Below are 72,089 nucleotides of genomic sequence, written 5' to 3' on the forward strand. Positions count from 1 at the left end.
TTTGATACGATTTTACATTATTCTATGTATATTTTGTATATATATTTCATACAAATGAACGTTATTTTATGTGAATTTGTTTTCATTTCATACAAATTTACATTATTTTATGTGTATTTTGTACATGTATTTAAATGCAAATTTAACTAATTATATGTGTATTATGTATATCTATTTTCATACAAATCGAAATTAATTTTGTGTATTTTAGTATATATTTTTATTCAAATTTTCGTAATTTTATGTGTATTTTGTATATTTATTTTCCTACAAATATACGTTCTTTTATCGGAATTTTGTTTATTTATTTTGATACGAATTTTCATTATTTTAGGTGTATTTGATATATATATTTTTATACTTATTTACATAATTTATATGTATTTTGAATATATATTTTCATAGAAATTTACTCTATATGTATATACAAAAAAACACAAAAATAATTTAAATTTGTATGAAAATAAATATACAAAATACACATAAAATTAGGTAAATTTGTAATAAAATACATATACAAAATACACTTAAAATAATGTAAATTTGAATGAAATTATATAAACAAATACACTTAAAATAACGTTAATTTGTATAAAATATATATAAAAAAACACATTAAATAATGAAAATATGTATAAAAAATATATACAAAACACAAATAGTATAATATAAAATCGTATCAAAATATATACACAGAATATTAATAAAATAATGTACATTTGTATGAAAACTAAGATGCAAAATACCTATAAAATAACGCATTTTTTATAAAATATATATACCAAAATACACATAAAATATTTGAATTTGTATTAAAATAAATATACAAAATGCACATACAATAAAGTAAATTTGTATTGAAATAGATATGCAAAATACATATAAAACAATGTAAATTTGTTTCAAAATATATAAACGAATACACATAAAATAACGCAGATTTCTATAAATATATATATAAATATATATATATATATATATATATATATATATATATATATATATATATATATATATATATATATATATATATATATATATATATATATATATATATATATATATATATATATATATATATATATATATATATATATATATATATATATATATATATATATATATATATATATATATATATATATATATATATATTTTGAAACAAATTTACATTGTTTTATATGTATTTTGCATATCTATTTCAATACAGATTTACCTTATTGTATGTGTATTTTGTATATTTATTTTAATACAAATTAATTTTTTTATGTGTATTTTGGTATATATATTTTTATAAAAAATGTGTTATTTAATGGGTATTTTGCATCTTTATTTTCAAACAAATTTACATTGTTTTATTAATATTCTGGTATTTATTTTGATACGATTTTACATTATTCTATTTGTGTTTTGTATATATTTTTTTATACATATTTACATTATTTAATGTGTATTTTGTATATTTTAAAACAAATTTACGTTATTTTATGCGCATCTGTTAAAATATTTTGATAGAAATTTACATTATTTTATGTATTTTGTATATATATTTCAATACAAATTTAGTTTATTTTATGTATATTTTGTATATCTAGTTTCATTCGTATCAAAATAAATAAACAAAATAGCAATAAAATAATGTAAATTGTATGAGAAAACATATACAAATACACATAAAATTACGCAAATTTCTAAAAAAATATATGTACAAAAATGCACATAAAATAAAGTAAATTTGCATAAATATATATATACAAAACACACATTAAATAATGTAAATGCGTACATAAAATAACCTAAATTTACAAAAATACACAAAAATATTTAAAATTTGTATGAAAAGAAATATACAAAATACACATAAAATTAGGTAAATTTGTATTGAAATACATATACAAAATACACATAAAATAATGTAAATTTGAATGAAAATATAAACAAAAACACTTAAAATAACGTAAATGTGTATAAAATATATATGCAAGATACACATTAAATAATGTAAATGTGTATAAAAAAATATATACAAAAAAGAAATAGAATAATGTAAAATCCTATCAATATAAATACATAGAATATCAATAAAATAATGTAAATTTGTATGAAAAGAAAGATGCAAAATTCCCATAAAATAGTGCATTTTTTATAAAAATATATATACCAAAATACACATAAAATATTTAAATTTGTATTGAAATAAATATACAAAATGCATATACAGTAAGGTAAATATGTATTGAAAGAGATATTCAAAAATACATATAAAACAAAGTAAATTTGTTTCAAAATATATATACGAATACACATAAAATAACGTAGATTTCTAAAGAAATATATATACAAAATACACATGAAATTATGTAAATAACTATAAAAATATATATACAAAATACATATCTAGGTAAATTCGTGTCAAAATAAATAAACAAAACATCATGAAAAGAATGTGTATTTGTATGGAAATAAATAATAGATAATAAATTTGTATGAAATATATATGCAAGATACACATTAAATAATGTAAATATGTATAAAAAAAAATATATACAAAAAACAAATAGAATAATGTGAAATCGTATCAAAATAAATACACCGAATATTAATAAAATAATGTAAATTTGTATGAAAATAAAGATGCATAATTCCCATCAAATAGCGCATTTCTTATAAAAATATATATACCAAAATACACATAAAATATTTAAATTTGTATTGAAATAAATATACAAAATGCACATACAATAAGGTAAACTTGTATTGAAAGAGATATGCAAAAATACATATAAAACAATGTAAATTTGTTTCAAAATATATATCCGAATACACATAAAATAACGTAGATTTCTATAAAAATATATATACAAAATACACATAAAATTAAGTAAATACCTATAAAAATAGATATACAAAATACACATAGAATAATGTAAAATTGTTTAAAAAAAATAAACTGAATATAAATAAAATAATGTAAATTTGTATGAAAATAAAAATGCAAAAAACCTAAAAATAAAGTATATTTTTATAAAAATACATACAAAAATACACATAGCATAATTAAATTTGTATTAAAATTAATATACAAAATGCATACAATAAGGTAAATTTGTATTGAAAAAATATGCAAAATACACATGAAACAGTGTAAATTTATTTCAAAATCTATATACGAATACTCATAAATCAACGTAGATTTCTATAGAAATATATATATATACAAAATACACATCAAATGATGTAAGCACGTATAAAAATATATATAAATACACCTTAAATAATGTAAATTAGCGTCAAAATAAATAAACAAAATATCAATAAAAGAATGTGTATTTGTATGAAAATAGATATACAATATACACATAAAATCACCTAAATTTGTATAAAAATAATTACAAAAATACACAAAAATAATTTTAATTTGTATGAAAATAAATATACAAAATATACATACAATTAGGTAAATTTGTATTGAAATACATTTACAAAATACACATAAAATAATGTAAATTTGAATGAAAATATATAAACAAATACACTTAAAATAACGTAAATTTGTATAATATATATAAAATACACATTAAATAATGTAAATATGTATATAAAATATATACAAAACACAATAGAATAATATAAAATCGTATCAAAATAAATACACAGAATATTAATTAAATAATGTAAATTTGTATGAAAATTAAGATGCAAAATACCCATAAAATAACGCATTTTTTATAAAAAAATTTATACCAAGACACACATAAAATATTTGAATTTGTATTAAAATAAATATACAAAATGCACATACAATAAGGTAAATTTTTATTGAAATAGATATTCAAAATACATAAAAAACCCTTTAAATTTTTTTCAAAATATATATACATAAAATAACGAAAATTTGCATGAAAATATATAAAAAATAAACAAAGATAATTAATTTGTATGAAAATAAATATACAAAATACACATGTATTTTGTATATCTATTTTCACACAAATTTAATTACTTTTGTGTATTTTTGCATATAGTTTTATATAAATTTACGTTATTTTATTTGTATTTTGTATATTTATATTTATACAAATACACATTCTTTTATTGGTATTTTGTATATTTATTTTGATACGAATTTACATTATTTTATGTGTATTTTGTATACATTTTTTTATACGTATTTACTTCATTTTATGTGTATTTTGTATGTATATTTCTATAGAAATCTACGTTATTTTATGTGTATTCGTATATATATTTTGAAACAAATTTACATTGTTTTATATGTATTTTGCATATCTTTTTCAATACAAAGTTACCTTATTGTATGTGTTTTTTATATATTTATTTTAATTCAAATTTTTTTTTTTTTGTTATTCTGGTATATATTTTTTATAAATAAAAAAAAATGCGTTATTTTATGGGTATTTTGACTCTATTTTCATACAAATTTACATTATTTTATTAATATTCTGTGTATTTATTTTGATACGATTTTACATTATTCTATTTGTGTTTTGTATATATATTTTTTATACAAATTTACGTTATTTTAAGTGTATTTGTTTATGTCTTTTCATTCAAATTTACATTATTTTATGTGTATTTTGTATATGTATTTCAATACAAATTTACCTAATTTTATGTGTATTTTGTATATTTATTTTCATACAAATTTAAAATATTTTTGTGTATTTTCGTATATAGTTTGATACAAATTTAGGTTATTTTATGTGTATTTTCTATATCTATTTTCATACAAATACACATTCTTTTATTGATATTTTGTTTATTTATTTTGACGCGAATTTACAGTATTTAATGTGTATTTTGTATATATATTTTTATACGTATTTACATCATTTCATATGTATTTTGTATATATATTCATATAGAAATCAACGTTATTTTATGTGTATTCGTATATATATTTTTACAAATTTACACTGTTTTATGTGCATTTTGTATATTAATTTTAATACAAATTTAATTATTCTATGTGTATTTTTGTATATGTATTTTTAAAAAAAATATGCTTTTTTTATGCGTATTTTGCATCTTTATTTTCATACAAATTTAAATTATTTTATTGATATTCTGTGTACTTATTTTGATACGATTTTACATTTTTCTATGTATAACAAAAATAAATACAGAATACACAAAAATAGATATGCACAATACATATAAACAATGTAAATTTGTTTCAAAATATATATAAGAATACACATCAAATAAGGTAGATTTCTATAAAAATATATATACAAAATACAAATAAAATTAAGTAAATACGTATGAATGTATAAAATAATATAAAATAATGTAAATTAGTATCAAAATAAATAAACAAAATACTAATAAAGAACGTGTATTTGTATAAATATATCTATTTTCATACAAATTTAATTACTTTTTTGTATTTTTGTATATAGTTTTATACAAATTTACGTTATTTTATGTGCATTTTGTATATTTATATTTATACAAATACACATTCTCTTATTGGTATTTTGTTTATTTATATTTATACGAATTTACATTATTTTATGTGTATTTTGTATACATTTTTGCTTCGTATTTACTTAATTTTATTTGTATTTTGTAAATATATATTTATAGAAATCTACGTTATTTTATGTGTATTCGTATATATATTTTGAAACAAATTTACATTGTTTTATATGTATTTTGCATATCTATTTCAATACAAATTTACCTTATTGTATGTGCATTTTGTATATTTATTTTAATACAAATTCAAATATTTTATGTGTATTTTGGTATATATAATTTTATAAAAAAATGCGTTATTTTATATATTTTTATACGTATTTACATAATTTCATGTGTATTTTGTATATATATTCCTGTAGAAATCAACGTTATTTTATGTGTATTCGTATATATATTTTGAAACAAATTTACACTGTTTTATGTGTATTTTTCAATACAAATTTACCTTATTGTATGTGCATTTTGTATATTAATTTTAATACATATTTAATTATTCTATGTGTATTTTTGTATATGTATTTAAAAAAAAATGCTTTATTTTATGGGTATTTTGCATCTTTATTTTCATACAAATTTAAATTATTTTATTGATATTCTGTGTACTTATTTTGATACGATTTTACATTATTCTATGTATAACAAAAATAAATACAGAATACACAAAAATAGATATGCCAAATACATATAAACAATGTAAAATTGTTTCAAAATATATATACGAATATACACATAAAATAATTTAAAATTGCATGAAATGAATATATGAAACAAACATAAAATAAGGTAAATTTGTAATGAAATATATGTAAAAATACACATAAAATAATTTAAATTTGTATGAAAATATGTATTCAAATACACATAAAATAACATGAATTTGTATAAAATTTGTATCAAAATATATACGAGAGCACACAATAAAATAACGTAAATTTTATGAAAATATATATCCAAAATACACATAAAATAATGTAAATACGTAGAAACATATATATACAAAATACACATAACGTAATGGAAATTGCATCAAAATAAATAAACAAAATTGCAATAATAGAATGTATATGTAAAATATATATACAAAATACAAATAAAATAACTAAAATTTGTATAAAATTTATACAAAAATACGCAAAATAGTTTAAATTTGTTTGAAAATAGATAGCAAATACACATAAAAATTAGGCAAATTTGGATTGAAATACATAGAAAACACTCATAAATAATGTAAATCTATATGAAAATATATAACAATGTATTTAAATATTTACAAAATACACATCAAATAGTGTAAATTTGAATTAATATATATAATTAAATTAACGTAAATTTGTATAAAATATATATAAATAAATAATGTAAATATAAAATAAATATACAAAATACAAATAGAATAATATAAAATCGTATCAAAATAAATAAACAGAATATAAAATAATGTAAATTTGTATGAAATTAAGATGCAAAATACCAAAAATAGCATTTTTATAAAATATATATACCAAAACACACATAAATATTTGAAGTAAATATGTATAAAATGTATAAATTACACATAAAATAAGTTAAACTGTATCGAATAAATGAACAAAATATAATAAAGAATGTGTATTTGTATAAATATAAATACATAAAATAACGTAAATTGATATAAGTATATACAAAATACACAATTTTGTATATCTATTTTCATACAAATTTAACTACTTTTGTATTTTTGTATATAGTTTTATATAAATTTACGATATTTTATGTGTATTTTGTATATTTATTTTTATACAAATACACATTTTTTTATTGGTATTTTGTTTATTTATTTTGATACGAATTTACATTATTTTATGTGTATTTTGTGTACATTTTTTTATACGTATTTACTTCATTTTATGTGTATTTTGTATATATATTTTTATAGAAATCTACGTTATTTTATGTGTATTCGTATATATATTTTGAAACAAATTTTACATTGTTTTATATGTATTTTGCATATCAATATAAATTTACCTTATTGTATGTGCATTTTGTATATTTATTTTAATACAAATTTTAATTTTTTATATGTCTTTTGGTATATATATTAAAAAAAAGCGTTATTTTATGGATATTTTGCTCCTTTATTTTCATACAAATTTACATTATTTTATTAATATTCTGTGTATTTATTTTGTTACGATTTTACATTATTCTATTTGGGTTTTGTATATATATTTTTTTATACATATTTACATTACTTAATGTGTATTTTGTATATATATTTTATACAAATTTACGTTATTTTAAGTGTATTTGTTTATGTATTTTCATTCAAATTTACATTATTTTATGTGTATTTTGTAAATGTATTTCAATATAAATATATCTAATTTTATGTGTATTTTGTATACTTATTTTCAAACAAATTTAAATTATTTTTGTGTATTTTTGTATATAGTTTTATACAAATTTACGTTATTTTATGTGTATTTTGTATATCTATTTTCATACAAATACAAATTCTTTTATTTATATTTTATTTATTTTGACACGAATTTACATTATTTAATGTCTATTTTGTATATATATTTTTATACGTATTTACAGCATCTCAAGTGTATTTTGTATATATATTTCTATAGAAATCTGCGTTATTTTATGTGTATTCGTATATATATTTTGAAACAAATTTACATTGTTTTATGTGTATTTTGCATATTTTTTTAATAAAAATTTACCTTATTGTATGTGCATTTTGTATATTAATTTTACTACAAATTTAATTATTGAATGTGTATTTATGTATATGTATTTTTATAAAAAATATGCTTTATTTTGCTGGTATTTTGCATCTTTATTTTCATACAAATTTACATTATTTTATTGATATCTTGTGTATTTATTTTGATACGATTTTACACTATTTTCTATGTGTATTTTGTACATATATTTAATACAAATGTACTTTATTTTGTGTATTTGTTTTCATTTCATACAAATTTTCATTATTTTATGTGTATTTTGTACATGTATTTAAAGACAAATTTAACTAATTATATGTGTATTTTGTATATCAATTTTCATAAAAATTGAAATTATTTTTGTTTTTTTTTATATATTTTTATACAAATTTTCGTTATTTTATGTGTATTTTGTATATTTATTTTCCTACAAATATGCCTTCTTTAACGGAATTTTGTTTGTTTATATTGATACGAATATACATTTTTTTAGGTGTATTTTGTATATATATTTTATAATATTTACATCATTTTATATGTATTTTGTATGTATATTTTCATAGAAATTTACTCTATTTTATGTGTATTCGTATATATATTTTGATACAAATTTACATTATTGATGTGTATTTTGCATATGTATTTCAATACAAATTTACTTTATTGTATATGCATTTTGTATATTTATTGCAATACAAATTTAATTATTTCATGTATTTTTGTATATATATTTTATGCATATATGTTATTATATGGGTATTTTGCATCTTTATTTTGATAAATATTTAAATTATTTTATTGATATTCTGTTTATTTATTTTGATACGATTTAACATTATTCTATGTGTATTTTGTATAACTATTTTATACATATTTACATTATTTAATGTATATTTTGTATATATATTTTATCCAAATTTACGTTATTTTATGTGTATTTGTTTATATATTTTCATACAAATTTACATTATTTTATTTATATATGTATTTTGTATATGTATTTCAATACAAATTTGCCTAACTTTAGTGTATTTTGCATATCTATTTTCAAACAAATTTAAATTATTTTTGTGTATTTTTGTATTTATTTTTATACAAATTTTAGTTATTTTATTTGTATTTTGTATATATTTTCCTACAAATGTATAATCTTTTATTATAATTTTGTTTATTTATTTTGATACGAGTTTACATTATTTTATGTGTATTTTGTATATATATTTTTCTACGTATTAACATTATTTTATGTGTATTTTGTATATATATTTTAATAAAAATTTACATTATTTTATTGTGTGTATTCCTATTTATTTTGATTAAAATTTTATACAAATTCATGTTATTTTATGTGTATTTGTATATATATTTTCATACACATTTATATTATTTTACGTGTATTTTACATATTTTCATTACAAATTTACCTTATTTTATGATTATTTTGTATATTTATTTCATTCAATCTTAAATTATTTTATGTGTATATTTGTATTTGTATTTACGTATTTTATGTGTATTTTCATATATTTTCATCCAAAATTACATTATTTTATTGGTATTTTCTCTATTTAACTCGATACGAATTTAGATTTTTTCATAGGTATTTTGTATACATATGTTTATACTCATTTACATTATCTAATGTGTGTTTTGTATTTATTTTTTAATGCAAATTTATTTCATGTGCATTTTTGTACATATATTTTTATAGAATTTTTTTTATTTTATGTGTATTTTGTATATGTTTTCTCATAAAAATTTACATTATTTTATTGGTATTTTGTTTATTTATTTTGATACGAATTACATGATTATATGTGTATTTTGTACATATTTTTATACGTAATTACATTATTTAATGTATTTTGTTTATATATTTTATATAAAATTTACGTAATTCTATGTGTATTTGTAAAATATTTTGATACAAATTTATTTTTATTTTATGTATTTTGTACATATAATTCAATTCAAATTGCTTATTTTGTGTGTATTTTGTATATCTATTTTCATACAAATTTAATTACTTTATATATTTATATATTGTTTTATATAAATTTACCTTATTTTATGTGCATTTTGTATATTTATATTTAAACAAATACACATAAAATAAAGAAAATTTGCATTAAAATAAATATACAAAACACACATTAAATAATGTAAATGCGTATAAAAATATGTATACAAAATACCTATGAAATAATCTAAATTCGTATCGAATTAAACTAACAAAATACCAATAAAATAATGTAATTTTTTGATGAAAATATATATAGAAAATACACATAAAATAACCTAAATACAAATACATATATACACATAAAATAATTTAAAATTGAAGGAAATAAATATTCAAAATAAACATAAAATAAGGTAAATTTGTAATGAAATATATGTAAAAATGCATATAAAATCATGTAGATTTGTATGAAAATATATATACAAAATACACATAAAATAATGTAAATACGTAGAAAAATATATATACAAAATACACATAAAATAAAGTAAATTCGTATCAGAATAAATAGATAAAATTCCAATAAAAGAATGTATATTTGTAGGAAAATATATATAGAAAATACATATAAAATAACTAAAATTTGTATAAAAATATATACAAAAACACACAAAAATTATTTAAATTTCTTTGAAAATAGATATGCAAAATACACATAAAATTAGGCAAATTTGTATTGAAATACATATACAAAATACACATTAAATAATGTAAATATGTATAAAAAAATATATACAAAACACAAATAGAATAATGTAAAATCGTATCAAAATAAATTCACAGAATATTAATAAAATAATATAAATTTGCATGAAAATAAAGATGCAAAATACCCATAAAATAACGCATTTTTTATAAAAATGTATATACCAAAACACACATAAAATATTTGAATTTGTATTAAAATAAATATACGAAATGCACACAAAATAAGGTAAATTTGTATTGAAATAGATTTGCAAAATACATATAAAACAATGTAAATTTGTTTCAAAATATATACACGAAAACACATAAAATATCGCAGATTTCTATAAAGATACATATACAAAATACACATAAAATGAAGTAAATACGTATAAAAAAATGTGTACAAAATACACATAAAATAATGTAAACTCGTGTCGAAATAAATAAAGAAAATATTATAAAAATGTGTATTTGTATAAATATAAATATACAAAATACATAAAATAACGTAAATTGATATAAAAGTATATACAAAATACACAAAAGTAATTAAATTTGTATGAAAATAGATATACAAAATACATAAAATAACTCATATTTAAAAAAATATATACAAAATACACATAAAATAATTAAATTTATTAAAATAAATATACAAAATTCACATACTATAAGGTAAATTTGTATTAAATAGAAATGCAAAATACACATAAAATAATGTAAATTTGTATCAAAATAGATAGAAATACACAATAAAATAACGTAAATTTTATGAAAAATATATACAAAATATACATAAAATAATGTAAATATGTAGAAAATATATACAAAATACACATAAAATAATGTAAATTGTATCAAAATAAATAAACAAAATCAATAAAAGAATATATATATATATATATATATATATATATATATATATATATATATATATATATATATATATATATATATATATATATATATATATATATATATATATATATATATATATATATATATATACAAAATGCACATACAATAAGGTAAATTTGTAGTGAAAGAATATGGAAAATACACATAAAACAATGTATATTTGTTTCAAAATATATATACGAATACACATAAAATAACGTAGATTTCTATAGAAATATATATACAAAAAATAGATGAAATATATATACACAATACACATTAAATAATGTAAATTCGTGTCAAAATAAATAAACAAAATATCAATAAAAGAAAGTATTTGTATGAAAATAGATATACAAAATACACATTAAATATTGTAAATTTGTATAAAACTCTATACAAAAATACACAAAAAATAATTTAAATTTGTATGAAAATTAATATACAAAATACACATAAAATTAGGTAAATTTGTATTGAAATACATATACAAAATACACATAAAATAATGTAAATTTGAATGAAAATATATAAACAAATACACTTAAAAAAACGTAAATTTGTATGAAATATATATATAAAATACACATTAAATAATGTAAATATGTATAAAAAAATATATACAAAAGACAAATAGAATAATGTAAAATAGTATCAAGATAAATACACAGAATATTAATAAAATAATGTAAATTTGTATGAAAATAAAGATGCAAAATACCCATAAAACAACGCATTTTTTATGAAAATATATATACCAAAATACACATAAAATATTTAAATTTGTATTACAATAGATATACAAAATGAACATACAATAAGGTAAATTTGTATTGAAATAGATATGCAAAATACATATAAAACAATGTAAATTTCTTTCAAAATATATATTCGAATACACATAAAATAACGTAGATTTCTATAAAAATATATATACAAAATACACATAAAATGAAGTAAATACGTATAAGAAAATGTATACAAAATACACATAAAATAATGTAAATTCGTATCAAAATAAATAAACTAAATGCCAATAAAAGAATGTGCACTTGTATAAATATAAATATACAAAATACACATAAAATAACGTAAAATTGTATAAAACTATATACAAAAATAAACAAAAAAAAAATTGTATGAAAATATATATACAAAAGACACATAAAATAAGCTAAATTTGAATTGAAATAAATATAGAAAATACATAAAATAATGTAAATTTGTATCAAAATATATATTCAAATACACATATAATAACGTAAATTTGTATAAAAATATATAAACAAAATACACATTAAATAATGTAAATACGTATAAAAGATATGTACGTAATGTAAAAATTTATAAAATTAAAGATGCAATATACAAAAATGCAAAAAATATATACAAAAATACACATAAAATAATTAAATTTTTATTAAAATAAATATACAAAATACACATATAATAAGGTATATTTTTATTGAAATAGATATGCAAAAAACACATAAAATAAAGTAAATTTGTATCAAAATATATACGAATACACACAATAAAATAACGAAAATTTTTATGAAAATATATATATATAAAATACACATTAAATAATGTAAATACATAGAAAAATATATATACAAAATACACATAAAATAATGTAAATTCGTATCAAAATAAATAAACAAAATTTCCTCTAAAAGAATGTATATTTGTAGGAAAATATATATACAAAATACAAATAAAATAACAAAAATTTGTATAAAAATATATACAAAAATACACAAATTTTTTTTTAATTTGTTTGAAAATAGATATGCAAAATACACATGAAATTAGGCAAATTTTTATTGAAATACATATACAAAATACACATAAAATAATGTAAATTTGTATGAAACTATATAAACAAATACACATAAGATAACGTAAATTTCCATAAAATATATGTACAAAATATACATTAAATAATGTAAATATGTCTAAAAATATATATACAAAATACACAGAATAACGTAAAATCGTATCAAAATAAATAAACAGACTATCAATAAAATAATGTAAATTTCTATGAAAATAAAGATGCAAAATACCCATATAATAACGCATATTTGTTTAAAATATATATATACAAAAATACACATAAAATAATTAAATCTGTATCAAAATAAATATACAAAAGGCACATACAATAAAGAAAATTTGTATTGAAATAGATATGCGAAATACACATAAATAATGTAAATTTGTATCAAAAGATATATACGAATGCACATAAAATTGAGTAAATTTCTATGAAAATATATATTAAAAATACATATAAAATTATGTAAATATATATATATATATATATATATATATATATATATATATATATATATATATATATATATATATATATATATATATATATATATATATATATATATATATATATATATATATATATATATATATATATATATATATATATATATATATATATATATATATATATATATATATATATATATCAGATACACCTAAAATAATGAAAATTCGTATCAAAATCAATAAACAAATTTCCGATAAAAGAACGTACAAATTTACATTATTTTATGTGTATTTTGTATATGTATTTAAATACAAATTTAACTAATTATATGTGTATTTTGTATATCTATTTTCACACAAATTGAAATTTATTTTTTGTTTTTTGTATATATTTTATTCAAATTTTCGTAATTATATGTGTATTTTGAATATTTATTTTCCTCACAAATATACGTTCTTTATCGAATTTTGTTTATTTATTTTGATACGAATTTTCTTTTTTTAGGTGTATTTGATATATATATTTTATACTTATTTACATAATTTTATATGTATTTTGAATATATATTTTCATATAAATTTACTCTATATGTATATACAAAAAATCAAAAAAAATATTTAAATTTGTATGAAAATAAAAATAAAAAATATAAATAAAATTATGTAAATTTGTCTTTAAATACATATACAAAATACATAAAATAATGGAAATTTGAATGAAAATATAAACATAAACACTTAAAATAACGTAAATTTGTATCAAATATATATACAAAATACTAATTAAATAATGTATATATGTATAAAAAAATATATACAAAACACAAAAAGAATAATGTAAAATCGAATCAAAATAAATACACAGAATATTAATAAAATAATGTAAATTTGTATGAAAATAAAGATGCAAAATAGCTATAAAATAACGCATTTTTTATAAAAATATATATACCAAAATACACATAAAATATTAAAATTTGTATTAAAATAAATATAAAAAATGCACATACAATAAGGTAAATTTGTATTGAAATAGATATGCAAAATACATATAAAACAATGTAAATTTGTTTCAAAATATATATACGAATACACATAAAATAACGTAGATTTCTATAAATATATATATACAAAATACAAATAAAATTAAGTAAATACGAATCAAAAATGTATACAAAATACACATAAAATAATGTAAATTCGTATAAATATAAATAAACAAAATTCCAATAAGAGAATGTGTATTTGTATAAATATAAATATACAAAATGCACATAAAATAACGTAAATTTGTATAAAACTATATACAAAAATACACAGAAGTAATTAAATTTGTATGAAAATAGATATATTTATACAAATACACATTCTTTTATTGGTATTTTGTTTATTAATTTTGATACTAATTTACATTATTTTATGTGTATTTTGTATACATTTTTTATACGTATTTACTTAATTTTATGTGAATTTTGTATATATATTTTTATAGAAAACTACCTAAATTCATGTGTATTCGTATATATATTTTGAAACAAATTTTCATTGTTTATATGTATTGTGCATATCTATTTTTGTGTATTCTGTATTTATTTTTGTTATACTTAGAATAATGTAAAATCGTATCAAAATAAGTACACAGAATATCAATAAAATAATTTAAATTTGTATGAAAATAAAGATGCAAAATACCCATAAAATAAAGCATATTTTTTTAAAAATACATATACAAAAATACACATAGAATAATTAAATTTGTATTAGAATTAATATACAAAATGCACATACAATAAGGTAAGTTTGTATTGAAAAAAAACGCAAAATACACATAAAACAGTGTAAATTTGTTTCAAAATATATATACGAATAATCATAAAATTACGTTGATTTCTATAGGAATATATATACAAAATACACATGAAATGATGTAAATACGTATAAAAATAAATATACAAAATACACATTAAATACTGTAAATTCGCGTCAAAGTAAATAAACAAAATATCAATAAAAGAATTTGTATTTGTATGAAAATAGATATACAAAATACACATAAAATAACCTAAATTTGTATCAAACTATATACAAAAATACACAAAAATATTTTAAATTTGTATGAAAATAAATATACAAAATACACATAAAATTAGGTAAATTTGTATTGAAATACATATACAAAATACACATAAAATAATGTAAATTTCAATGAAAAGGCATAAACAAATACACTTAAAATAACGAAAATTTGTATAAAAAAATATATACAAAACACAAATAGAATATTGTAAAATCGTATCAAAATAAATAGACAGAATATTAATAAAATAATGTAAATTTGTATGAAAATAAAGAGGCAAAATACCCATAAAATAACGCATTTTTTTATTTATAAAATATATATACCAAAATACACATAAAAATTAAATTTTAATTAAAATAAATATATAAAAACACATACAATAAGGTAAATTTGTATTGAAATAGATATGCAAATACATATAAAACAATGTAAATTTGTTTCAAAATATATATGAATACACATAAAATAATGTAGATTTCTATAAAATATATATACTAAATACACAAAAAATGAAGTAAATACGTATAAAATGTATACAAAATACACATAAAATAATGTAAATTGTATCAAAATAAATATACAAAATACTGATAAAAGAATGTATTTGTATAAATATAAATATAAAATACACATAAAGTAACGTAAATTTATATAAAATTATATACAAAAAATACACAGAAGTATTTTAATTTGTATGAAATAGATGCATAAATAAGGTAAATTGTTTCAATTAAATAAATAAAATTCAGATAAAAGAACGTATATTTGTAGAAAATAAATATATAAAAACATAAAATAACGAAAATTTGTATAATATATAAAAATAAATAAAATACTTAATTTGTATTATAAATATACAAAATACACATGTATTTTGTATATTCATTTTCACACAAATTTAATTACTTTTGTGTATTTTTGCATATAGTTTTATATAACTTTACGTTATTTATTTGTATTTTGTATATTTATATTTATACACACACATTATTTTATTAGTATTTTGTTTATTTATTTTGATACGAGTTTACATTATTTATGTATTTTGTATACCTTTTTTTATACGTATTTACTTCATTTCATGTGTATTTTGTATATTTATTTTCATAGAAATCTACGTTATTTATGTGTATTCGTATATATATTTTGAAAAAATTTAATGGTTTTATATGTATTTTGCATATCTATTTCAATACAAATTTACTTTATTGTATGTGCATTTTGTATATTTATTTTAATACAAATTCAATTATTTTATGTGTGTCTTGGTATAAATATTTTATAAAAATGCGCTATTTTATGGGTATTTTGCATCTTAATTTTCATACAAATTTACATTTTTTATTAATATTCTGTATTTATTTTGATACGATTTTGTATATATTTTTTATACATATTTACATTATTTAATGTGTATTTTTATATATATTTTATACAAATTTACGTTATTTTAAGTGTATTTGTTTATATATTTTCATTCAAATTTACATTATTTTATGTGTATTTTGTAAATGTATTTCAACACAAATTTTCTAATTGTATGTGTATTTTGTATATTTATCTTCATACAAATTAAAATTATTTTTGTGTATTTTGTATATAGTTTTATACAAATTTAGGTGATTTTATGTATATTGTCTATCTTTTCACACAAATACACATTCTTTTATTGATATTTTGTTTATTTATTTTGACGCGAATGCACATTATTTAATGTGTATTTTATATATATATTTTATACGTATTACATCATTTGATGTGTATTTTGTATATATATTTTATAGAAATCTACGTTGATTTATGAGTATTCGTATAGATTTTAAATAAATTTACACTGTTTTATGTGTATTTTGCATATTTTTCAATACAAATTTACTTTATTGTATATGCATTTTGTATATTAATTTTAATACAAATTTAATTATGCTATGTGTATTTTCTATATGTATTTTATAAAATATGCTTTATTTTATGGGTATTTTGCATTTTATTTTCACAAATTTACATTATTTTATTTATATTCTGTTTATTTTCTTTGAAACAATTTTACATTATTCTATGTAGTATTTTGTATATCTATTTTATACGTATTTACTTAATTTTATGTGTATTTTGTATATATATTTTATAGAAATCACGTTATTTTATGTATTCGTATATATATTTTGAAACAAATTTACATTGTTTTATATGTATTTTGCACATCTCTTTCAATACAAGCTTTACCTTATATATATATATATATATATATATAGATATATATATAAATATATATATATATATATACACATATACATATATATATATATACATATATATATATATACACACACATACACATATACATACATACATATATACACATACACACACATACATATATATATATATATATTCACATACATACATACACATATATACATATACACATACACATATATATATATATATATATATATACATTTGCATATTTGCATTTGCATTTAGGTTATTTTATGTGTGTTTCATATATATTTTCATCCAAATTACATTATTTTATTGTTATTTTAATTTCCTGATACGAATTTAGATTATTTACAGGTATTTTGTATACATATTTTATACCACTTACATTATCTAACGTTATTTGTATATATTTTTATGCAAACTAATTTTATGTATTTTGTACATATATATATATATATATATATATATATATATATATATATATATATATATATATATATATATATATATATATATATATATATATATATATATATATATATAATGAATACACATAAAATAACGTAGATTTCTATAGAAATATATATACAAAATACACATGAAATGATGTAAATACGTATTAAAAAAAAATATATATATATATATATATATATATATATATATATATATATATATATATATATATATATATATATATATATATATATATATATATATATATATATATATATATATATATATATATACATATATATATACAAAATAATATTAAATAATTTAAATTTCGTCAAAATAAATAACCAAAATAAAATAAAATAAAAATAAAAGAATGTGTATTTGTATGAAAATAGATATTCAAAATACTCATAAAATAACCTAACTTTGTATAAAACTATATACAAAAATACACAAAAATAATTTAAATTTGTATGAAAATAAATATACAAAATACACATAAAATTAGGTAAATTTGTATTGAAATACATATACAAAATACACATAAAATAATGGAAATTTGAATGAAAATATATAAACATGAACACTTAAAATAACGTAAATTTGTATCAAATATATATACAAAATACCAATTAAATAATGTAAATATGTATAAAAAAAATATATACAAAATAATATATAGAATAATGTAAAATCGAATCAAAAAAATACACAGAATATTAATAAAATAATGTAAATTTGTATGAAAATAAAGATGCAAATAGCCTATAAAATAACGCGTTTTTTATAAAATATATATACCAAAATACACATAAAATATTAAAATTTGTATTAAAATAAATATAAAAAATGCACATACTGTAAGGTAAATTTGTATTGAAATAGATATGTAAAAATACATATAAACAATGTAAATTTGTTTCAAAAATATATATACGAACACACATAAAATAACGTTGATTTCTATAAAAATTTATACAAAATACACATAAAATGAAGTAAATACGTATAAAAAGATGAATACAAAATACACAAAAATCGTATCAAAATAAATATACAAAATACCAGTAAAAGAAAGTGTATTTGTATAAATATAAATATACAAAATACATATAAAATATCGTAAATGTGTATAAAACTATATACAAAATACACAGAAGTTATTAAATTTGTATGAAAATATATATACAAATACAGCCAAAATAAGCTAAATTTGAATGATATGTACATACAAAATACATAAAATGATGTAAATTGTATCAAAATATTTATGTAAATACATATATTAACGTAGATTTGTTTAAAAATATATAAACAAAATACTATTAAGTAATGTAAATATGTATAAAAATATGTACAAAATATACATATAATCATGTAATTGTATCAAAATAAATAAACAAAATAGCAATAAAATAATGTGAATTTGTAAGAGAAAACATAAACAAATAACGTATATTTTATAAAATATATGTACAAAATGTACATAATATAAACTAAATTTGTATAAAAATATATATACAACACACACTAAATAATGTAAATGCGTACATAAAATAACCTAAATTTGTATAAACTATATACAAAATACACAAAAATAGTTTAAATTTGTTTGAAAAGAAATATACAAATACACATAAATTAGGTAAATTTGTATTGAAATACAAAAAAATAATATCAAATAATGTAAATTTATATACATAAATAAAGATGCAAAATACCATAAATAAAAGCATATTTTTATAAAATACATATACAAAAATACACATAGAATAATTAAATTTGTATTAAATTAATATACAAAATATATAAGGTAAATTTATATTGAAAAATATGCAAAATACACAAGTGTAAATTTGTTTAAAAATCTATATACGAATACACATAATATAACGTAGATTTCTATAGAAATATATATACAAAATACACATGAAATTATGTAAATACGTATAAAAATATATATACAAAATACACATTAAATAATTTAAATTGTCAAAATAAATAAACAAAATATCAATAAAAGAATGTATTTGTATGAAAATAGATATACAAAATACTCATAAAATAACCTGTTTGTAAAAAACTATATACAAAAATACACAAAAATAATTTAAATTTGTAATGAAAATAAATATACAAAATACACATAAAATTAGATAAATTTGGATTGAAATACATATACAAAATAATACACATAAAATAATGGAAATTTGAATGAAAAATATATAAACATATTCACTTAAATAACTTAAATTTGTATCAAATATATATACAAAATACTAATTAAATAATCTAAATATGTATAAAAAAAATATATACAAAACACAAATAGAATAATGAAAAATCGTATCAAAATAAATATAGAATATTAATTAAATAGTGTAAATTTGTATGAAAATAAAGATGCAAATAGCTATATAAATAACGTATTTTTATAAAAAATATATATACCAAAATACACATAAAATATTCAAATTTGAATTAAAATAAATAAAAAAACATACTGTAAGGTAAATTTGTATTGAAATAGATATGCAAAATACATATAAAACAATAAATTTGTTTCAAAATATATATACGAATACATAAAATAACGTTGATTTCTATAAAATATATACAAAATACACATAAAATGAAGTAAATACGTTTAAAAATGAATACAAAATACACATAAAAAATCGTATCAAAATAAATAAACAAAATACCAGTAAAGAATGAGTATTTGTATAATATAATATATTAAAAATACACATAAATATCGTAAATTTGTATAAAACTATATAAAATACACAGAACAAATACACATTCTTTTATTGGTATTTTGTTTATTTATTTTGTTTCGAATTTATATTATTTTATGTGTATTTTGTTTACATTTTTATACGTATTTTACCTAATTTTATGTGTATTTGTATATATATTTTATAGAAATCACGTTATTTTTATGTGTATTCGTATATATATATTGAAACAAATTTACATTGTTTTATATGTATTTTGCATATCTCTTTCAATAGAAGTTTACTATTGTATGTATTTTGTATATTTATTTCAATACAAATTTAAATATTTTATGTGTATTTTGGTATATATATTTTATAAGAACACGCCATTTGATGGGAATTTTCATCTTTATTTTCATACAAATATTCATTATTTTATTAATATTCGGTGTATTTATTTGATACGATTTTACATTCGTTTATTTATTTTTTGTATATTTTTTTTATAAATATTTACATAATTTAATGTGTATCTTGCATATATATTAAATATACATTTATTATCTATTATTTATTTTCATACAAATACATATTCTTTTCATGATATTTGTTTATTTATTTTGACACGAATTTACACAATACTTAATATGTATTTTATATATATATTTTTATACGTATTTACATAATTTCATGTGTATTTTGTATATATATTTCTATAGAAATATTCGTTATTTTATGTGTATTCGTATATATATCTTGAAACAAATTTACACTGTTTTATTTGTATTTTTATGTTTTTTTCAATACAAATTTAATTTTATTGTATGTGTGTATTTTGTATATTAATTTTAATACAAATTTAATTATTCTATGTGTATTTTTATATGTATTTTAAAAAATTATGCTTTATCTTATGGGTATTTTGAATCTTTATTTTTATACAAATTTAAATTATTTTATTGATATTCAGTGTACTTATTTTGATACGATTTTACATTATTCTATGTATAACAAAAATAAATACAGAATCAACAAAAATAGATATGCAAAATACATAAACAAGGTAAATTTGTTTCAAAATATATATATATACGAATACACATGAAATAAGGTAGATTTCTATAAAAATATATATACAAAATAATAATATAAAATTAAGTAAATAGGTATAAAATGTATACAAAATACACATAAAATAATGTAAATTAGTATCAAAATAAATAAACAAAATACTAATAAAAGAATGTGTATTTGTATAAATATATATATAAAATACACAAAATAATATGAATTTGTTTAAAACTATACATACACATGAAATAATGTAAATATGTATAAAATATATATATAAAATACACATTAAATAATGTAAATTAAGTATAATAAATAAACAAAATATCAATAAAAGAATGTGTATTTGTATGAAAATAGATATACAAAATACAGATAAAATAACCTAAATTTGTATTAAAATATATAAAAATTCACAAAAAATATTTTAAATTTGTATGAAAATAAATATACAAAATACACATAAATTATGTAAATTTGTATTGAAAACATACACAAAATACACATAAAATAATGTAAATTTGAATGAAATACATAAACAAATACACTTAAAATAACGTAAATTTGTATAAAAAATATGTACAAACACAAAAGAATAATGTAAAAATCGTATCAAAAATACACAGAATAATTAAATAATGTAAATTTGTATGAAAATAAAGAGGCAAAATACCTATAAAATAACGCATTTTTATTTATAAATATATATATACCAAAATAATATAAAAATTTAATTTGTATTAAAATATATATACAAAATACACACAATAATGTAAGCTGATATAAATAGATATACAAATACATATAAAATAATGTAAATTTATTCAAAATATATATATTTATAATAAATAAATATATTTGAATGAAAATATATATACAAAATATATAAATAATGTAAATTTGTATTAAAATAAATAAATAAAAAATAAATAAAGAATGTGTATTGTATAAATAAATATACAAAATACACATAAAATAACGTAAATTTATATAAAACTATATACAAAAATACACATAGAATAATGTAAATTTGTATCAAATGAATGAGCAGAATATCAATAAAATAATGTAAATTTGTATGAAAATATAGATGCAAAATACAAAAAATAAAGCATATGTTTATAAAATATAGATACAAAATATACACATCGAATAATTAAATTTGTATTAAAATTAATATACAAAATGCGTATATAATAAGGTAAATTTGTTTTGAAAAAATATGCAAATATTCACGTTTACTCATACAAATTTATATTATTTTAATGGTATTTTGTTTATTTATTTGATACGAATTACATGATTATATGTGTATTTTGTACATATTTTTATACGTATTTACACTATTTAATGTGTATTTTGTTTATATATTTTCATACAAATTTACGTTATTATATGTGTATTTGCATAAATATTTTGATACAATTTACTTTTATTTCATGTATTTTGTATATATATTTCAATTCAAATTTAGCTTATTTCGTGTGTATTTTGTATATATTTTCAAACAAATTCAATTACTTCTGTGTATTTTGTATATAGTTTTATATAAATTTAAGTTATTTTATGTGTATTTTGTATATTTATATTTATACAATACACATTCTTTTATTGGTATTTTGTTTATTTATTTTGATACGAATTTACATTATTTTATGTGTATTTTGTATACATTTTTTTATACGTATTTACTTCATTTTATGTGTATTTTGTATATATTTTTATAGAAATCTACGTTATTTTATGTGTATTCGTATATATATTTTGAAACAAATTTACACTGTTTTATATATATTTTGAATATCTATTTTAATACAAATATAATTTTATTGTATGTGTTTTTGTATATTTATTTTAATACAAATTAAATTTTTGATGTGTATTTTGGTATATATATATTTATAAATAAAAAAATGCGTTATTTTATGGTATTTTGCCTTTTATTTTCATACAAATTTACATTATTTTATTAATATTCTGTGTATTTATTTTGATACGATTTTACATTATTCTTTTGTGTTTTGTATATATTTTTTATACAAATTTACGTTATTTTAAGTGTATTTGTTTATGTATTTTCATTCAAATTTACATTATTTTATGTGTATTTTGTGTGTGTTTAACACAAATTTATATAATTTTATGTGTATTTTGTATATTTATTTTCATACAAATTTAAAATATTTTTGTGAATTTTGTATATAGTTTAATACAAATTTAGGTTATTTTATCTGTATTTTGTATATCTATTTTCATACAAATACACATTCTTTTATTGATATTTTGTTTGTTTATTATGACGCGAATTTACATTATTTAATGTGTATTTTTTATATATATTTTTATACTTATTTACATCATTTCATGTGTATTATGTATAGTTTTAAACAAATTTATATTGTTTAATTTGTATTTTTTATATATATATTTATTCAAATACACATTCTTATATTGGTATTTTGTTTATTTATTTTGATACTAATTTACATTATTTTATGTGTATTTTGTATACATTTTTTATACCTATTTACTTAATTTTATGTGTATTTTGTATATATATTTTTATAGAAATCTACCTTTATTTCATGTGTATTCGTATATATATTTTGAAACAAATTTACCTTGTTTATATGTATTTTGCATATCTATTTTTGTTTATTCTGTATTTATTTTTGTTATACATAGAATAATGTAAAATCGTATCAAAATAAGTACACTGAATATCAATAAAATAATTTAAATTTGTATAAAAGAAGATGCAAAATACCATAAGATAAAGCATAATTTTTTAAAATACATATAAAATACACATAGAATAATTAAATTTATTAAAATTAATATACAAATGCACATACAATAAGGTAAATTTGTTTTGAAAAAAAACGCAAAATACAAATAAAAAAGTGTAAATTTGTTTCAAAATATATATACGAATACACATAACATATCGAATATTTCTATAGAAATATATATACAAAATACACATGAAATTATAAATACGCATAAAATATATATAAAATACATATATATTGTAAATTGTGTCAAATAAATAAACAAAATATCATGAAAAGAATATGTATTGTATGAAAATAAATATATAGATAAATTTGTATGAAATATATATGCAAATAGAAAATAATGTGTCGTAAACAAATATTAATAAAACGAATATTTGTATGAAAATAAAGATGAAAATTTATCAAATAGCGTATTTATATAAATATATATAATAAATACATATAAAATATTTAAATTTGTATTGAAATAAATATAAAATGCACAATAAGGTAAACTTAAAGATATAACAATAATGTAATATTTGTTTCTAAAATATATAACAATACACATAAAATAATATAAATTGAAATAAAATAAATAAACAAAATACCAATAAAAGAATGTGTATTTGTTCTGTGTATTTTTGTATATAGTTTTATACAAATTTACGATATTTTATGTGTATTTTGTATATTTATATTTATACAAATACAAATTTTTTTACTGGTATTTTGTTTATTTATTTTGATACGATTTTTATGTGTATTTTGTATTCATTTTTTTAAACGTATTTACTTCATTTTATGTGTATTTTGTATATATTTTTATAGAAATCAACGTTATTTTATGTGTATTCGTATATATATTTTGAAACAAATTTACGTTGTTTTATATGTATTTTGCATATCTATTTAATACAAATTTACTCTTACAGTATGTGCATTTTTTATTTATTTTAATACAAATTTGAATGTTTTATGTTTATTTTGGTATATATATCTTTATAAAAAATGCGTTATTTTATGGCTATTTTGCATCTTTATTTTCATACAAATTTACATTATTTAATTAATATTCTGTGTATTTATTTTGATACGATTTTACATTATTCTATTTGTGTTTTGTATATATTTTTTTTATACATATTTACATTATTTAATTAGTATTTTGTATATATATTTGATACAAATTTAAGTTATTTTAAGTGAATATGTTTATATATTTTCATTCAAATTTCCATTATTTTATGTGTATTTTGTATATGTATTTCAATCCAAATTTATCTAATTTTATGTGTATTTTGTATATTTATTTTCATACAAATTTAAATTATTTTTGTGTATTTTTGTATATAGTTTTATACAAACTTAGGTTATTTTATGAGTATTTTGTATATCTATTTTCATACAAATACACATTCTTTTATTGATATTTTGTTTATTTATTTTGACGAGAATTTAAATTATTTAATGTGTATTTTGTATATATATTTTTATACGTATTTACATCGTTTCATGTGTATTTTGTATATATATTTCTATAGAAATCTAAGTTTTTTTTATGTGTTTTCGTATATACTTTTTGAAACAAATTTACGCTTTTATGTGTATGTTGCATATTTTTCAATACAAGTTTATTTTATTGTATATGCATTTTGTATACTAATTTTAATACAAATTTAATTATTCTATGTGTATTTTTGTATATGTATTTTTATAAAAATATGCTTTATTTTATGGGTATTTTGCATCTTTATTTATGTATATAAATTTACATTATTTGATGTGTATTTTGTATATGTATTTCAATACAAATTTACCTAATTTTATGTGTATTTTGTATATTTCTTTTCAAACAAATTTAAACTATTTTTGTGTATTTTTGTATATAGTTTTATACAAATTTAGGTTATTTTATGTACGCATTTACATTATTTAGTGTGTGTTTTGTATATATATTTTTATACAAATTTAGTTTATATTATGTGCATTTTTGTACATATATTTTTATAGAAATATGCGTTATTTGTTTATGTTTTCTCATACAAATTCACATTATTTTATTGCTATTTTGTTTATTTATTTTGATACGAATTACATGATTATATGTGTATTTTGTACATATTTTTTATACGTATTTACATTACTTAATGAGTATTTTGTTTATATATTTTTAAACAAATCTACGTTATTATATGTATTTGCATAAATATTTTGATACAGATTTACATCATTTTATGTATTTTGTATGTACATGTCAATTCAAATTTAGCTTATTTTAGCTGTATTTTGTATATATATATTTTCATACAAATTTAATAACTTCTGTGTATTTTTGTATATAGTCTTATACAAATTTACGATATTTTATGTGTATTTTGTATATTTATATTTATACAAATACACTTTCTTTTACTGGTATTTTGTTTATTTATTTTGATACGATTTTATTTGTATTTTGTATTCATTTTTTATTAAATATTTTATTCATTATATGTGTATTTTGTATATATTTTTATAGAAATAAACGTTATTTTATGTGTATTCGTATATATATTTTGAAACAAATTTACATTGTTTTATATGTATTTTGCATATCTATTTCAATACAAATTTACCTTACAGTATGTGCATTTTTTATATTTATTTTAATACAAATTTTAATATTTTATGTGTATTTTGGTATATATATTTTTATAAAAAACGCGTTATTTTATGGCTATTTTGCATCTTTATTTTCATACAAATTTACATTATTTTATTAATATTCTGTGTATTTATTTTGATTCGATTATACATTATTCTATATGTGTAGTTGATATATATTGATAATACATATTTACATTATTTAATTGGTATTTTGTATATATTTGATACAAATTTACGTTATTTTAAGTGTTCATGTTTATATATTTTCATTCAAATTTCCATTATTTTATGTGTATTTTGTATATGTATTTCAATACAAATTTACCTAATTTTATGTGTATTTTGTATATTTATTTTCATACAAATTTAAATTATTTTTGTGTATTTTTGTATATAGTTTTATACAAAGTTAGGTTATTTTATGAGTATTTTGAATATCTATTTTCATACAAATACACATTCTTTTATTTTTATTTTATTTTATTTTGGTTATTTATTTTGACGAGAATTTAAATTATTTAATGTGTATTTATATATATATATATAGATATATATATATATATATATATATATATATATATATATATATATATATATATATATATATATATATATATATATATATATATATATATATATATATATATTTTTTTTTAATACGTATTTACATCATTTCATGTGTATTTTGTATATATTTTAGAAATCTACGTTATTTTATGTGTATTCGTATATTCGTATATATATATATATATATATATATATATATATATATATATATATATATATATATATATATATATATATATATATATATATATATATATATATATATATATATATATATATGTACAAAATGCACATAAAATTAGTTTGCTATAAAAAATATATACAAATAATATTAGATAATGTAAATGAGTATAAAAATATGTATACAAAATACCTATGAAATAATCTAAATTGTATCGAGTTAAATTAAGAAAATAACAATAAAATAATGTAATTTGGATGAAAATATATATAGAAATACACATATATATATATATCAAATATACATATATATATATATATATATATATATATATATATATATATATATATATATATATATATATATATATATATATATATATATATATATATATATATATATATATATATATATATATATATATATATATATATATATATATATATATATATATATATATATATATATATATATATATATATATATATATATATATATATATATATATATATATATATATATATATATATATATATATATATATATATATATATATATATATATACAAAATGCACATACAATAAGGTAAACTTGTATTGAAAGAGATATGCAAAATACATATAAAACAATGTAAATTTGTTTCAAAATATATACGAATACACATAAAATAACGTAGATTTTATAAAATATATATACAAAATACATAAAATTAAGTAAATACGTATAAAATAGATATACAAAATACACATAGAATAATGTAAAATTGTTTCAAAAGAAAATAAACAGAATATAAATAAAATAATGTAAATTTGTATGAAAATAAAATGCAAATACCCATAAAATAAAGTATATTTTTATAAAATACATATAGAAAATACACATAGTATAATTAAATTTGTATTAAAATTAATATAAATGTATATATATAAGGTAAATTTGTATTGAAATATAAAATACACATAAAAACAGTGTAAATTTATTTAAAATCTATATACGAATACTCATAAATCAACGTAGATTTTATAGAAATATATATACAAAATACACATCAAATGATGTAAACACGTATAAAAATATATATAAATACACATTAAATAATGTACATTCATCAAAATAAATAAACAAAATATCAATAAAAGAATGTATTTGTATGAAAAAGATAGATAATATACACATAAAATCACTCTAAATTTGTATAAACTATATACAAAATACACAAAATAATTTTAATTTGTATGAAGATAAATATACAAAATACACATAATTAGGTAAATTTGTATTGAAATATTTATAAAATACACATAAAATAATGTAAATTTGAATGAAAATATATAAACAAATACACTTAAAATAACGTAAATTTGTATAAAATATATATAAAAAATACACATTAAATAATGTAAATATGTATAAAAAAATATATACAAAATCGTATCAAACTAAATACACAGAATATTAATAAAAAAATGTAAATTTGTATGAAAATTAAGATGCAACATACCCCTAAAATCGCGCATTTTTTATAAAAATATTTATACTACACACATAAAATATTTGAATTTGTATTAAAAAATATACAAAATGCACATACAATAAAGTAAATTTGTATTGAAATAGATATGCAAAATACATATAAAACCATTTAAATTTTTTTCAAATATATATGAATACACATAAAATAACGTAGATTTCTATAAAATAATATACAAAATACACATAAATGAAGTAAATACGTATAAAAAAGGTATACAAATAATATAAAATATCGTAAACTTCGTATTAAATAAATAAACAAAATACTAATAAATAATGTGTATTGTATAAATATAAATATAAATACAATAAAATAACGTAAATTTATATAAACTATATGTAAAAAATACACAGTAATTAATTTGTGTGAAATAGATATACAAAATACATGTGTATTTTGTATATTTATTTTCATACAAATTGAAATTATTTTGTTTATTTTTTATATTTTCACACAAATTTTCGTTATTTTATGTGTTTTTTGTATATTTATTATTTCTACAAATATACGTTCTTTTATCTGAATTTTGTTTATTTAATTTGAAACGAATTTACCTTATTTTGTACATCTATTTTCATACAAATTAAAATACTTCTGTGTATTTTTGTATATAGTTTTATATAAATTTACGTTACTTTATGTATTTTGTATATTTATATTTATACAAATACACATTCTTTTATCGGTATTTTGTATATTTATTTTGATAATGAATTTACATTATTTAATGTGTATTTTGTATACATTTTTATAATGTATTTACTTCATTTTTTGTGTATTTAGTATATATTTTTATAGAAATCTACGTTATTTTATGTGTATTCGTATATATATTTTGAAACAAATTTACATTGTTTTATATGTATTTTGCATATCTATTTCAATAAATTTACCTTATTGTATGTGTTTTTATATATTTTTTTTTAATTAAAATTTTATTTTTTTTTTTGTTTTTTGGTTTTTAATATTTTATAAATTAAAAAAAAGCGTTATTTTATGGGTATTTTGCCTCGTTAGTGTCATACAAATTTACATTATTTTATTCATATTCTGTGTATTTATTTTCATACGATTTTACAATCTTCTATTTGTGTTTGGTATATATTTTTTTATACAAATTTACGTTATTTTAAGTGTATTTGTTTATGCCTTTTCATTCAAATTTACATTATTTTATGTATTTTGTATATGTATTTCAATACAAATTTACCTAATTTTATGTGTATTTTGTATATTTATTTTCATACAAATTTAAAATATTTTTGTGTATTTTTGTATATAGTTTGGTACAAATTTAGGTTATTTTATGTGTATTTTGTATATCTATTTTCATACAAATACACATTCTTTTATTGATATTTTGTTTATTTATATTGACGCGAATTTAGAGTATTTAATGTGTATTTTGTATATATATTTTTATACATATTTACATCATTTCATGTGTATTTCGTATATATATTCATATAGAAATCAACGTTATTTTATGTGTAATCGTATATATATTTTGAAACAAATTTACACTGTTTTATGTGTATTTTTTTTTCAATACAAACTTACCATATTGTATGTGCATTTTGTATATTAATTTAACACATATTTAATTATTCTATGTGTATTTTTGTACATGTCTTTTACAAAAAATATGCTTTATTTTATGGGTATTTTGCATCTTTATTTTCATTCAAATTTAAATTATTTTATTGATATTCTGTGTACTTATTTTGATACGATTTTACATTATTCTATGTATAACAAAAATAAATACACATGTATTTAATGTATTTTGTATATATATATATACAAAATTCACATAAATTTAGGTGTATACGTATAAAATGTATACAAAATACATAAAATAATGTAAATTAGTATCAAAATTAATAAACAAAATACCAATAAAAGAATGTGTATTTGTATAAATATATATATTTTCATACAAATTTAATTACTTCTGTGTATTTTTGTATATTGTTTTATATAAATTTACGTTATTTTATGTGTGTTTTGTATATTTATATTCATACAAATATACATTCTTTTATTGGAAGTTTGTGTATTTAATTTTTTACGAATTTACATTATTTTATGTGTATTTTGTATATATATTTGATTCGTATTTAATTAATTTTATTTGTATTTTTTAAATATATATTTATATAAATCTACGTTATTTTATTTGTATTCTTATATATATTTTGAAACAAATTTACATTTTTTGATATGTATTTTTAATATATATTTCAATACAAATTTATTTTATTGTATGTGCATTTTTATATTTATTTTAATACAAATTTTAATATTTTATGTGTATTTTGGTATATATATTTTATAAAAATGCGTTATTTTATGTATTTTGCATCTTTATTTTCATACAAATTTACATTATTTTATTAATATTCTGTGTATTTATTTTGATACGATTTTACATTATTCTTTTGTGTTTTGTATATATTTTTTATACATATATACATTATTTAATTAGTATTTTGTATATATATTTGATACAAATTTACGTTATTTTAAGTGTTTATGTTTATATATTTCATTCAATTTTCCATTATTTTATGTGTATTTTGTATATGTATTTAAATACAAATTTACCTAGTTTTATGTATATTTTGTATATTTATTTTCATACAAATTTAAATAATTTTGTGTTTTTTGTATATACATATAGAGTAAATTTCTATGAAAATATATATTCAAAATACATATAAAATTATGTAAATAAGTATAAAAATATATATATCAAATACACTAAAAAAAAAATTGTATCAAATAAATAAACAAAATGCTGATAAAAGAACGTATATTTGTAGGAAAATAATATTCAAAATACACATATAATTACGAAAATTTGAATAAAAATATATAAAAACAAACAAAATAAATTTCAATTTGTATGAAAATAGATATACAAAATACACATATAATTAGTTAAATTTGTATTTAAATATGTACAAATACACATAAAATAATGTAAATATGTAATGTTCTTTATCGGAATTTTGTTTATTGATTTTGATACGAATTTTCATTATTTTAGGTGTATTATATATATATATATATATATATATATATATATATATATATATATATATATATATATATATATATATATATATATATATATATATATATATATATATATATATATATATATATATATATATATATATATATATATATATATATATATATATATATATATTTTTTTATACTTATTTACATAATTTTATATGTATTTATATATATTTTCATAGAAATTTATAATTTTATGTATTCGTATATATCTTTGATACAAATTTACATTATTTATGTATATTTCGCATATCTATTTCAATACAAATTTTCTTTATTGTATGGTATATTTATTTTGATACAGATTTAATTATTTTATGTGTATTTTGTATATATATTTTAAACAAATATATATGGGTATTTTGCATCTTTATTTTCATAGAAATTTACATTATTTTATTGATAGTCTGTTTATTTATTTTGATACGATTTTACGTTATTCTGTGTATTTTGTATATATATTTTTAGACATATTTACATTATTTAATGTATATTTTGTACATATATTTTATGGAAATTTACGTTATCTTATGTGTATTTGTTTATATAGTTTCATAGAAATTTATATTATTTTATGTGTATTTTGTATATGTATTTCAATAAAAATTTGCCTAATTTCATGTGTATTTTGCATATCTATTTTCAAACAAATTTTTGTTATTTTATTTGTATTTTGTATATATATTTTCCTACAAATATACATTCTTTTAGAGGAAATTTTGTTTATTTATTTTGATACGAATTTACATTATTTTATGTGTATTTTGTATATATATTTTTCTATGTATTTACATTATTTAATGTGTATTTTATATATATATTTTCATAAAAATTTTCGTTATTTTATTGTGTGTATTCGTATATATTTTGGTATAAATTTATTTTATTTTGTGTATTTTGAATATCTATTTCAATAAAAATATACCTTATTATATGTGTATTTTGTATATTTATTTTAATACAAATTTAATTATTTTATGTGTATTTTTGTATATATTTTTTTTTAAATATGAGTTATTTTATGGGTATATTGCATCTTTAATTTTATAAATTTTTACATTACGTACATATCTTTTATACGTATTTACATTATTTAATGTGTATTTTGTTTATATATTTTTATACAAATTTACGTTATTATATGTGTATTTGAATATATATTTTGATACAAATTTACATTATTTTATGTATTTTCTATATTTATTTCAATTCAAATTTAGCTTATTTTATGTGTCTTTTGTATATATATTTTCATACAAATTTTTTTTTTGTTTATTTTTGTATATAGTTTTATACAATTTTACGTTATTTTATGTGTATTTTGTATATTTATATTTATACAAGTCCACATTCTTTTATTGGCATTTAGTTTATTTATTTTGATACGAATTTACATTATTTTATGTGTATTTTGTATACATTTTCTTATACGTATTTACTTCATTTTATGTGTATTTTGTATATATATTTTTATAGAAATCTACGTTATTTTATGTGTATTCGAATATATATTTTGAAAGAAATTTACATTGTTTTATATGTATTTTGCATATCTATTTCAATACAAATTTACCTTATTGTATGTTCATTTTGTATATCTATTGTAATACAAATTTAAATATTTTATGTGTATTTTGGTATATATATTTTCATAAAAAATGCGTTGTTTTATGGGTATTTTGCATCTTTATTTTCATACAAATTTACATTATTTTATTAATATTCTGTGTATTTATCTTGATACTATTTTACATTATTCTATTTGTCTTTTGTATATATTTTTTTATACATATTTACATTATTTAATGTGTATTTTATATATATATTTCATACAAATTTACGTTTTTTTAAGTGTATTTGTTTATATATTTTCATTCAGATTTACATTATTTTATGTGTATTTTGTATATGTATTTCAATACAAATTTACCTAATTTTATGTGTATTTTGTATATTAATTTTCATACAAATTTAAATTATTTTTTGTGTATTTTTGTATAGAGTTTTATACAAACTTTCAATATTTAATGTGTATTTTGTATATCTATTTTCATACAAATACACATTCTTTTATTGATATTTTGTTTATTTATTTTGACACGAATTTACATTATTTAATGTGTATTGTGTATATATATTTTTATACGTATTTACGTCATTTCATTTATTTTTTGTATATATATTTCTATAGAAATCTACGTTATTTTATGTGTATTCGTATATATATTTTGAAACAAATATACATTGTTTTATGTGTATTTTCCATATTCTTTCACTTCAAATTTACCTTTTATTGTATGTGTATTTATATATATATATATATATATATATATATATATATATATATATATATATATATATATATATATATATATATATATATATATATATATATATATATATATATATATATATATATATATATATATTCCTACAAATATACATTCTTTTATTTGATTTTTGTTTATTTATTTTGATACGAATTTAAATTATTTTTTGTGTATTTTGTATATGTATTTTCACGTATTTACATTATTTTATGTGTATTTTGTATGTTTTTTCATAAAAATTTACGTTATTTTATTGTGTGTATTTCTATATTTTGATACAAATTTACATTATTTTATGTATTTTGCATTTATTTTAATAAATTTATTTATAGTATGTGTATTTTGTATATTTATTTTAATACAAATTTAATTATTTTATGTGTATTTTTGTATATATTTTTTATAAATATGAGTTATTTTATGTGTATTTTGTATATCTATTTTCATACAAATTTAATCACTTTTGTGTATTTTTGTATATACTTTTATACAAATTTACTTTATTTTGTGTATTTTGTATATTTATTTTCGTACAAATACACATTCTTTTATTGGTATTTTGTTTATTTATTTTGATACTAATTTATATTATTTTATGTGTATTTTGTATATATATTTTTTTACGTATTTACATCATTTTATGTGTATTTTGAATATATATGTTTTTAGAAATTTACGTTATTTTGTTTATTCGTATATATATTATGAAATAAATTTACATTGTTTTAGTGTATTATGCAAATCTATTTCAACACAAATTTACGCTATCTTATGTGCATTTTCTATATTTATTTTCATACAAATTTAAATATTTTATGTGTATTTTTGTATATATATTTAAAAAAAATGCTTTATTTTATGGGTATTTTGCATATTTATTTTCCTACAAATTTACATTATTTTGCTGATATTCTGAGTATTTACTTTGATACGATTTAGCAATATTCTAGGTGTATTTTGTATATATTTTTTATACATATTTACATTATTTAATATGTATTTTGCATATATATTTCAACACAAATTTGCCTAATTTTATGTATTTTGCATATCTATTTTCAAAGAAATTTAAATAATTTTTGTGTGTTTTGTATATATTTTATACAATTTTAGTTATTTTATATGTATTTTCTATATATTTTCCTACAAATATACATTCTTTTATTGGAATTTTATCTATTTATTCTGATACGAATTTATTTTATTTTATGTGTATTTTATATATATTTTCACGTATTTACATTATTTTATGTGTATTTTGTATATATATTTTCACACAAATCTACATGATTTTATATGCATTTTACATATATTTCATTACAAATTTACCTTTTATTTTATGTTTATTTTGAATATTTATTTCTTCAATTTTAAATTATTTTATGTGTATATATGTATTTGTATTTAGGTTATTTTATGTGTATTTTCTATATATATTTCATCAAAATTACATTATTTTATTGGTATTTTGTTAGTTTAATTCGATACGAATTTAGATTATTTCATAGGTATTTTGTATACATATTTTTATACGCATTTACATTATTTAATGTGTGTTTTGTATATTTATTTTAATGCAAATTTTCTTTATTTTATGTGTATTTGTTTAAATATAAATATACAAAATGCACATAAAATAAGGTAAATTTATATAAAACAATATATAAATATATAAAGTAATTAAATTTGTATGAAAATAGATATACAAAATACACACAAAATAAGCTTAATTTGAATTGAATTATATGTACAAAATACATAAAATAAAGTAAATTTGTATCAAAATATTTTTACAAATACACATAGAATTACGTAAATTTTATATAAAAATATATAAACAAAATACACATTAAATAATGTAATTACGTATAAAAAAATATATACAAAATACACATATAATCATGTAATTCGTATCAAAATAAATAAACAAAATACCAATAAAATGATGTAAATTTTTATGAGAAAACATATACAAAATACACATAAAATAAAAAAAATTCTATAAAAATATATGTACAAAAATGGACATAAAATAAATTTGCATTAAAAAATATATACAAAACACACATTACATAATGTAAATGAGTATAAACATATGTATACAAAATACCTATGAAAAAATCTAAAGTCGTATCGAGTTAAATAAAGAAAATACCAATAAAATAATGTAATTTTGGATGAAAATATATGTAGAAAATACACATAAAATTACGTAAATACAAATACAAATATACACATAAAATAATTTAAGATTGAATGAAATAAATATACAAAATAATCATAAAATAAGGTAAATTTGTAATGAAAATATGTAAAAATACACGTAAAATAATATAAATTTGTATGAAAATATATATACAAATACACATAAAATAACATGAATTTGTATAAAATTTTAATCAAAATAAATAGGAATACACACAATAAAATAATGTAAATTTTTATTAAAATATATATACAAAATACACATAAAATAATGTTAATACGTAGAAAAATATATATACAAAATACACATAAAATAATGTAAACTGTATCAAAATAAATAAACAAAATTATAATAAAAGATTATACATTTGTAGGAAAATATATATACAAATACAAATAAAATAACTAAAATTTGTATAAAAATAAATACAAAAATACACAAAAATAATTTAAATTTGTTTGAAAATAGATATGCAAAATACACTAAAGTTAGGCAAATTTGTATTGAAATACATATACAAAATACATATATAAATAAAATAATGTAAATTTGTATGAAAATATATAAACAAATACACATAAAATAACGTAAATTTGGATAAAATATATATACAAAATATACATTAAATAATGTAAATATGTATAAAATAGTTATACAAAATACACATAGAATAATGTTAAATCGTATCAAAATAAATAAACAGAATATCAATAAAATAATTTAAATTTTTATCAAAATAAAGATGCAAAATACCCATATAATAACGCATATATGCATAAAAATATATATACAAAAATACACATGAAATAATTAAATTTGTATTGCAATAAATATACAAAATGCATATACAATAAAGTAAATTTGTATTGAAATACATATGCAAAATACACATCAATAATGTAAATTTGTATCAAAATATATATACGAATACACATAAAATAGAGTAAATTTCTATGAAAATATACATACAAAATACATATAAAATGATGTAAATATTATAAAAATATATATACCAAATACACCTAAAAAAATGTATATTCGTATCAAAATAAACAAACAAAATTCCGTTAAAGAAGGCATATTTGTAGGAAAATAAATATACAAAATACACATAAAATAACGAAAATTTGTATAAAAATATATAAAAAAAAACAAAAATAATTTCAATTTTTATGAAAATTGATATACAAAATACACATATAATTAGTTAAATTTGTATTTTAATACATGTACAAAATACACATAAAATAATGAAAATTTGTATGAAATGAAAACAAATTCACATAAAATAACGTACATTTGTATTAAATATATATACAAAATACACATAGAAAATAATGTAAAATCGTATCAAAATAAATACACAAAATATCAATAAAATAATGTAAATTTGTATGAAAATAAAGATGCAAAATACCAATAAAATAAAGCATATTTTTATAAAAATACATATACATAAATAAACATTTAATAATTAAATTTGTAGTAAAATTAATATACAAAATGAACATACAATAAGGTAAATTTTTATTAAAAAAATATGCAAAATACACATAAAACAATGTAAATTTGTTTCAAAATATATATACGAATACACATAAAATAACGCAGATTTCTATAGAAATATATATACAAAATACACTTGAGATGCTGTAAATACGTATAAAAATATATATACAAAATAGACATTAAATAATGTAAATTCGTGTCAAAATAAATAAAATATAAATAAAAGAATTTGTATTTGTATGAAAATAGATATACAAAATACACATAAAATAACGTAAATTTGTATAAAACTATATACAAAAATACACAAAAATAATTTAAATTTGTTTGAAAATAAGTATACAAAATACACATAAAATTAGGTAAATTTATATTGAAATACATTTACAAAATACACATAAAATAATGTAAATTTGAATGAAAATACATAAACAAATACACTTAAAATAACGTAAATTTGTATAAAATATATATACAAAATACACATTAAGTAATGTAAATATGTATAAAAAATATATATACAAAACCCAAATAGAATAATGTAAAATCGTAACAAAATAATTACACAGAATATTAATAAAATAATGTAAATTTGTATGAAAATAAAGGAGCAAAATATCCATAAAATAACGCTTTTTTTTTAATATATATACCAAAAGACATATAAAAAATTAAAATTTGTATTAAAATAAATATACAAAATGCACATATAATAAGGTAAATTTATATTGATATGCAAAATACATATAAAACAATGTAAAATTTGTTTCAAAATATATATACGAATACACATAAAATAACGTAGATTTCTATAAAATATATACAAAATACACATAAAATGAAGTAAATACGTATAAAATGTACACAAAATACATATATATAATGTAAATTCGTATCAAAATAAATAAACAAAATACCAATAAAAAAATGTGTATTTGTATAAAAATAAATATACAAAATACACATAAAATATCGTAAATTTATATAAAACTATATACAAAAATACACAAAAGTAGTTAAATTTGTATGAAAATAGATATACAAAATTGTGTATTTTTGTATATACTTTTATATCAATTTACGTTATTTTATGTGTATTTTGTATATTTATATTTATACAAATACACATTCTTTTATTAGTATTTTGTTCATTTATTTCGATACGAGTTTAACTTATTTTATGTGTAATTTGTACACATTTTTTTATACGTATTTACTTCATTTTATGTGTATTTTGTATATATATTTTTATAAAATATGCGTAATTTTATGTGGATTCGTATATATATTTTGAAACAAATTTACATTGTTTTATGTGTATTTTGCATATCTATTTCAATACAAATTTACCTTATTGTGTGTGCATTTCGTATATTTATTTTAATACAAATTCAAATATTTTATGTGTGTTTTGGTATATATATTTTTTATAAAAAATGCGCTATTTTTGGGGTATTTTGCATCTTAATTTTCATACAAATTTACATTATTTTTTCAATATTCTGTTTATTTATTTTGATACGATTTTATATTATTCTATTTGTGTTTTGTATATATTTTTGTATACATATTTACATTATTTAATGTGATTTTATATATATATTTTATACAAATTTACGTTAATTTAAGTGTATTTGTATATATATTTTAATTCAAATTTACACTATTTGATGTGTATTTTGTAAATGTATTTAAATACATTGTTTATATATTTTCATATAGATTTACATTATTTTATGAGTGTTTTCTATATGTATTTCAATCCAAATTTGCCTAATTTTATGTGTATTTTGCCTATCTATTTTCAAACAAATTTAAACTATTTTTGCGTATTTTTGTATAAATTTTTATACAAATTTTAGTTATTTTATTTGTATTTTGTATATATATTTTCCTACATATATACATTCTATTATTGCAATTTTGTTTATTTATTTTGATACGAATTTCCATTACTTTATGTGTATTTTGTATATATATGTTTCTACGTATTTACATTATTTTATGTGTATTTTGGATATATATTTTCATAAAATTTACGTTATTTTATTGTGTGCTCTCGTATATATTTTGATACAAATTTTATACAAATTCATGTTATTTTATGTGTATTTGAATACATATTTTCATACAAATTTAAATTATTTTATGTGTATTTTTACATATATTTCATTACAAATTTACCTTATTTTATGTTTGTTTCATATATTCATTTCATGCAATTTTAAATTATTTTATGTGTATATTCGTATATATATTTTGAAACAATTTTACATTGTTTATATGTATTTGGCATATCTATTTTTGTGTATTCTGTATTTATTTTTGTTATACATAGAATAATGTAAAATCGTATCAAAATAAGTACACAGAATATCAATAAAATAATTTAAATTTGTATGAAAATAAAGATGCAAAATACCCATAAAATAAAGCATTTTTTTTTAAATACATATACAAAAATACACATAGAATAATTAAATATGTATTAAAATTAATATACAAAATGCACATACAATAAGGTAAATTTGTATTGAAAAATACACATAAAACAGTGTAAATTTGTTTCAAAATATATATACGAATACACATAAAATAACGTTGATTTCTACAGGAATATATATACAAAATACACATGAAATTATGTAAATACGTATAAAAATATATAAAATAACGCATTTTTTATAAAATTATATATACCAAAATACACATAAAATATTTGAATTTGTATTAAAATAAATATACAAAATGCACATACAATAAGGTAAATTTGTATTGAAATAGATATGCAAAATACATATAAAACAATGTAAATTTGTTTCAAAATATATATACGAATACACATAAAATAACGTAGATTTCTATAAATATATATTTACAAAATACAAATAAAATTAAGTAAATACGAAGCAAAAATGTATACAAAATACACATAAAATAATGTAAATTCGTATAAATATAAATAAACAAAATACCAATAAGAGAATGTGTATTTGTATAAATATAAATATACAAAATGCACATAAAATAACGTAAATTTGTATAAAACTATATACAAAAATACACAAAAGTAATTAAATTTGTATGAAAATAGATATATTTATACAAATACACATTCTTTTATTGGTATTTTGTTTATTTATTTTGATACTAATTTACATTATTTTATGTGTATTTTGTATACATTTTTCATACGTATTTACTTAATTTTATGTGTATTTTGTATATATATTTTTATAGAAATCTACCTTATTTGATGTGTATTCTTATATATATTTTGAAACAAATTTACATTGTTTATATGTATTGTGCATATCTATTTTTGTGTATTCTGTATTTATTTTTGTTATACATAGAAAAATGTAAAATCGTATCAAAATAAGTACACAGAATATCAATAAAATAATTTAAATTTGTATGAAAATAAAGATGCAAAATACCCATAAAAAAAGCATATTTTTTTTAAAAATACATATACAAAAATACACATAGAATAATTAAATTTGTATTAAAATTAATATACAAAATGCACATAAAACAGTGTAAATTTGTAAAAATATATATACGAATACACATAAAATAACGTTGATTTCTATAGGAATATATATACAAAATACACATGAAATGATGTAAATACGTATAAAAATAAATATACAAAATACACATTAAATACTGTAAATTCGCGTCAAAATAAATAAACAAAATATCAATAAAAGAATGTGTATTTGTATGAAAATAGATATACAAAATACACATAAAATAACGTAAATTTGTATCAAACTATATACAAAAATACACAAAAATATTTTAAATTTGTATGAAAATAAATATACAAAATACACATAAAATTAGGTAAATTTGTATTGAAATACATATACAAAATACACATAAAATAATGTAAATTTGAATGAAAAGACATAAACAAATACACTTAAAATAACGTAAATTTGTATAAAAAATATATACAAAACACAAATAGAATAATGTAAAATCGTATCAAAATAAATACACAGAATATTAATAAAATAATGTAAATTTGTATGAAAATAAAGAGGCAAAATACCCATAAAATAACGCATTTTTTTTATTTATAAAAATATATATACCAAAATACATTTAAAAAAAACTAAATCTGAATTAAAATAAATATATAAAAAACACATACAATAAGGTAAATTTGTATTGAAATAGATATGCAAAATACATATAAAACAATGTAAATTTGTTTCAAAATATATATACGAATAGACATAAAATAACGTAGATTTCTATAGAAATATACATACAAAATACACATAAAATGAAGTAAATACGTATAAAAAAATGTATACAAAATACACATAAAATAATGTAAATTCGTATCAAAATAAATATACAAAATACCAATAAAAGAATGTGTATTTGTATAAATATAAATATAAATATAATAAAATAACGTAAATTTATATAAAACTATATGCAAAAATACACAAAAGTAATTAAATTTGTGTGAAAATAGATATACAAAATACATGTGTATTTTGTATATTTATTTTCATACAAATTGAAATTATCTTTGTTTATTTTTTTATATATTTTCATGCAAATTTTCGTTATTTTATGTATATATATTTTGAAAAAAATTTAAAGGGTTTTTTATGTATTTTGAATATCTATTTCAATAAAAATTTACCTTATTGTATGTGCATTTTGTATATTTATTTTAATACAAATTCAAATATTTTATGTGTGTCTTGGTATAAATTTTTTTATAAAAAATGCGTTATTTTATGGGTATTTTGCATCTTAATTTTCATACAAATTTACATTATTTAATTAATATTCTGTGTATTTATTTTGATACGATTTTATATTATTCTATTTGTGTTTTGTATATATTTTGTTATACATATTTACATTATTTAATGTGTATTTTTTATATATATTTTATACAAATTTACGTTATTTTAAGTGTATTTGTTTATATATTTTCATTCAAATTTACATTATTTTATGTGTATTTTGTAAATGTATTTCAATACAAATTTACCTAATTGTATGTATATTTTGTATATTTATTTTCATACAAATTAAAATTATTTTTGTGTATTTTTGTAATTATTTTTATACAAATTTAGGTGATTTTATGTGTATATTGTATATCTATTTTCATACAAATACACATTCTTTTATTGATATTTTGTTTATTTATTTTGACGCTAATTTACATTATTTAATGTGTATTTTATATATATATTTTTATACGTGCTTACATCATTTGATGTGTATTTTGTATATATATATATTTCTATAGAAATCTACGTTGATTTATGAGTATTCGTATATAGATTTTGAAATAAATTTACACTGTTTCATGTGTATTTTGCATATTTTTTCAATACAAATTTACCTTATTGTATGCATTTTGTATATTAATTTTAATACAAATTTAATTATGCTATGTGTATTTTTGTATATGTATTTTTATAAAAATATGCTTTATTTTTTGGGTATTTTGCATTTTTATTTTCATACAAATTTACATTATTTTATTTATATTCAGTTTATTTTTTTTAAACAATTTTACATTATTCTATGTGTATTTTGTATATCTATTTTTATAGGTATTTACTTAATTTTATGTGTATTTTGTATATATATTTTTATAGAAATCTACGTTATTTTATGTGTATTCGGATATATATTTTGAAACAAATTTACATTGTTTTATATGTATTTTTGCATATCTCTTTCAATACAAGTTTACCTTATTGTATGTGCATTTTGTATATTTATTTCAATACAAATTTAAATATTTTATGTGTATTTTGGTATATATATTTTTATAAGAAATGCGCTATTTGATGGGAATTATGCATCTTTATTTTCATACAAATTTACATTATTTTATTAATATTCGGTGTATTTATTTTGATACGATTTCACATTATTCTATTTGTTTTTTGTATATATTTTTTTATACATATTTACATTATTTAATGTGTATCTTGCATATATATTTCATACAAATTTATTATCTATTATTTATTTCCATACAAATACACATTCTTTTCATGATGTTTTGTTTATTTATTTTGACACGAATTTACCTAGATATGTATTTTGTATATATATTTTTATAGTTATTTACATAATTTCATGTGTATTTTGTATATATATTTCTTTAGAAATCTACGTTATTTTATGTGTATTCGTATATATATTTTGAAACAAATTTACTTTGTTTTATATGTATTTTTGAATATCTCTTTCAATACATATTTACCTTACTGTATATGCATTTTGTATATTTATTTCAATACAAATTTAAATATTTTATGTGTATTTTGGTATATATATTTTTATAAAAAATGCACTATTTTATGGGAATTTTGCATCTTTCTTTTCATACAAATTTACATTATTTTATTGATATTCTATGTATTTATATTGATAGGATTTTACATTATTCTATTTCTTTTTTGTATATATTTTTTTATACACATTTACATTATTTAATGTGTATCTTGCATCTATTTTTTATACACATTTACGTTATTTTAAGTGTTTTTGTTTATATTTTCATTCAAATTTACATTATTTTATGTGTATTTTGTATATGTATTTCAATACAAATTTACCTAATTTTATGTGTATTTTGTATATTTCTTTTCATACAAATTTTAAATATTTTTGTGTATTTTTGTAAATTTAGGTTATTTTATGTACGCATTTACATTATTTAATGTGTGTTTTGTATATATATATTTATGCAAATTTACTTTATTTTATGTGCATTTTTGTACATATATTTTTTTAGAAATTTGCGTAATTTTATGTGTATTTGTATATGTTTTCTCATACAATTTACATTATTTTATTGCTATTTTGTTTATTTATTTTGATACGAATGAAACTAGATATACAAAATATACATAAAATAAACTAAATTTGTATTGAAATATATATACAAAATACATAAAATAATGTAAATTTCTATCAAAATATTTTAACAGATGCGCATAAAATAACGTAAATTTGTTTTAAAATATACAAAATACACATTAAATAATGTAAATATGTATAAAAAAATATATACAAAACACAAATAGAATAATGTAAAATCGTATCAAAATAAATACCAGAATATTAATAAAACAATGTAAATTTGTTTGAAAATAAAGATGCAAAATACCCATTAAATAACACATTTTTTATAAAAAATATATATACCAAAATACACATAAAAAAATTAATTTGTATTAAAATAAATATACAAAATACACATACAATAAGGTAAATCTGTATTGAAATAGATATGCAAAATACATATAAATATAATGTAAATATATATATATATATATATATATATATATATATATATATATATATATATATATATATATATATATATATATATATATATATATATATATATATATATATATATATATATATATATATATATATATATATATATATATATATATATATATATATATATATATATATATATATATATATATATATATATATTTTTGATCTGTATTAACTTAATTTTATTTGTATTTTTATATATATATATTTATAGAAATCTACGTTATTTTATGTATTCGTATATATTTTGAAACAAATTTACATTGTTTTATATGTATTTTGCATATCTATTTCAATACAAATTTACTTTATTGTATGCGCATTTTGTATATTTATTTTAATACAAATTCAAATATTTTATGTGTATTTTGGTATATATATTTTATAAAAAATGCGTTATTTTATAGGTATTTTGCATCTTAGTTTTCATACAAATGTACATTATTTTATTAATATTCTGTGTATATATTTTGATACGATTTTATATTATACTATTTGTGTTTTGTATATATTTTTTTATACATATTTTCATTATTTAATGTGTTTTTTTTATATATATTTTATACAAATTAACGTTATTTTAAGTGTATTTGTTTATATAATTTCATTCAAATTTACATTATTTTAAGTGTATTTTGTATATGTATTTTATTACAAATTTACCTAATTTTATGTGTATTTTGTATATTTATTTTCATACAAATTTAAATTATTTTTGTGTTTTTTTGTATATACATATAGAGTAAATTTCTATGAAAATATATATTCAAAATACATATAAAATTATGTAAATAAGTATAAAAATATATATATCAAATACACCTAAAATAATGAAAATTCGTATCAAAATAAATAAACAAAATTCCGATAAAAGAACGTATATTTGTAGGAAAATAAATATACAAAATACACATAAAATTACGAAAATTTGAATAAAAATATATACTAAAATACACAAAATTAATTTCGATTTGTATGAAAATAGATATACATAATACACATATAATTAGTTAAATTTGCATTTAAATACATGTACAAAATACACATAAAATAATGTAAATTTGTATGAAATGAAAACAAATTCACATAAAATAACGTTCATTTGTATGAAATATATATACAAAATATACATAGAATAATGTAAAATCGTATCAAAATAAATACACAATATCAATAAAATAATGTAAATTTGTATGAAAATAAAGATGCAAAATACTAATAAAATAAAGCATTTTTTTATGAAAATACATATACAAAAATACACATAGAATAATTAAATTTGTATTATTTTATATGTACGTAATGTAGTCGTATATATACAAATACACATTAAATAACATGAATTTGTATAAAATTTTTATTAAAATATATACTTATACACACAATAAAATAACGTAATTTTTTTATGAAAATGTATATACAAAATACATATAAAATAATTCAAATACGTAGAAAATATATATACAAAAAACACATAAAATAGTGTAAATTTGTATGAAAATATATAAACAAATACACATAAAATAATGTAAATTTGGATAAAATATATATACAAAATGAACATTAAATAATGTAAATATGCATAAAAAAATATATACAATTCTTATTTTATTTATTTTTATTTTTTATTTTTTATTTTTACGTCGCGGCCTATAGCGCCGGTAGGCTTTTTCCCGGTGGGGCCTGATGGTCGGCCGAAGGCTTCTTCCCGGTGGGTCCTGATGGTCGGCCCAGCCCGTTCTGGCGCAGGCGAGTGTTTATAGTAGCGCCATCTTGCATTGGCTCATGCTGCCCTCCCGGAGCTCATCTTTAATCCTAGAATCTAGAGTCAGGGTTGATAGGTGGTCTTCTGGACAGCATGTGGGTAGTTTTAAGCCACTCGGCGGCGGCTGAAAAATCCCAGCTTGGTGGCACCGGGCGGGGATTGAACTCGCGTTCTCCTGAACGCGGTGGTGTTACTCTGTCGATTCAGCCACCGCCTCCCCTAGTAAATACACATAGAATAATGTTAAATCGTATCAAAATAAATAAAGAGAATATCAATAAAATAATGTAAATTTGTATGAAAATAAAGATGCAAAATATCCATATAATAACGCATATTTGCATAAAAATATATATACAAATATACATATAAAATAATTAAATTTGTATTAAAATAAATATACAAATGCACGTACAATAAAGTAAATTTGTATTGAAATAGATATGCAAAATACACATTAATATGTAAATTTGTATCAAAATATATATACGAATACTCATAAAATAGAGTATATTTCTATGAAAATATACATACAAAATAGATATACAAAATACACATATAACTAGTTAAATTTGTATTTAAATACATGTACAAAAAACACATAAAATAATGTAGATTTGTATGAAATGAAAACAAATACATTTTATATAAAATATATATACAAAATACACATAGAATAATGTAAAATCATATCAAAATAAATACACAGAATATCAATAAAATAATGTAAATTTGTATGAAAATAAAGATGCAAAATTCCCATTATATAAAGCATATTTTTATAAAAATACATATACAAAAATACACATAGATTAATCAAATTTGTATTAAAATTAATATACAAAATACATATACAATAACGTAAATTTGTATTGAAAAAATATGCAAAATACACAAAACAATGTAAATTTGTTTCAAAATATATATACGAATACACATAAAATAACGCAGATTTCTATAGAAATATATATACAAAATACACATGAAATAATGTAAATACGTAAAAAATATATATACAAAATACACATTAAATAATGTTAATTCGTGTCAAAATAAATAAACAAAATATCATGAAAAGAATGTGTATTTGTATGAAAATAGATATACAAAATACACATAAAATAACCTAAATTTGTATAAAACTATAAACAACAATACACAAAAATAATTTAAACTTGTATGAAAATAAATATACAAAAAACATATAAAATTAGGTAAATTTGTATTGAAATACATATACAAAATACACATAAAATAATGTAAATTTGAATGACAATATATAAACATATAGACTTAAAATAACGTAAATTTGTATCAAATATATATACAAAAAACACATTAAATAATGTAAAAATGTATAAAAAAATATATACAAAACACAAATAAAATAATGTAAAATCGTATCAAATTAAATACAGAAAATATTAATAAAATAATGTAAATTTGAATAAAATTAAGATGCAAAATACCCTTAAAATAAAGCATTTTTTATAAAAATATATATACGAAAAAACATAAAATATTTGATTTTGTATTAAAATATATAGATATTCAAAATACACATAAAATAAGCTAAATTAAATGAAAAATATATACAAAATACACATAGAATAATGTAAAATCGTATCAAAATAGATATACAGAATATCAATAAAATAATGTAATTTTGTATGAAAATAAAGATGCAAAATTACTATAAAATAAAGCATATTTTTTTAAAAATACACATACAAAAATACACATAGAATAATTAAATTTGTATTAAAATTAATATACAAAATGCACGTACAATAAAGTAAATTTGTATTGAAAAAATATTCAAAATGCACATTAGAGCGTAAATTTATTTTAAAATCTATATACGAATACACATAAAATAACGTAGATTTCTATAGAAATATATATACAAAATACACATGAAATGATGTAAATACGTATAAAAATATATATATATACAAAATACACATTAAATAATTTAAATTCTCGTCAAAATAAATAAACAAAATATCAATAAAAGAATGTGTATTTGTATGAAAATAGATATACAAAATACTCATAAAATAACCTAAGTTTGTATAAAACTATATACAAAAATACACAAAAATAATTTAAATTTGTATGAAAATAAATATATAAAATACACATAAAATTAGGTAAATTTGTATTGAAATACATATACAAAATACACATAAAATAATGGAAATTTGAATGAAAATATATAAACATATACACTTAAAATAACATAAATTTGTATCAAATATATATACAAAATACTAATTAATAATGTAAATATGTATAAAAAAATATATACAAAACACAAATAGAATAATGTAAAATCGTATCAAAATAAATACACAGAATATTAATTAAATAATGTAAATTTTATGAAAATAAAGATGCAAAACAGCCTTAAAATAACGCATTTTTTATAAAAATATATATACCAAAATACATATAAAATATTAAAATTTGTATTAAAATAAATATAAAAAATGCACATACTGTAAGGTAAATTTGTATTGAAATATATATGCAAAATACATAAAACAATGTAAATTTGTTTCAAAATATATATACGAATACACATAAAATAACGTTGATTTCTATAAAAATATATACAAAATACACATAAAATGAAGTAAATACGTATAAAAAAATGAATACAAAATACACATAAAAATCGTATCAAAATAAATAAACAAAATACCAGTAAAAGAATGTGTATTTGTATAAATATAAATATACAAAATACACATAAAATATCGTAAATTTGTATAAAACTATATACAAAAATACACAGAACAAATACACATTCTTTTATTGGTATTTTGTTTATTTATTTTGTTTCGAATTTATATTATTTTATGTGTATTTTGTTTACATTTTTTTATAAGTATTTACCTAATTTTATGTGTATTTTGTATATATATTTTTATAGAAATATACGTTATTTTATGTGTATTCGTATTTATATTTTGAAACAAATTTACAATATTTTAAATGTATTTTTGCATATCTCTTTCAACAGAAGTTTACCTTATTGTATGTGCATTTTGTATTTTTATTTCAATACAAATTTAAATATTTTATGTGTATTTTGGTACATATTTTTATAAGAAATGCGCTATTTGATGGGAATTTTGCATCTTTATTTTCATACAAATTTACATTATTTTATTAATATTCGGTGTATTTATTTTGATACGATTTTACATTATTCTATTTGTTTTTTGTATATATATTTTTTTTTATACATATTTACATTATTTAATGTGTATCTTGCATATATATTACATACATTTTTATTATCTATTATTTATTTTCATACAAATACACATTCTTTTCATGATATTTTGTTTATTTATTTTGTCACGATTTTACATTACTTAATATGCATTATATATATATATATATATATATATATATATATATATATATATATATATATATATATATATATATATATATATATATATATATATATATATATATATATATATATATATATATATATATTTTTTTTTTATACGTATTTACATAATTTCATGTGTATTTTGTATATATATTTCTATAGAGATCTACGTTATTTTATGTGTATTCGTATATATATTTTGAAAAAAATTTACACTGTTTTATTTGTATTTTGCGTTTTTTTTCAATACAAAATTTACCTTATTGTATGTGTGCATTTTGTATATTAATTTTAATACAAATTTAATTATTCTATGTGTATTTTTGTATATGTATTTAAAAAAAAAAATGCTTTATCTTATGGGTATTTTGCATCTTTATTTTCATACAAATTTAAATTATTTTATTGATATTCTGTGTACTTATTTTGATACGGTTTTACATTATTCTATGTATAACAAAAATAATTACAGAATACACAAAAATAGATATGCAAAATACATATAAACAATGTAAATTTGTTTCAAAATATATATACGAATACACATGAAATAAGGAAGATTTCTATAAAAATATATATACAAAATACACATAAAATTAAGTAAATACGTATAAAAAATGTATACAAAATACACATAAAATAATGTAAATTAGTATCAAAATAAATTAACAAAATACCAATAAAAGAATGTGTATTTGTATAAATATATATATACAAATTACACATTAAATAATATAAATTTGTTTAAAACTGTACAAAATACACATGAAATGATGTAAATACGTATAAAAATATATATACAAAATACACATTAAATAATGTAAATTCGCGTCAAAATAAATAAACAAAATATCAATAAAAGAATGTGTATTTGTATGAAAATAGATATACAAAATACACATAAAATAACCTTAATTTGTATCAAACTATATACAAAAATACACAAAAATATTTTAAATTTGTATGAAAATAAATATACAAAATACACATAAAATTAGGTAAATTTGTATTGAAATATATACACAAAATACACATAAAATAATGTAAATTTGAATGAAAATACATTATCAAATACACTTAAAATAACGTAAATTTGTATAAAAAAATATGTACAAAACACAAATAGAATAATGTAAAATCGTATCAAAATCAATACACAGAATATTAATAAAATAATGTAAATTTGTATGAAAATAAAGAAGCAAAATACCCATAAAATAACGCATTTTTTTTATTTATAAAAATATATATACCAAAATACACATCAAAAAATTTAATTTGTATTAAAATAAATATACAAAAAACACATACAATAAGGTAAACTTGTATTGAAATAGATATGCAAAATACATATAAAACAATGTAAATTTGTTTCAAAATATATATACGAATACACATAAAATAACGTAGATTTCTATAAAAATATATATTCAAAATACACATAAAATTAAGTAAATACGTATAAAAAATGTATACAAAATAAACATAAAATAATTTAAATTCGTATCAAAATAAATAAACAAAATACCAATAAAAGAATGTGTATTTGTATAAATATAAATATACAAAATACACATAAAATAACGTAAATTTATATAAAACTATATACAAAAATACACAGAAGTAATTAAATTTGTATGAAAATATATACAAAATACACACAAAATAAGCTAAATTTGAATTGAAATATATATACAAAATACATGAAATAAAGTAAATTTGTATCAAAATATTTATACAAATACACATATAATAACGTAAATTTGTATGAAAATATATAAACAAAATACACATTAAATAATGTAAATACGTATAAAAAAATATGTACAAAATACACATATAATCATGTAATTCGTATCAAAATAAATAAACAAAATACCAATAAATAATATAAATTTGTATGAGTACAAATTTACCTTATTATATACGCATTTTGTATATTAATTTTAATACAAATTTAATTATTCGATGTGTATTTTTGTATCTGTATTTTTATAAACATATGCTTTATTTTTTGGGTATTTAGCATCTTTATTTTCATACAAATTTACATTATTTTATTGATATTCTGCTCATTCATTTTGATAAGAATTGACATTATTCTATGTGTATTTTGTATATATTTTTCATACAAATTTACGTTATTTTATGTGTATTTGTTTATATATTTTGACACAAATTTATAATATTTTATGGGTATTTTGTATATACATTTCAAAAGAAATTTACCTAGTTTTATGTGTATTTTGTATATCTATTTTCATACAAACTCAAATTATTTCTATGTATTTTTGTATATATTTTAATACAAATTTTAGTTATGTTAAGTGTATTTTGTAAATTTATTTTCATTCAAATATATATTATTTTATTGGTGTTTTGTTGATTTATATTGATACGAATTTACATTATTTTATATGTACTTTGTATATATATATTTACAAGCTTTTACATTATTTAATATTTATTTTGAATATATATTTTTATACAAATTCATGGTATTTTATGTGTATTTGTATATATATTTTCAAATAAATTTACATTATTTTATGTGTATTTTGTACATATATTTTATTACAAATCTACCTTATTTTATGTTTATTTTGTATGTGTTTTTTGTATATTTATATTTATCCAAATACACATACTTTTATTGGTATTTTGTTTATTTATTTTAATTCGAATTTACATTATTTTATGTGTATTTTGTATACATTTTTTTTATACGTATTTACTTAATTTTATGTGTATTTTGTATATATATTTTTTTAGAAATCTACGTTTTTTTATTTTTATTCGTATATATATTTTGAAACAAATTTACATTGTTTTATATGTATTTTTGCATATCTCTTTCAATACAAATTTACCTTATTGTATGTGCATTTTGTATATTTATTTCAATGCAAATTTAAATATTTTATGTGTATTTTGGTATATATATTTTTATATGAAATGCGCTATTTTATGGGAATCTTGCATCTTTATTTTCATACAAATTTACATTATTTTATTAATATTCGGTGTATTTATTTTGATACGATGTTACATTATTCTATTTGTTTTTTGTATATACTTTTTTATACATATTTACATTATTTAATGTGTATCTTGCATATATATTTTGTACAAATTTATTATCTATTATCTATTTTCATACAAATACACATTCTTTTCATGATATTTTGTTTATTTATTTTGACACAAATTTACATTATTTTATATGTATTTTGTATATATATTTTTATACGTATTTACATAATTTCATATATTTTTTGTATATATATTTCTATAGAAATCTACTTTATTTTATGTGTATTCGTATATATATTTTGAAACAGATTTACATTGTTTTATATGTATTTTTGAATATCTCTTTCAATACAAATTTACCTTACTGTATATGCATTTTGTATATTTATTTCAATACAAATTTAAATATTTTATGTGTATTTTGGTAAATATATTTTTATAAAAAATGCGATAATTTTGGGGAATTTTGCATCTTTATTTTCATACAAATTTACATTATTTTATTGATATTCTGTGTATTTATTTTGATACGATTTTACATTATTCTATTTGTTTTTTGTATATATTTTTTTTATACACATTTACATTATTTAATGTGTATCTTGCATATATATTTTATACAAATTTACGTTATTTTAAGTGTATTTGTTTATATATTTTCATTCAAATTTACATTAATTGATGTGTATTTTGTATATGTATTTCAATACAAATTTACCTAATTTTATGTGTATTTTGTATATTTCTTTTCAAACGAATTTAAATTATTTTTGTGAATTTTTGTATATAGTTTTATACAAAGTTAGGTTATTTTATGTACGCATTTACATTATTTAGTGTGTGTTTTGTATATATATTTTTATGCAAATTTACTTTATTTTATGTGCATTTTTGTACATATATTTTTATAGAAATTTGCGTTATTTGTATATGTTTTCTCATACAAATTTACATTATTTTATTGCTATTTTGTTTATTTATTTTGATACGAGTTACATGATTATATGTGTATTTTGTACATATTTTTTATACGTATTTACATTACATAATGTGTATTTTGTTTATATATTTTTAAACAAATCTACGTTATTATATGTATTTGTATAAATATTTTGATACAGATTTACATTATTTTATGTATTTTGTATGTACATTTCAATTCAAATTTAGCTTATTTTAGCAGTATTTTGTATATATATTTTCATACAAATTTAATTACTTCTGTGTATTTTTGTATATAGTTTTATACAAATTTACGATATTTTTTGTGTATTTTGTATATTTATATTTATACAAATACACATTCTTTTACTGGTATTTTGTTTATTTATTTTGATACGATTTTTATGTGTATTTTGTATTCATTTTTTATACGTATTTACTTCATTTTATGTGTATTTTGTATATATTTTTATAGAAATCTACGTTATTTTATGTGTATTCGTATATATATTTTGAAACAAATTTACATTGTTTTATATGTATTTTTGAATATCTCTTTCAATACAAATTTACCCCTATATATATACCAAAATACACAAAAAAATTAAATTTGTATTAAAATAAATATTTAAAAAACACATACAATAAGGTAAATTTGTATTGAAATAGATATGCAAAACACATATAAAACAATGTAAATTTGTTTCAAAATATATATACGAATACACATAAAATAACGTAGATTTCTATAAAAATATATATACAAAATACACATAAAATGATGTAAATTCTTATAAAAATATATATACAAAATAATGTAAATTGCATCAAAATAAATATACAAAATACTAATAAAAGAATGTGTATTTGAATAAATATAAATATACAAAATACACATAAAATAACGTAAATTTATATAAAACTATATACAAAAATACACAGAAGTATTTTAATTTGTATGAAAATAGATATACAAAATAAGGTAAATTCGTTTCAAATTCAATAAACAAAATTCAGATTTTATAAAAATAATATAAAATCAGATTATCAGATTTTGTATATCTATTTTCATACAAACTCAAATTATTTCTATGTATTTTTGTATATATTTTAATACAAATTTTAGTTATGTTATGTGTATTTTGTAAATTTATTTTCATTCAAATATATATTATTTTATTGGTGTTTTGTTGATTTATATTGAAACGAATTTACATTATTTTATATGTACTTTGTATATATATTTTTATACGCTTGTACATTATTTAATATTTATTTTGAATATATATTTTTATACAAATTCATGGTATTTTATGTGTATTTGTATATATATTTTCATATAAATTTACATTATTTTATGTGTATTTTGTACATATATTTTATTACAAATCTACCTTATTATATGTTTATTTTGTATATGTATTTTGTATATTTATATTTATCCAAATACACATTCTTTTATTGGTAATTTGTTTATTTATTTTAAATCGAATTTACATTATTTTATGTGTATTTTGTATACATTTTTTTATACGTATTTACTTAATTTTATGTGTATTTTGTATATATATTTTTATAGAAATCTACGTTTTTTTTATTTGTATTCGTATATATATATATTTTGAAACAAATTTACATTGTTTTATATGTATTTTTGCATATCTCTTTAAATACAAATTTACCTTATTGTATGTGGATTTTGTATATTTATTTCAATACAAATTTAAATATTTTATGTGTATTTTGGTAAATATATTTTTATAAGAAATGCGCTATTTTATGGGAATTTTGCATCTTTATTTTCATACAAATTTACATTATTTTATTAATATTCGGTGTATTTATTTTGATACGAATTTACATTATTCTATTTGTTTTTTGTATATACTTTTTTATACATATTTACATTATTTAATGAGTATCTTGTATATATATTTTATACAAATTTATTATCTATTATCTATTTTTATACAAATACACATTCTTTTCATGATATTTTGTTTATTTATTTTGACACGAATTTACATTATTTGATATGTATTTTGTATATATATTTTTATACGTATTTACATAATTTCATATGTATTTTGTATATATATTTCTATAGAAATCTACTTTATTTTATGTGTATTCGTATATATATTTTGAAACAAATTTACATTGTTTTATATGTATTTTTGAATATCTCTTTTAATACAAATTTACCTTACTGTATATGCATTTTGTATATTTATTTCAATACAAATTTAAATATTTTATGTGTATTTTGGTATATATTTTTATAAATAATGCGATAATTTTTTGGGAATTTTGCATCTTTATTTTCATACAAATTTACATTATTTTATTGATATTCTGTGTATTTATTTTGATACGATTTTACATTATTCTATTTGTTTTTGTATATATTTTTTATACACATTTACATTATTTAATGTGTATCTTGCATATATATTTTATACAAATTTACGTTATTTTAAGTGTATTTGTTTTTATATTTTCATTCAAATTTACATTTATTTTAATTAGAAATTACATTATTTTATGTGTATTTTGTATACATTTTTTATACGTATTTACTTAATTTTATGTGTATTTTGTATATATATTTTATAGAAATCTACGTTTTTTATTTGTATTCGTATATATATTTTGAAACAAATTTACATTGTTTTATATGTTTTTTAATATCTCTTTTAATACAAATTTACCTTATTGTATGTGCATTTTGTATATTTATTTCAATGCAAATTTAAATATTTTATGTGTATTTTGGTATATATATTTTTATAAGAAATGCGCTATTTTATGGGAATTTTGCATCTTTATTTTCATACAAATCTACATTATTTTATTAATATTCGGTGTATTTATTTTGATACGATGTTACATTATTCTATTTTTTTTTGTATATACTTTTTTATACATATTTACATTATTTAATGTGTATCTTGCATATATATTTTATACAAATTTATTATCTATTATCTATTTTCATACAAATACACATTCTTTTCATGATATTTTGTTTATTTATTTTGACACGAATTTACATTATTTGATATGTATTTTGTATATATATTTTCATACGTATTTACATAATTTCATATGTATTTTGTATATATATTTCTATAGAAATCTACTTTATTTTATGTGTATTCGTATATATATTTTGAAACAAATTTACATTGTTTTATATGTATTTTTGAATATCTCTTTCAATACAAATTTACCTTACTGTATATGCATTTTGTATATTTATTTCAATACAAATTTAAATATTTTATGTGTATTTTGGTAAATATATTTTTATAAAAAATGCGATAATTTTTGGGAATTTTGTATCTTTATTTTCATACAAATTTAAATTATTTTATTGATATTCTGTGTATTTATTTTGATACGATTTTACATTATTCTATTTGTTTTTTGTGTATATATATTTTTATGCACATTTACATTATTTAATGTGTATCTTGCATTTATATTTTATACAAATTTACGTTATTTTAAGTGTATTTGTTTATATATTTTCATTCAAATTTACATTATTTGATGTGTATTTTGTATATGTATTTCAATACCTAATTTTATGTGTATTTTGTATATTTCTTTTTAAACAAATTTAAATTATTTTTGTGTATTTTTGTATATAGTTTTATACAAATTTAGGTTCTTTTATGTACGCATTTACATTATTTAGTGTGTGTTTTGTATATATATTTTTTTGCAAATTTACTTTATCTTATGTGCATTTTTGTACATATATTTTTATAGAAATTTGCGTTATTTGTATATATTTTCTCATACAAATTTACATTATTTTATTGCAATTTTGTTTATTTATTTTGATACGAATTACATGATTATATATGTATTTTGTAAATATTTTTATACGTATTTACATTACTTAATGTGTATTTTGTTTATATATTTTAAACAAATCTACGTTATTATATGTATTTGTATAAATATTTTGATACAGATTTACATTATTTTATGTATTTTGTATGTACATTTCAATTCAAATTTAGCTTATTTTAGCTGTATTTTGTATATATATTTTCATACAAATTCAATTACTTCTGTGTATTTTTGTATATAGTTTTATACAAATTTACGATATTTTATGTGTATTTTGTATATTTATATTTTTACAAATACTCATTCTTTTACTGGTATTTTGTTTATTTATTTTGATACGATTTTTATGTATTTTTTGTATTCATTTTTTTATACGTATTTACTTCATTTTATGTGTATTTTGTATATATTTTTATAGAAATCTACGTTATTTTATATGTATTCGTATATATATTTTGAAACAAATTTACATTGTTTTATATGTATTTTGCATATCTATTTCAATACAAATTTGCAAATTTACTTTATTGTATGTGCATTTTTGTACATATATTTTTTTAGAAATTTGCGTTATTTTATGTGTATTTGTATATGTTTTCTCATACAAATTTACATTATTTTATTGCTATTTTGTTTATTTATTTTGATACAAATGAAAATAGATATACAAAATATACATAAAATAAACTAAATTTGTATTGAAATATATATACAAAATACATAAAATAATGTAAATTTCTATCAAAATATTTTAACAGATGCGCATAAAATAACGTAAATTTGTTTTAAAATATACAAAATACACATTAAATAATGTAAATATGTATAAAAAAATATATACAAAACACAAATAGAATAATGTAAAATCGTATCAAAATAAATACTCAGAATATTAATAAAACAATGTAAATTTGTATGAAAATAAAGATGCAAAATACCCATTAAATAACGCATTTTTATAAAAATATATATACCAAAATACACATGAAAAAATTAATTTGTATTAAAATAAATATACAAAATACACATACAATAAGGTAAATCTGTATTGAAATAGATATGCAAAATACATATAAAACAATGTAAATTTGTTTCAAAATATATATACGAATACACATAAAATAACGTAGATTTGTATGAAAATATATATACAAAATACACATAAAATGAAGTAAATACGTATAAGAAAATGTATACAAAATACACATAAAATAATGTAAATTCGTATCAAAATAAATAAACAAAATATCAATAAAAGAATGTGTATTTGTATAAATATAAATATACAAAATACACATAAAATAACGTAAATTTGTATAAAACTATATACAAAAATACACAGAAGTAATTAAATTCGTGTGATAATAGATATACAAAATACAGATAAAATAAGGTAAATTTGAATTGAAATGTATATACAAAATACATAAAATAATGTAAATTTGTATCAAAATATTTATAAAAATACATATAATAACGTAAATTTGTTTAAAAATATATAAACAAAATACACATTAAGTAATGTAAATACATATAAAAAATATGTACAAAATACACATATAATCATGTAATTCGTATAAAACTAAATAAACAAAATAGCAATAAAATAATGTAAATTTGTATGAGAAAACATATACAAATACATATAAAATAACGCTTATTTCTATAAAAATATGTGTCCTAAAACGAACGTAAAATAAATTAACTTTGGATAAAAATATATATACAAAACACACTTTAAATAATGTAAATGCGTACATAAAATAACCTAAATTTGTATAAAACTATATACAAAAATACAAAAAAATAATTTAAATTTGTATGAAAAGAAATATACAAAATACACATAAAATTAGGTTAATTTCTATTGAAATACATATACAAAATACACATAAAATAATGTAAATTTGAAAGAAAATATATAAACAAATACACAAATAATAACGTAAATTTGAATGAAATATATAATCAAAATACACATTAAATAATGTAAATATGTATAAAAAAATATATACAAAACACAAATAGAATAATGTAAAATCGTATCAAAATATATACACAGAATATTAATAAAATAATGTAAATTTGTATGAAAATTAGGATGCAAAATACCTATAAAATAACGCATTTTTTTATAAAATTATTGATACCAAAATACACATAAAATATTTGAATTTGTATCAAAATAAATATACAAAATGCACATACAATAAGGTAAATTTGTATTGAAATAGATATGCAAAATACATATAAAATAATGTAAATTTGTTTCAAAATATATATGCGAATACACATAAAATAACGTAGATTTCTATAAAAATACATATACAAAATACACATAAAATTAAGTAAATACGTAGAAAAAAATGTATACAAAATACACATAAAATAATGTAAATTCGTATAAATATAAATAAACAATATAGCAATAAAAGAATGTGTATTTGTATAAATATAAATATACAAAATGCACATAAAATAACGTAAATTTATATAAAACTATATACATAAAATAACGCAAATTTCTATAAAAATATATGTACAAAAATGATCATAAAATAAATTTGCATAAAAATATATATACAAAACACATTTGATAATGTTAATGAGTATAAAATATTTATACAAAATACCTATGAAATAATCTAAATTCGTATCGAATTAAATTAAGAAAATACCACTATAATAAAGTAATTTTGGATGAAAATATATATACAAAATACACATAAAATAACCTAAATACAAATACAAATATACACATAAAATAATTTAAAATTGAATGAAATAAATATACAAAATAAACATAAAATAAGGTAAATTTGTAATGAAATATATGAAAAAATACACATAAAATAATATGAATTTTTATGAAAATATATATACAAATACACATTAAATAACATGAATTTGTATAAAATTTGTATCAAAATATATACGAATACACACAATAAAATAACGTAATTTTTTAATGAAAATGTATATACAAAATACACATAAAATAATGTAAATTTTTATAAAAATATATAAAAAATACACATAAAATAATGTAAATTTGGATAAAATATATATACAAAATAAACCTTAAATAATGTAAATATGTATAAAAAATATATACAAAATACACATAGAATAATGTTAAATCGTATCAAAATAAATAAAGAGAATATCAATAAAATAATGTAAATTTGTATGAAAATAAAGCTGCAAAATATCCATATAATAACGGATATTTGCATAAAAATATATATACAAAAATACATATAAAATAATTAAATTTGTATTAAAATAAATATACAAAATGCACGTACAATAAAGAAAATTTGTATTGAAATAGATATGCAAAATACACATCAATAATGTAAATTTGTATCAAAATATATATACGAATACTCATAAAATAGAGTAAATTTCTATGAAAATATACATACAAAATAGATATACAAAATACACATATAACTAGTTAAATTTGTATTTAAATACATGTACAAAAAATACATAAAATAATGTAGATTTGTATGAAATGAAAACAAATACATTTTATATAAAATATATATACAAAATACACATAGAATAATGTAAAATCATATTAAAATAAATACACAGTATATCAATAAAATAATGTAAATTTGTATGAAAATAAAGATGCAAAATACCCATAAAATAAAGCATATTTATAAAAATACATATACAAAAATGCAAATAGATTAATCAAATTTGTATTAAAATTAATATACAAAATGCACATACAATAAGGTAAATTTGTATTGAAAAAATATGCAAAAATATATATACGAATACACATAAAATAGCGCAGATTTCTATAGAAATATATATACAAAATACACTTGAAATAATGTAAATACGTATAAAAATATATATACAAAATACACATTAAATAATGTTAATTCGTGTCAAAATAAATAAACAAAATATCATGAAAAGAATGTGTATTTGTATGAAAATAGATATACAAAATACACATAAAATAACCTAAATTTGTATAAAACTATAAACAAAAATACACAAAAATAATTTAAACTTGTATGAAAATAAATATACAAAAAACATATAAAATTAGGTAAATTTGTATTGAAATACATATACAAAATACACATAAAATAATGTAAATTTGAATGAAAATATATAAACATATAGACTTAAAATAACGCAAATTTTTATCAAATATATATACAAAAAACACATTAAATAATGTAAATATGTATAAAAAAATATATACAAAACACAAATAAAATAATGTAAAATCGTATCAAAATAAATACAGAAAATATTAATAAAATAATGTAAATTTGTATGAAAATTAAGATGCAAAATACCCATAAAATAACGCTTTTTTTATAAAAATATATATACGAAAAAACATAAAATATTTGATTTTGTATTAAAATAAATAGATATACAAAATACACATAAAATAGGCTAAATTAAATGAAAAATATATACAAAATACACATAGAATAATGTAAAATCGTATCAAAATAAATACACAGAATATCAATAATATAATGTAATTTTGTATGATAATAAAGATGCAAAATACCCATAAAATAAAGCATATTTTTTTAAAAATACATATACAAAAATACACATAGAATAATTAATTTGTATTAAAATTAATATACAAAATGCACGTACAATAAGGTAAATTTGTATTGAAAAAATATACAAAATGCACATTAAAGCGTAAATTTGTTTAAAAATCTTTATACGAATACACATAAAATAACGTAGATTTCTATAGAAATATATATACAAAATACACTTGAAATAATGTAAATACGTATAAAAATATATATATACAAAATACACATTAAATAATTTAAATTGTCGTCAAAATAAGTAAACAATATATCAATAAAAGAATGTGTATTTGTATGAAAATACATATACAAAATACTCATAAAATAACGTAAGTTTGTATAAAACTATATACAAAAATAAACAAAAATAATTTAAATTTGTATGAAAATAAATATACAAAATACACATAAAATTAGGTAAATTTGCATTGAAATACATATACAAAATACACATAAAATAATGGAAATTTGAATGAAAATATATAAACATATACACTTAAAATAACGTAAATTTGTATCAAATATATATACAAAATACACATTAAATAATGTAAATATGTATAAAAAAATATATACAAAACACAAATAGAATAATGTAAAATCGTATCAAAATAAATACACAGAATATTTATTAAATAATGTAAATTTGTATGAAAATAAAGATGCAAAATAGCCATAAAATAACGCATTTTTTATAAATATATATATACCAAAATACACATAAAATATTAAAATTTGTATTAACATAAATATAAAATATTCACATACTGTAAGGTAGATTTGTATTGAAATAGATATGCAAAATACATATAAAACAATGTAAATTTGTTTCAAAATATATATACGAATACACATAAAATAAATTGATTTCTATAAAAATATATACAAAATACACATAAAATGAAGTAAATACGTATAAAAAAATGAATACAAAATACACATAAAAATCGTATCAAAATAAATAAACAAAATACCAGTAAAAGAATGTGTATTTGTATAAATATAAATATACAAAATACACATAAAAGCTCGTAAATTTGTATAAAACTATATACAAAAATACACAGAACAAATACACATTCTTTTATTGGTATTTTGTTTATTTATTTTGTTTCGAATTTATATTATTTTATGTGTATTTTGTTTACATTTTTTTATACGTATTTACCTAATTTTATGTGTATTTTGTATATATATTTTTATAGAAATCTACGTTATTTTATGTGCATTCGTATATATATTTTGAAACAAATTTACAATTTTTTATATGTATTTTTGCATATCTCTTTCAACAGAAGTTTACCTTATTGTATGTGCATTTTGTATATTTATTTCAATACAAATTTAAATATTTTATGTGTATTTTGGTATATATTTTTTATAAGAAATGCGCTATTTGATGGGAATTTTGCATCTTTATTTTCATACAAATTTACATTATTTTATTGATATTCTGTGTATTTATTTTGATACGATTTTACATTATTCTATTTGTTTTTTGTATATATATTTTTTTATACATATTTACATTATTTAATGTGTATCTTGCATATATATTACATACAAATTTATTATCTATTATTCATTTTCATACAAATACACATTCTTTTCATGATATTTTGTTTATTTATTTTGTCACGAGTTTACATTACTTAATATGTATTTTATATATATATTTTTATTCGTAATTACATAATTTCATGTGTATTTTGTATATATATTTCTATAGAAATCTACGTTATTTTATGTGTATTCGTATATATATTTTGAAACAAATTTACACTGTTTTATTTGTATTTTGCGTTTTTTTTCAATACAAATTTACCTTATTGTATGTGTGCATTTTGTATATTAATTTTAATACAAATTTAAATATTCTATGTGTATTTTTGTATATGTATTTTTTTTTTAAAAATATGCTTTATCTTATGGGTATTTTGCATCTTTATTTTCATACAAATTTAAATTATTTTATTGATATTCTCTGTACCTATTTTGATACGATGTTACATTATTCTATGTATAACAAAAATAAATACAGAATACACAAAAATAGATATGCAAAATACATATAAACAATGTAAATTTGTTTCAAAATATATATACGAATACACATGAAATAAGGTAGATTTCTATAAAAATATATATACAAAATACACATAAAATTAAGTAAATACGTATAAAAAATGTATACAAAATACACATAAAATAATGTAAATTAGTATCAAAATAAATAAACAAAATACCAATAAAAGAATGTGTATTTGTATAAATATATATATACAAAATACACATTAAATAATATAAATTTGTTTAAAACTATACAAAATACACATGAAATGATGTAAATACGTATAAAAATATATTTACAAAATACACATTAAATAATGTAAATTCTCGTCAAAATAAATAAACAAAATATCAATAAAAGAATGTGTATTTGTATGAAAATAGATATACAAAATACACATAAAATAACCTAAATTTGTATCAAACTATATACAAAAATACACAAAAATATTTTAAATTTGTATGAAAATAAATATACTAAATACACATAAAATTAGGTAAGTTTGTATTGAAATACATACACAAAATACACATAAAATAATGTAAACTTGAATGAAAATACATAAACAAATACACTTAAAATAACGTAAATTTGTATAAAAAAAATATGTACAAAATACAAATAGAATAATGTAAAATCGTATCAAAATAAATACTTAGAATATTAATAAAATAATGTAAATTTGTATGAAAATAAAGAAGCAAAATATCCATAAAATAATGCGTTTTTTTTATTTATAAAAATATATATACCAAAATATTAAATTTGTATTAAAATAAATATACAAAAAACACATACAATAAGGTAAATTTGTATTGAAATAGATATGCAAAATACATATAAAACAATGTAAATTTGTTTCAAAATATATATACGAATACACATAAAATGAAGTAAATACGTATAAAAAAATGTATACAAAAAACATATAAAATAATGTAAATTCGTAACAAAATAAATAAACAAAATACCAATAAAAGAATGTGTATTTGAATAAATATAAATATACAAAATACACATAAAATAACGTAAATTTATATAAAACTATATACAAAAATACACAGAAGTAATTAAATTTGTATGAAAATATATACAAAATACACACAAAATAAGCTAAATTTGAATTGAAATATATATACAAAATACATGAAATAAAGTAAATTTGTATCAAAATATTTATACAAATACACATATAATAACGTAAATTTGTATGAAAATATATAAACAAAATACACATTAAATAATGTAAATACGTATAAAAAATATGTACAAAATACATATATAATCATGTAATTCGTATCAAAATAAATAAACAAAATACCAATAAAATAATATAAATTTGTATGAGTAAACGTGTATGTTGCATATTTTTTCAATACAAATTTACCTTATTATATACGCATTTTGTATATTAATTTTAATACAAATTTAATTATTCGATGTGTATTTTTGTATCTGTATTTTTATAAACATATGCTTTATTTTTGGGGTATTTTGCATCTTTATTTTCATTCAAATTTACATTATTGTATTGATATTCTGCTCATTCATTTTGACACGAATTGACATTATTCTATGTGTATTTTGTATATAGTTTTCATAGAAATTTACGTTATTTTATGTGTATTTGTTTGTATATTTTGACACAAATTTACAATATTTTATTGGTATTTTGTATATACATTTCAAAAGAAATTTACCTAGTTTTATGTGTATTTTGTATATCTATTTTCATACAAACTCAAATTATTTCTATGTATTTTTGTATATATTTTAATACAAATTTTAGTTATGTTATGTGTATTTTGTAAATTTATTTTCATTCAAATATATATTATTTTATTGGTGTTTTGTTGTTTTATATTGATACGAATTTACATTATTTTATATGTAATTTGGGTATATATTTTTATACGCTTTTACATTATTTAATATTTATTTTGAATATATTTTTATACAAATTCATGGTATTTTATGTGTATTTGTATATATATTTTTATAAATTTACATTATTTTATGTGTATTTTGTACATATATTTTTTTACAAATCTACCTTATTTTATGTTTATTTTGTATGTGAATTTTGTATATTTATATTTATCCAAATACACATTCTTTTATTGGTATTTTGTTTATTTATTTTAATTCGAATTTACATTATTTTATGTGTATTTTGTATACACTTTTTTTACGTATTTACATAATTTTATGTGTATTTTGTATATATATTTATAGAAATCTACGTTTTATATTTGTATTCGTATATATATTTTGAAACTAATTTACATTGTTTTATATGTATTTTGCATATCTCTTTCAATACAAATTTACATTATTGTATGTGCATTTTGTATATTTATTTCAATGCAAATTTAAATATTTTATGTGTTTCGTATATATATTTTTATAAGATTACGAAAATTTCAATAAAATATATACAAAAAACAAAAAATAAATTTCAATTTGTATGAAAATAGATATACAAAATACACATATAATTAGCTAAATTTGTATTTAAATACATGTACAAAATACATAAAATAATGTAAATTTGTATGAAATGAAAACAAACTCACATAAAATTCGCGTCAAATTAAATAAACAAAATATCAATAAAAGAATGTGTATTTTTATGAAAATAGATATACAAAATACACATAAAATAACCTAAATTTGTATCAGACTATATACAAAAATAAACAAAAATATTTTAATTTTGTATGAAAATAAATATACAAAATACACATAAAAATAGGTAAATTTGTTTTGAAATACATTCACAAAATACACATAAAATAATGTAAATTTGAATGAAAATACATAAACAAATACACTTAAAATAACGTAAATTTGTATAAAAAAATATGTACAAAACACAAATAGAATAATGTAAAATCGTATCAAAATAAATACACAGAATATTAATAAAATAATGTAAATTTGTATGAAAATAAATAGGCAAAATACCCATAAAATAACACATTTTTTTTTTTAAATATATATAACAAAATACACATAAAATATTTGAATTTGTATTAAAATAAATATACAAAAGCACATACAATAAGGTAAATTTTTATTGAAATAGATATACGAATACACATAAAATAACGTAGATTTCTATAAAATATATATACAAAATACACATAAAATTAAGTAAATACGTATAAAAAAATGTAAACAAAATACACATATAATAATGTATATTCGAATGAAAATAAATAAACAAAATACCAATAAAAGAATGTGTATTTGTATAAATATAAATATACAAAATACACATAAAATAACGTAAATTTATATAAAACTATATACAAAAATACTCAGAAGTAATTAAATTTGTATGAAAATATATACAAAATACACACAAAATAAGCTAAATTTGAATTGAAATATATATACAAAATACATGAAATAAAGTAAATTTGTATCAAAATATTTATACAAATACAAATACATATATATTTGTATGAAAACATATAAAGAAAATACACATTAAATAATGTAAATACGTATAAAGAAATATGTACAAAATACACATATAATCATGTAATTCGTATCAAAATAAATAAACAAAATACCAATAAAAGAATATAAATTTGTATGAGTAAACGTGTATGTTGCATATTTTTTCAATACAAATTTACCTTATTATATACGCATTTTGTATATTAATTTTAATATATGTGTATTTGAATATATATTTTGATAGAAATTTACATTATTTTATGTATTTTCTATATTTATTTCAATTCAAATTTAGCTTATTTTATGTGTCTTTTGTATATCTATTTTCATACAAATTTAATTATTTTTGTTTATTTTTGTATATAGTTTTATACAATTTTACGTTATTTTATGTGTATTTTGTATATTTATATTTATACAAGTAAACATTCTTTTATTGGCATTTAGTTGATTTATTTTGATACGAATTTATATTATTTTATGTGTATTTTGTATACATTTTCTTATTCGTATTTACTTCATTTTATGTGTATTTTGTATATATATTTTTATAGAAATCTACGTTATTTTATGTGTATTCGTATATATATTTTGAAACAAATTTACATTGTTTTATGTGTATTTTGCATATCTATTTCAATACAAATTTACCTTATTGTATGTGTTTTTTGTATATTTATTTCAATACAAATTTAAATATTTTATGTGTATTTTGGTATATATATTTTTATAAGAAATGCGCTATTTTATGGGAATTTTGAATCTTTATTTTCATACAAATTTACATTATTTTATTAATATTCGGTGTATTTATTTTGATACGAATTTACATTATTCTATTTGTTTTTTGTATATACTTTTTTATACATATTTGCATTATTTAATGAGTATCTTGCATATATATTTTATACAAATTTATTATCTATTATCTATTTTTATACAAATACACATTCTTTACATGATATTTTGGTTATTTATTTTGACACGAATTTACATTATTTGATATGTATTTTGTATATATATTTTTATACGTATTTACATAATTTCATATGTATTTTGTATATATATTTCTATAGAAATCTACTTTATTTTATGTGTATTCGTATATATATTTTGAAACAAATTTACATTTTTTTATATGTATTTTTGTATATCTCCTTCAATACAAATTTACCTTATTGTATGTGCATTTTGTATATTTATTTCAATGCAAATTTAAATATTTTATGTGTATTTTGGTATATATATTTTTATAAGAAATGCGCTATTTTATGGGAATTTTGCATCTTTATTTTCATACAAATTTACATTATTTTATTAATATTCGGTGTATTTATTTTGATACGATGTTACATTATTCTATTTGTTTTTTGTATATACTTTTTTTATACATATTTACATTATTCTATTTGTTTTTTGTATATACTTTTTTATACATATTTACATTATTTAATGAGTATCTTGCATATATATTTTATACAAATTTATTATCTATTATCTATTTTTATACAAATACACATTCTTTACATGATATTTTGGTTATTTATTTTGACACGAATTTACATTATTTGATATGTATTTTGTATATATATTTTTATACGTATTTACATAATTTCATATGTATTTTGTATATATATTTCTATAGAAATCTACTTTATTTTATGTGTATTCGTATATATATTTTGAAACAAATTTACATTGTTTTATATGTATTTTGAATATCTCTTTCAATACAAATTTACCTTACTGTATATGCATTTTGTATATTTATTTCAATACAAATTTAAATATTTTATGTGTATTTTGGTAAATATATTTTTATAAATGCGAAAATTTTTGGGAATTTTGCATCTTTATTTTCATACAAATCTACATTATTTTATTGATATTCTGTGTATTTATTTTGATACGATTTTACATTATTCTTTTTGTTTTTGGTATATATTTTTTATACACATTTACATTATTTAATGTGTATCTTGCATATATATTTTATACAAATTTACGTTATTTTAAGTGTATTTGTTTATATATTTTCATTCAAATTTACATTATTTGATGTG

This window comes from Eriocheir sinensis, unplaced genomic scaffold (genome assembly GCF_024679095.1).
Source record: "Eriocheir sinensis breed Jianghai 21 unplaced genomic scaffold, ASM2467909v1 Scaffold9, whole genome shotgun sequence".
Lineage (NCBI taxonomy): Eukaryota > Metazoa > Arthropoda > Malacostraca > Decapoda > Varunidae > Eriocheir > Eriocheir sinensis.